At 44.0% G+C, this 72089-nt stretch overlaps 2 protein-coding genes across 2 annotated transcripts; one reads left to right on the forward strand and one right to left on the reverse strand.

Annotated features, from left to right (window-relative positions):
- Window positions 1–8240: 8240 nt before the first annotated feature.
- On the forward strand, window positions 8241–17239 carry LOC135244434 (filensin). The gene is made up of 8 exons (XM_064316697.1): window positions 8241–8807; window positions 10038–10098; window positions 10334–10429; window positions 11647–11739; window positions 12508–12621; window positions 13557–13777; window positions 14999–15090; window positions 15776–17239. Exons 1-8 carry the CDS (start codon window positions 8428–8430, stop codon window positions 16816–16818), a joined length of 2100 nt encoding a protein of 699 aa, XP_064172767.1. The 5' UTR covers window positions 8241–8427; the 3' UTR covers window positions 16819–17239.
- A 574-nt stretch (window positions 17240–17813) lies between these two features.
- Window positions 17814–51473, reverse strand: pcsk2 (proprotein convertase subtilisin/kexin type 2). The gene is made up of 12 exons (XM_064316711.1): window positions 50928–51473; window positions 48630–48734; window positions 38748–38861; window positions 38158–38266; window positions 37765–37802; window positions 32548–32624; window positions 30677–30765; window positions 29061–29236; window positions 26473–26688; window positions 23988–24088; window positions 22042–22269; window positions 17814–19221 (listed from the first exon to the last, which is right to left on the reverse strand). The coding sequence occupies exons 1-12, from the start codon at window positions 51108–51110 to the stop codon at window positions 18735–18737; spliced, it is 1923 nt and encodes a 640-aa protein (XP_064172781.1). The 5' UTR covers window positions 51111–51473; the 3' UTR covers window positions 17814–18734.
- Between the last annotated feature and the right edge of the window lie 20616 nt (window positions 51474–72089).

Raw genomic sequence — 72089 nt, forward strand, 5'->3', positions numbered from 1 at the left:
ATTGAGGATTCATTCACACTGAAGAGGTCAGCGGCAACTTTCTGGTCTTCGCTTTTCATCACTTTTACATTTCAATCAATAGAAACCACCCGATTCATCTCTCTGTTTTTATCACTTTCTTTTGGTGGCTAAACTCTCTGTTTCTTTATCTTTCTCTTCCAAATCTGTGTGTGTGTGTGTGTGTGTGTGTGCGCGCGCGCGTGTGTGTATGTGTATTTGTGTGTGTGCCTTCTGCTTGAGTGTATGTGTGTGTGTGTGCAGGTGTATGCATGTGTGTGTGTGCGTGCATGTGTGCGCATGTGTGTGTGCGTGCGTGTGCATGTTTTTGTGCATGTGTGTGCGTGTGTGTGTGTGTGTGTGCGTGTGTGTGCTCTTTTGGTGACCTGAGGAAACGGAACATTGTTGTTCTGTAATTTGACATTTTTTTAAAGATTTTCTTCTTCAGAGTCTCGTAGCTTAAACAGGCACCTGGAGGCAATTGTTTTCCACGGAGATTTGTTTCTGTTAGAGCAATAAAACTTGTGAACTGATTATGAAGAAATCAAGATCCTTTCCCTCAGAATTTCAGCAGCGCATGAATTAAGTTAAAAGTTTCTTTGTCCATCAGGACAAACGGAAAAATGTCTGGTTTCCCTCATGTGAGCGTACGAAACGTGCCCCATGAGCTCAAACTCAGCGTGACAAACAGCTAACTGCAAAAATAAGTAGCAGCAGAGATTAAAGGGCATGATAGCACATAATCAATTCTGCCTTCTACTAGCGGTCATGTCAAATAGGCAGAAACCGAAACGGTGGCGCAGTGGGCAGCACTGCTGCCTCGCAGCAAGAAGGTCCTGGGTTCGAATTCTGGCTGAGGGCCTTTCTGTGCAGAGTTCGCCCTGTGTCTGCTTGGGTCTCCAGTCCTCAGGGTACTCCGGGTTCCTCCCACGGTCCCAAAACATGCAGGGTAGGTTAATTGGAGAGGCTAAATTGCCCCTAGGTATGAATGTGTTCGGTCAATGGTGTGTGTGCCCCTGCGATGGACTGGCGAACTGTTCCCGCCTCTTGCCCAATGCATGCTGGGATAGGCTCCAGCACCTCCCGTGATCCTTACCAGGAATAAGCTGGAAAATTTGTTTAGTGATATAGTTCCTTTTTCCCCCATGAATCATATACAATTTGTTCTTGTATCTGTTGTAAATTTGGTATACTGAATTAATTTACACTGACAAGAAAGTTGTATATTGAAATCCATAGCTTACTCTAAACTTTTGGTCAATTGTACAATTAGATTACTTACCCATTTTTAATAACTTTCTTATGAAATGTGGTACCAAGAAAGACCAGGTTAATATTCCAAGTTAAATCCCTGAAGATATTTAGGATAGACAAGCTGGTTTTGGCATTGATTCAAAGCTAGAACACGTACATAATTTAATTCTGTTTAGACATATATTGATAGAAATCCTTGCTGAAAAGAAACTAAAAGACGATTTGTTTTAATTGAGCTGACATTGGCAGTAAGTCACTCTTCACTCCCTTTGCTTGAATTCTGGGTCAATGGGTGCACAAATGACCGAACACCGAAATAAAATAAATAAAATAAAAAACTGATAAATGAGTGTGAACATTTTGTCTGCACAAATGAACAGGTAATGAATGGTGGTGACCATCTGACAAACTTGACCATAAAGTACCACGGAGTAATGAAACAGAATAGGCCAGCTGTGGGCCACTCAATTTTTTTCTTTCAATAGCAGACCTAATTTATCATCACTTCGTCATTATGTGATTCTTTTTTTAAAATGTAATCAATAGCAGAGTAACACATTGAAAAGACAAGAATTGGCACCTCCAAAGTGCAAGTGTTAAAATCATCTTCATTGTGTTTTCGTGTTCACTGGATACACGCCTCAAGAATGCTTCCTGAAACAAATTGAAATGTAAAATCTTACTGTCCAGAAAGCCCAAATCTTCAACACACAGAACATATCGTATCTTTGCATGTAAAATGCGAATTTGTGTGCACTTTCGGTGTTAGGAGCCATTGTCCATCTTGGAAAATAAAATAAAAAATCCATTAAAATGTACAAAAAAACCAAATGAACACGGCAGTTCTCTAAAAACCAACTAATTATACTGAACCTTCAATCAGCGAAACACAAGCACTTGCATACATTTAATTAAGACTGTGTTTCCTTCATCGGTAATGTACATTAATTACCATTAATTCACCATGGGCAAAAATATCATAATATTCTCTATGTTATGTAATGGAATAAAAATTGCCGCAGGAAGTGGGCCGGCAGCTTCACGAGGAGTGCCTTTAGCATGCGGCATTCATGCTTTGTGAAATGATTCAGCGGAGAAATTATAATAAAAGACACAAGCACACATGCACATGCAGTCCTCTGTTTTCCTTTCGCTCCTTTTGTGGTGGAAGATGGATTCTCACATACAAAATTAGCTCAAAGCAGGAATACAGAGTTCCCTGGGTTCCTGCTCGCTCGCTCGGGTCGCTCGCTCTGAATTGGACCTGTGGATTAATAGCTGTTGGTCGATGTGAGCTCTTTGCTCTCTCACTCAAGGAGAGTAATGTTAGTGGACAATCTCAAAAGTGCAGTGGCTCTGCTTGGCTATCGGCACAAAAACCCCAGAGGCGCAATTGTTCAACGGAACAGCGGAGATGGAAGCTATTCTGGGACTGAACTCAACAAAGGAACAAACAAACAAAAAAAAAGAAAACGAGAATCTCCATCAATATATTTTTTGTTGGTTTCCAGGCAGTGCAAATTGGCTGGTGAGAAAGCAATCTCAATGAGGGTACTGGCAAGAAGAAATAGTTTAGGTCGTCATTTCATAAATGTCAGCTGTAGAAATGGTTAGAAAAACAACAAAAGCAACAACAAAAACAGCAGCAACCCGAGACCTAATATATGTTTCTCTTTTTCTTATATTCACTGGTCAACATTAACTAGTACTTCAAATAATTAGGCTCTCAGGTGTCTATGGGTAATTTCTTATCATCTTTATAAAGGCACAACAGAATTCAATTTTTTAAGTGTTTGTTTCACACTCTGATGAATATTAGTTTTGTGAAAATATTACTCTGTCCTTCTTGTGAGCGCTGTACATAATGCCAAGTGGCTCTAATCATAATCAATTCTTGAATTTGGAGCTCATCAATGAGAGTATTGGGTGATGATGGCAGTGTCTCTCATTGGATGGTCTTTATGCTTCTTCAAAGCCACAGTCACTTTCTGTTTGATAGCCTGGGCGGTAGCCCTGTGTAAAAACACAACGCATTTATTTATTATATTTACTTTCCTGAGATGGACTGGCGACCTGTCCAGGGTGCATTCCTGCCTCTGGCCCAATGCATGCTGGGATGGGCTCCAGCACCCCCTGACCAGGAATAAGCAGGTGTAGATAATGGATGGATGGATGGCTATTTGCTTCTGGGCTCAGTTGAGCATGCTAATATCCTGACGCGCACATGGACAAGGTCACAGACAGAGGAACCGAGAGTGACTGTTTTTGGATTTAATGTTCCAAAAGCTTTTATTTCTTCAATGTTCCAGTGCTTCTGCCCACAATGATTAATGGGCAGCTGGCGGGTTTGTGGTTTTGCTTCAGTTTAATTAAAATAATTAAAGCAGAATGTTTCCTGAAACCCTATGGGGGGCATGACTGAATTTTATTTTTTCAATGGTCCTGCTCTGGGATACAGACTACCCTGCTAAAGCTCTTGCTGTTGAGCAGATCACAGTATGTCATACTCTCCGGGGGTAGGTTCAGTCTAACACCAATGTGCCTTTTAAAAGCAGCAAGGCGCTTCACAACCATGGGCTATTACTTTTGTGTTCTTTGGGTGAGTCACATTTTCAGCCTGTATGATGACGCCATTCACCCCAGAGTTTTCAAGAAATTAATTGTGTTGCGCCAACATGAATTGCCGCGTCATGAAGTCTTTGTTGTGTAAAGTACCAAAAACTTTACTTTGAACGTGTTTGTAAGCTGAAAAAAAAAAAAATTGATATTTTTTAAACTAATAAATTGCCAAATGTATGCAGCTTGACTAAAAATCCTTTGGCCACTGGTTTTTACAATTCATTTAAATAATTTTTTGGATGAATATCAGGCCATCCAGTTTCTCAGAGGGGAGAGGTGACTGAATGGAAATCAATCAGGAATTCCGTGATTGGAGTTCTAATTCAATTCTGAATTCTAAGACACCTCGGGTCCCATACAGTGTTTTACAGGGTCTTGGCTAATTGCTATATTGATCATATTAGCAGGTAATGCAGAAGGTGAGATGAGATGGGTTATTAGTTGGCAGCAATATTAATTCATGCACTCACCCTTCAAAATCTTCACCAGAAAAGTAGAAAACAAAGAACTTTTGAACACTTCTACGAATCTTACACTGCGTAGTAGAAAACGTGGTTGAATTTCACAAACTACAATGGGAGGAGGAATGGTGGGTATTGAGAGATTGTTTAAATTGAAACTATGAGGGTAAGAATTTCTGTGTATGTGAATATTTTTGCAGCGTTTTTCCGGCATATCAGACATATGATTTTTTTTCATATCTTAAGATAAGCTTCCTGGATACATTGTGAGGATGAAGAACTGCACGATGCCCGTATTTCATTTTGAATGCTCAATCCACTTTTATTTGCTCAGTCTGTTTATTGCAGTTTTACAAATGACTTTCTGTTACAGCCACAAACAGAGTGGCTAATAAACATAAACCAGAGCAAATGACCCTTGAATCTATTGCAATGCATCATTCACTTGTTGTCTACATTATTGCACTTCCGTCTGTTTTCATCCGTTTTACATAAATATTATGCATACGCATGAGGAGACACAGATTTGAAAACAACAGATGAATTTGTCAGGAGAAATTGGTTTTTCACCTTAGTGTATTGAAAAAAAAGTAAAAAATAAAAAAGTTAATATAAATATAAATATATAAGTAATGTGAATCAGAATTCCAGACGCCTCCAGCGATCTGTTGAATTTGCAGACGCTAGAATTTGAAGCAGGGTGATGAACCGTCTATTTTGTTTGCTTTTTTTTGTCCCACACAACTTTTTCACTCGGAGAGTTGCACTTGTATCTTCTTCTAGCACTTTTTTGTTGCACTTGTACTATAATTTTAATGTCGTAGCTCTTTGTCATATCCCTTGTAATCATACCTTGCTTCAAGTTTGACTTGCCGTAACTTTACTGACTTAGCCTATGTTTACTGCGTGGACTAAACCTGATGTTGAAGGCTATGGATAACTGATGCTGATGCATGAGAATTGTATTGTATCAGACCCGTGTTTTGTCATTGTTCCAATGACCTTTTGGTCTGCACTTATTGTACATCACTTTGGATAAAAGCGTCTGCCAAATAAAATATAATGTGATGCAATGGTGACGACCCTTCAGTCAGATTCAAACACAGCTGGACATCTCCGTGTGCATGAACCCAACACCGATCAAAAGCTGCATGTCTGAACCTTAAAAATTGTATTAATTAATCTCTGACAGATATTGCATTCCACGGCAGATAAAAAGTAGTCCGTCAGTGTGAAATGTACTCGACCAGAGTGGATTTATTATTATTATTTTTTTTCCAGCGGGACTTCTGCTGTGTGAATAACGTACAGTGTTTAGATGTTGAGTGAGTGCGGTAAGGATGGTGCGTGACAGTTGTAGTAAATTGACGGTGAGGCTGTGCAGTGGCAGTTGGGGGGAATTTTTTCAAAATACCCTTTAAAAAAAGAAGCAGCGCTATAGGGAGCATTCTGTCATTGGCTAGGATGTGTGGGTGCCACACAGCCTGGCAAAATTCTCAGTTCTATTTCATGGGGAAGAACAACATAAATAACAAAAATTAAATAAAATTAAAAAAATAATTAATTCATAAATACATATCTTGACTCTGACATTTTTTTTTTTTTTTTTACACGAAATGATACTGTCAAAGGGTTTAATTTTAGGAGGGGCAGCAGGCAGCTGGCAGAGCCAGCAGTGCTGGCTGTTTGATTTGAAGCAGTGCCCAACAGTCATTAAGATTTACCGCCTCAAAAAGCAAATACATTCAAACGAAAAAGAAAATCCTCCTGTGACTCCAGACTGCGAGGAGGCAGCAGCCCTCTGTTGACAGGAGGCCATGTTTGCTCTGCTCTGTTTGTTCCACTCGTTGCCCGTGAAGGGAACACTTCACGAATGCGTGCGCTTGGAAGCAGGAGACCAGGGGTAGCCTTAAGGTATTTACACATTTACATTCCTTTCCCAAGTTAATTATTTAGAATTTGTCATCTTTTCCACCCCAAATAATTTTTTTTTTTTGCAAACAATGTTAACAGATTTAAAGAAAGAAAGTACAATTTCTACGTCTTCTTGTTGAGAAAGTGACTATTTAAAGGAGAAATTGACTTCAATTTTGGTACCTTTTAAATTATATTTACAGTGATATTTGACGTACTCACATATGGCTTGACTCATTTTCATAAGTAGGGAAAAAAAATCAAAACATGAATCAAGCTTTTAAAATGACCAATTCTCTTCAATTTCCCATCAGGTAGTTCACCAACATCACCTAGATACCGTATCATAGACAACTGAACTATGGAATCTTGAAAGCAAGGTAACACAGAATGCACATTATCTTGTCAACATAAAATTTTGAATGTAGGAACAAATTTCATTTCAGGCACAGAGCACATGCTCTTATCCAGAGCAACGTACTGTGCATATACAATCACACAAGAAAGAAAATTATGCAGTTATAACAGAGTTATAAAACTGTTTTACTCTCTCTCTCTCTCTCTCTGGTGAGGGCGAGACAGGTTAAGAGAGTAATGGAATGAAATTGGGGAGATATTTTTTTCAGGATTGCTTTCACTGCAAGCCACGGCTGTGCCTCAGGTGTTCTGCCTGCTTCTTGCCTTGAGTTCGAGGCCAGGTCACTCAAGCATACCTCAGGGGACCCGACGTTCTTGTCGAACGCCCCAGGGCCAAAATAATTGTCCGAGGCCCTTTCGCAGTTAAACTGTCGGCAGCTGCAGCGCGCTGGCTTGATAGCTTCCCTCTGACAGATAAAGAGCAGTCACTGACCTCTGCTTTTCATCACGCTAAGGTTGGAACGAAAAAAAAAAAAGAAAGTCGTTTCACAACGGACGTCAATTTTACAATGCTGCCAACAGCGCAAATCACACTTCAAGTGGCGCGTGCAGACAGTAAAACGTTAAGTTATCAACTCTAACAGAGTACGTATAGTCCCTACTGAACTCATATATGCTCTGACAAAGTCATCACCGTCCACCAACGCTTGGCAAATCCCATTGCTAAAACATACATCCATATTCATCAAACTCATAAGTTAAAATCTCTCATGTTTGAAGGTATTCCTTCCTTTAACAAAACGAAGTAAAATAAGGAGTGTCAGAGGAGATGTAATTATCTATTTAAAAAGTGATGAATGTATTCTTGGGAACAGTGTACTTTTCAGTCATGATTCATGAGTCATGAATCAATTTGTTCACTCTACTACTAAATGAATCCATGAGTCCTCAGTGTTTAGTAATCACATATACCAACTGACACAATGAGATAAAGTGGGAGACATGCATTTTTCAATCTGAGCAGAAATTACCACGAGTCAATTTGCCACTGACCTACTAAACACATCTATGAGACCTTTGGTAGGGGTTAGTAATCACCGTACTATCGTAATGTTCTACACAAACTATCTGAATCAAACATGCTGTGCTGTGGACGTATGCACTTGCTTGTTTACTGTATGAAGCACTAATCAGGAACCATCCGGAAAACAAACCCCAGCTGTTCCAGCCAGCCAACCAATGTGGTTTTTGTTTGACCCTTCTGAAAAGAGCGTGGCTGGCTTTTTCCTTTTCTTTTTTTGTTTTTTATTTGAATATTTTTTTTTTTACACAAAACAATCTAGACCAGCTGGGGCACACAAACAAGCACAGCCCTGCCCCCCCCCCCCCACTCCCCCCCATCCCCAAATAAAAATAACAACAGAGAAATAGCTGAGTGGAAACATAACAGTGCCATAATAAACCTTTTGACACAGCATAATTCAGCCCATTCTAACCCGGCTGTTTTTGTCCAGTCAACAGTCGGCCACAATGGGAGGGACCCTTCTGTGGAACGGGCGGCCGTGGTGGGGGTGGAGGGGTGGGGGGTGGGGGGGCGGGGGGGGGTTGGCATGACGATTATCCTCTGTCGTTTTGCAGAAAGGCTCGGCGGCGGCGCGTTCAGTCTGGAATGTGGCAGCGGAGGGTCACCATCACCACCCCCACCGGTTTTCCAACGCTAAAGGCGCCCCGTAGGAGACCAGCGCAGCGGGGAGAATCCCACCCAGCCTAGCCCAGCCCAGCCCAGCCCAGCCTAGCCTAGCCTAGCCTAGCCCAGCCGCTCAGCATGCTGAAGACCAGCTACCGGCACGAGGTGCGCAAGGAGCGCTACGAGCGCTCGCACGACTTCCAGGAGCCCCGCGGCCCCGACGACGACGACCACTACACGCCCGGCTCGGCGCCGCCGGGATGGGAGAGCCTGCAGGAGCTCAACGAGCGCTTCGCCCGCTACATCAACCGGGCGCGGGTGCTGGAGCAGCGCAACGGCGTGTTCCGGAAGCAGCTGGAGACGCTGCGGCGCATGGAGGAGGCGTCCGGCCTGGAGGAGGCCTTCGCCGAGCAGATCGGGCTCAACCGGCGGCGCGTCCGCGAGCTCCTGGCCGACCGCGCCAAGCTGGAGCGCGAGCTGAGGGACGCCGAGCGCATGCTGGACGAGTACGTCGACAGGTGAGCGACAAAAACGCGTTTCGTTACCACGCGAAGAAAAACCTGTTTCTGTTTACCGATCAAAATGGTGGAGGCACTGGATGCTGTGCTGTATAAACTGTCCAAAGACAGTGGCGAGCAACTCTTATTCCATGTAAAATGGGTTTGTGAAAATATGTATTTCAAACTTATGCGTGGAAGATACTGCCCTTGACTGTTCAAAAAAAAAACGTTTCTGTAGACCAATCAAAATGGTGGTGGCACTGGATGCTTTGCAGCTGCGCTGTATAAACTGTCCAAAAACAGAGGTGAGCAACTCTTATTGCATGTAAAATGGGTTTGTGAAAATATGTATTTCAAACTTATGCGTGGAAGATACTGCCCTTGACTGTCCAAAAAAAAAAAAACGTTTCTGTAGACCGATCAAAATGGTGGTGGCACTGAATGCTTTGCAGCTGCGCTGTATAAATTGTCCAAAAACAGTGGCGGCCAACTCTTATTACATGTAAAATGGGTTTGTGAAAATATGTATTCCAAACGCACGTATGGAAGATACTGCTCTTCACTGACCTTGGGAACCGTTCCCCACCTGGAAATCTCAAAGTGCGTGTACTGTGAGACTATAAATCACAAAATAAATAGTTTGTCTCATCATTAGATTTTCATTACATGTTTCTGTCATTAGAAATGTCATGGATGAAAAACAGAACGTGCTGAGTAGGACAAGTCACTGAAAGAGGGAACCAGGTCACTCAGAGAGAGTTGGTGGAAAAGAAGAGTGTGACTATTTATTGTGCCTGGATTGGGCAAAACCTACTGCATCGTCGACAGTACATAACCTGTCAGCACAACAAAAGCAGCCCTAAATTTCGAAGTTAATTTCACGCGACACGATCGGAAAACCAACACAGGTGATTGAATCACCGAACCGCTAGACACGGCCTCTTGTAAATAACTTATTCCAATTCGGAGTCGGCCACATTGGTTACTGCGCTCTATAAATATAAATCTTTTTGATAGATAACCCCGAGCCACCCGGGGGTTGTATGCTGTGTTTGAGCAAGGCAACAGTGAAGATTCTACAGCCTCGGGGTTAAATTATTATTTTTTCCCCCCCCACCAAACGCCTCCGGGCCGCCGCTGTAGCTGCCCTTACCCTTCCCGGAGCTCTTTAACGCTACGGCCCGCGTGTTTGATGGGTCTGCCGCGGTCGTAAAGCCTGTGTTCATGGCGCTCCTCTCCCGTCCCCAGGTACAGGAATGAGTGTGACTCCCAACAACAGATGAGAGGCACGCTCGAGCAGCTGAACAAGGTAGGGCTGCAGTCTACACGCGCTCACGGAAATGCAATAAACCGGATTATGCAGATGTAAAATATAAGTATGCTAAAGAAAACGAGTGAAAACTCTGCCCACACAGGCCTTACTATGGTCCCCGATAAACAGCGGGGAGAACAGCGGATGTGAGTTCTCTGTCGGGGGTGTGAACAGCGGGATGTGGCGGTCGAGAGCTCGCCGTCAGCGTTTCGAATATTTTCGTGTATTTCAGGAGGCGGACGGCACCCTGCTGAGAAATCTGGAGTTCCAGATCCTGTCCCAGTTTTTGCAGGATGACATCAACTCCACCAAGGACAGGCACAAGAAGGTTGGATTTGATTGAGAGTTTGAAATGCCAGGTTACTCACACATACAGAACAAAGCAGTGTCTATAAAAAAAGTAATTAAAACTTTCTAAATCTAGGCATGCCATCAAAAGTACTGATATCAAAATTAGGCCAAGTTACAAGTAACAATATTGGCTATCTTTGCTCACACAAATTAAACAAGCAGTATTCCAAAAGCAATGCTGCGACCCAACGCTTCCTAAATTATTTCAAGTAACCTGACCCTGTGTTTTTTAATCTTATCATCAGAAGAGAATATGGTCATGGTCATTCACAGTGTATCTGTCACATCCTAGAAAGTGGATACCTTTCCCACTAGAAAGAATTATTGACTTGTGGATTGAGTTCAGTGACAAAGCAGATGGCAACAGACTAAATCTGCATTGTGCTAAAAAAAAAAGATTATGGGAAAAAGAGTTATGGTAAAAACTAAGCACATGTGGTCGGTAATCTTAATTGATCAAGAGATTGGCCTTAACAAAACAAAGCTGGCCCCCAGGACTGAGGCTGACTGATCTAAGTAAATAAACACAGCCCCCGGGGACAGATGAACCGAAGTAAAAGTTCAAGCTTGTGTTTTGGACTCGTCGGCAGAAAATCATTTTCAATAAAAGGGAAAGTTCTGGAAACATCTTGCATAATGCCGAGTGGACTGGTGCTGCGTTAGAAATGCAGAGAGAATGGAACAGACTCGAGCTGCTGAGCTCAGCACTGTAACTTTCTAGCATTGATGAATAAATCTCGCCACATCACAGGGAAGAACACATCGCCCCCGTAGCCTTGCCGCGCACAGCGCTCGTTCAAAGTCTATTCGTCGGTTGAAATGGTTCGCCGGGCGCTGGAATTTATGTAGCGCGACTTATATTTATTTTGTAAGTCGGCAGCGAGCAAGCTGATTCGGCTGAACTGATGGAAAGCGCCGCGCGTACGATTTATTTATTAGTGACAGGGAACGGACGCGTAAGTACAGTTATTAAGATGAAAAGCCCACACAAGCGCCGGTATTTCCCCCAACATCCGACAGCTGCAGATTGCCGACAACCAAGTTAGCGGCATATTTTCTATGCGTCCCGCACGTCCTTTTTGTTGTAATACAGGCCGTCCATAGAAATGATGTGTTTTGGGCATGACAGGGGGTCCAACTCCGATTCCTCATCGTCGGCTGCGCTGTTTTGTTTTGTGTGTGCGCGTTTTGCAGAACTTGGCCGAGATTCAGACCTACGTGAACGTTCTGCACAAGATCAACCAGAGCATTCCTCTCTTGCCAAGCCTGTCCGTGGGGATGTCGGAGGTAAGAACATGATGACCGATGACCTACTTCCTGTAACAACCAGGAAGTAGGTCAGAGCCGGCCCTGTGAGTCTGCCGGGCCCTGGGAAAGATCTCGAATATGGGCCCTAAAATAATAAATAATAAAAATGATACATAAAAACACCATATCAAGGTCCCATTAACCACACCAGGGCCCTAGACAGCCGCCTAAGTGGCCTGATGTCAGTGACCCTGGTGACATCACAATTATAAATGCATTCTTTTATGAGTTTGGGGAATCACTGAAGTAACAGAGATGCTGTTGAGCAATATTTTTTTAGATTATTGGCAATCACATTTCATCGCAATAAATGTATAAGTTGAGTGTCGACAAAATCACAGTTACTCTCTCCATAATTGAATGATATTTCACAGCTTATGTGATATTGCACCACCCACAGGACAGAAACTATGGATTATTCTTTCTGGGACTGCACAATATATGAATGAATAGGGAGTCCACAGGATGCATATAACAGTTACTCACAAATTCCAAAACTGCTTCTTATTAGGCCTATGTCATGAACATTTGCTATTGGTTTTCTGTTACTTGCTTCACCTCACATTATCGGAAGCTCCATATTGGTTCCTTCTCGGCCCCGGGGAATTTATAAGTTACCGTTTGCAGAGCGTTAATGTAACAACGCTCAGTCACCCGCTTGACAGAGAGACAGGCTATTTGGGGTCAGTGCTGGTCTTTGGTTTAGATGTATACCTCCACCCCCCCCCCCCCCCCCCGCCCCCCCAGGAACAGGAGAAACTTTTGGCCCAGCGGCGAGTTCCCGCCCTGCAGAGCCAGCTGGAGGAGAACAAGAGCGCCCTCTGTCAGCTCCAGTCGCAGAAGGCCAGGCTGCGAACCGAGGTACGTTACCATGGCAACGCACACCCAGAGGCACGGCTCGCTTTTTCGACGATGAGCTCTAGATGGCAGCACACACGCAAAAAATAAAAATAAAATACATTTACGGAGACCTTAAACAGCAAACGCAAAATTCAGAGCACCAGAGTTTTGCTTTTTAAAAATTTTGTACGGTGTGTGTATATGCTGCCGCATTTCCGTCCTTGGGCTTTCCTGATTGGCTACGTATTTCTCAGCATCCGAGAGGAAAATAAAAAACATTCAACACTTAAATAGCTTGAGATAGAAACACAATATACCGCAAATGTATTTTAAATATGTAAAAAAACTTTTGGAAAAATCACTTATATTTGATAAATGGATTTGACAGCAATGTATTTAAGCGGTATGACGTAATATGATTTCTTTGTGTTTCACATCACAATAATATATTTGTGCGCCATTACCCTCCAATATAAAAATGAATGTAGCAAGGATGCTTCGTATAGTTTCTCGGCTCTGGAATGGCTTAAGCGTTCATATAGCGCCCGCTAGTGCCGGGACCACCGCCGGCCCACCGTCGGCCCAGCCAGCGTTTGGCAAATGAGCACGGCGGCAGTCCAGCGGCAGGAAGTTGAAGGCGAGGGAGTTTGAGCCGAGTCGGCTGTCTAGGGAATGCTAAGCAGTCGGTGTGAATTGTCCTGCCGGTAACGGACCGCTTCGGAGAGGCCGCGGATCTGCCCGTGGCCGTCGCCAACAGTGGTCTGCTGAAGAGCGTTGGCCCACTTCATTACCTTTCCTCCCGTTACAGAAACACTCAGGCCATCTTGAAGGAAATGAAGAATGGAATTTTTTTTTTAATCAGAGAAATCAATACACCTGTGTTGAAAAAGATGGTATATGATGAATGCAATTCATTCTAGCCCCCATATATCTCTCTCTATCTCTCTCTCTCTCAGACCTCGGCCCTGGAACAGGCCATCAAGGGCACCCAGGACAGCTACGATGACGAGATCCAGCTGTACAACGAGCAGATCGAGGCCCTGAGGAGGGAGATGGAGGAGGCCGAGCGCTCCCTGGAGAGGTACACCAACGAGTGCAGGCAGCTGGCCATGTACCAGAGCTCCCTGGAGAACGAGCTGGAGAGGCACAAGAGGATCATCGAGAGCGAGGACAACAGGTGCGGTTCCGGGCCGGCCCACGCTGTCTCCCCGCCCTGTCTGGAGGGTGCACTCTCTCGCTCTCTCTCTCGCTCTGTCTCTCGCTGTCTTTCTCTGTCTCTCTCTCCCCTTCTCTCTCTTTCCCTCTCTCTCTCTCATTGTCCCTCTCTCCCTGTCTCTCGCCGTCTCTCTCCCCTCTCTCTCTTGCCGTCTCTCTCTCTCTCCCTCTTTCTCTCTCTCTCTCTCTCTCTCTCTCTCTCCCCCTCTCTCTCTCCCCCTCTCTCTCTCATTGTCCCTCTCTCCATGTCTCTCGCTCTCTCTCTCCTTCTGCTCCCCTCTCTCTCGCTCTGTCTCTCTCTCCCTCTCTCTCTCTCCCCCCTCTCTCTCTCATTGGCCCATGCTGATGGAACTGGCCTACTTTACCGTACGCCTGCCTCCCACACGCTGTCTGTCTGCAGGGTCTGTACTCCAGTCAAGCGCACGCTTCGGCTCGTAATTGTTTTTGATTGGGCCAGCTTAGCCTCCCTCTTCACATTTACGAGAGCGTTTCACGAGAGGGTCTGCGGCTCTGTGCTGCAGCCTCGCGGGGCGAGGCCTGAATCTGCAGGAGGATTTCGGCTGTTTTCACGTGAAAATGAAGAGAAAAAAAAAGCTGCTGGCCTTCAGCTTCTTGATCTTCTCAGTCAAAATTTGCTCTGTTTTAAAGATGAACTTCAGAAATTGACCCTTTGCTGAGTAATATTGCTGCTCCGGGCACATCTGGTCATCAGAGGACAATATTCAAATACAAAAAATAAACAAATAAATAAAATAAGAAAAGAGGTTTAGGGTTACCACAAGGTGGCAGTGTTTCCTTCCTTACTGAAAAGAAAGGAAAAAAAGCTTACCGATCTCCAGCCTGTAAGGGTAACCGTGGGCTCTCAGAACTGTTTTAACAACGCTAACGATGCTAATGAACATATCAAACTTTTAACATCACAGGGGGGCATGCTGGTGCTAGCTTTCCTCGTCGGAGAATAACGTGCAGAAACCCAGCTGCCTCTGAGGAACATTGCTTTACCCTCTGTCAGGTCGTATTAGCCACACAGAGCCGTATCGCAGAGAGGAGTAATCCCACAAGGGCTCAATACGGCACGTGTCCAATCAAACGGCACGCCTGAAGAAGCTGAATCAAAACACATTTTCTCTCTCTCTCTCTCTCTCTCTCTCTCTCTCTCTCTCTCTCCCTCTCTCGTTGACAGGTTGAATTCTGCCATAATTGGAACCCCCATCACTTTGTTCACCAGCAGTTACAGCTACACCCATACCCCGTCGATGAACAACAGGCCGAAAGGTGAGACCGTGGGCAGGGGGGGGGTGACGGGGTCTGCTCTCCGCCTACCTCGGGGGCGGGGGGACAGGGCCTGGGGGGGGGGGGGTGAGTCAGCAGTCATGGCGTACGCCACCAGACCACAAGAATCCTCAGTACGTGGTCTCTTCGATCAGAGAGGTCCAGCACCCTGTCCATAATCACCATTGCTCCAATCACAGAGGTCCAGCACCGTCTGTAATCGTCAGTGCTCCAATCACAGAGGTCCAGCACCCTGTCCGTAATCGTCGGTGCTCCAATCAGAGAGGCCCTGTACCCAGTTTGTGATCCCTGCACAGATGCTTGCACAAAGGGGGGGTGATGACCTTTTTGGCTCCCGTTCTGTAACAAGCTGAGCCTCTGCAGGCTGCCTTGGTACTGTTTATCAATCCACTGTCTTTTATCAAAAGGGAATATACTGGAATATATGTATATACACTCTTTCTCACACACACACACACACACACACTTTCTCTTTCTTTATCTCTCTTACACCCACTCATATGCACAAACACACACAGAACATAGATAGATAGATAGACAGACAGACAGACAGACGGATAGATACAATTCTATAATCTGGAGCTCAGCATGTGAAAAACCTGACTGTGAAAATGTGTGAATGGTGTAAATGATGTGGCGTGGATGCTGTTGCCGTGCAACTCCCCAGACATCACTCAGGCCATACAGGACATCACCAGCATTAAGCCCCGGCAGAAGATCCTGGCCAAGAAGGGCCTGAAGAAGAAGGAGCTCAGCCCCAAGGACATGGTGGACAGCGGACTGGAGGAGAAGACCGGGCCGGAGCGCCAGCAGCAGCAGGAGGAGGAGGCGGAGGAGGAGGCGCGGGGAGCGGGGCGGGAGCAGGACGTGGAGGGGGAGGTGAGGAGGGAGGAGCAAGCCCTGCACTTCCAGGAGGCGGCCCCGGACGACGTGCCGGACGGGAGCCAGATCAGCAAGGCCTTCGACACGCTGTGCAACATGGTGAGGGACCGCATGCGGCGCTACCGCAAGCCGGAGCCCCCGGCCGACTTCTACACCCAGGGCCGCTACGTGCTGGTGAGCGGGGAGGGGAGCTACCTGGACCCCTGCTTCTACACCTCCAGCCCCTCGGCCGGGCGCGTCTGCGTCACCATCTGCACCGGGGCGTTCCCCCCTGACGACGACACCTACGGCGGGGACAAGCCCGGCCCTCCCGTCCCGGCCCCGGCCCCGGCCCCGGGCCCGCCCCCCGTGCCCCTGACGCCGCCCCCGAAAGACGGCGAGGGGGAGGACGACCCGGGAAAGGGGGAGGGGAAACAGGGAAAAGACAAGGGAAAAGGCGGCAAGGGGGGCCAGAAAGGGGGAGGGGGCGGGGACCCGCAGCCGAGGATCCAGGACCCAGACCCCGCCCCAGGCCCAGCCCCGGGCCCCACACCCACACCTGGCCCCGCCTCTGGCCACACCCCCGGCCCCAGCCAGCCCTCCAGTGGGCGGAGCAAAAGGGACAAGACCCCGGAAAGCGGCAGCAGGCGCCACGGTCTGCCCCCCATGCCCGCCCCCCGCACAAGCCCTCCCGCGGGCAGCATGACCTACGAGAAGGTGGAGATGGTGGAGTCCATCGAGAAGATCTCCGACGACAACAAGGTGCGCGGCTATGAGGAGACGGCCATGATCGTGGAGACCATGATCGAGAAGACCAGCAAGAAGAAGCAAGGGGACCGCTCCTCCTGAAGCACCTCCCATAATCCTCTCTGCCGCTCTTCACGCAAGCCCCGCCCCCCTCGCACCCAGGCTAGCTTTCTCTCCAGCTTCTGTTGGCTTTGTTTAACAGCTCTCTCATACTTTTTACATCAGCACATTTAGCCTTTAATGTCTGAAAACCTGGGAGTGTGAACTAAGACATACCAAAAAAATAATAACTAAAAAAAAATTATTAAGATGATGCAATTGAAGCATAATTTTCCAAAAAAAAACTAAACAAATGCTGCCACACATGAATACGTTACCCAGCTTAGCCCCCTACCAACCCCCGTTTTTAGGTTATTGCACATATAGTCAGCTATCATTTGTTCAATTGGATGCCAGCGATTTACCTGTACACAGATTTGCTGTGTAATAATTGCTTTAATAAAAAATAATCTTTCAAAAAATGCTTTACGTCCGGCGCATTTGTTTTCATTGTGCTAGGATATATTACAGTTTCAGTGCCACCTATCCACGATAGCTCTTCAAATAAAATTCAAAGCATAGGAGGATTTTAATTATGCAACCGTAACTGTCAGTAGCAATAACCTTACCTTGGATTTGGAGGGAGATTCTTACACCCCTGCTCTGAAACACAGACTGAGTGCAGAGGTTGGTAGGCAGTGGATGTGTGCGTGTGTGTGTCTGTGTGTCCATGTGTGTGTGTGAGAGAGAGAGAGAGAGACAGAGAGTGAGTGTGTATATGCGTGTGTGTCTGTGTGGATTATTTAACCAGTCAATAAATTAATCACTGGTGCTGAAATACACCATAAAACCAGCAGGTGCTGTGGGGCTCCACTCTCCACTACTGGATTCTGACACCTGTGTATATGTCCAACGATGTCACTACTGAGTGGACAATATAAATAGTCCTCTTACAAGCCAATAACACTTTTGTGCGAGTCAGTTGTTTTCGCTAAATAAACAGGCTACACAAAGGGCAACAGAGACTGTCAGTTAAAATCATCCCAATACAAAGAAAGTGATGTTTCAAAGATATTTATGGATTCTTGGTATATATCCGATGGAATTACATACATCATAAATGTATTTACATTATTGGTCTTTTTCATATGTATTTTGAGCCTTTCTAATTCGCTTATTCACTTCCCTCGGCAATATGGTCATCCGTGATCCATATTACATGCATTTTGCTTTACCCGCTTTCTGGATTTAATTAAAAATATACGTTTTCTAAAATCAACTCTATTATTTAAAAAAAACCCTGAGGGCGTAGGAACCGTTTTGGCATGTGTGTTTTAACAGGTCAATACTATTTTTCATGAATGGTTTCATGTGTTCATTAGCTGTGTGTTGTGTCCCATTGAAGAGAATAGCATACGGTTTTAGACCACACCCTACAAAATTGATCACACGTTCCTCTCCGTTTTTATGTAAACAAAATTTATCACAAAAAAATATAGCAAAAAAAAAAAAGAAACAAACAAAAAAAATCACTCCTCTGTTTGCAAGATATTAAACTTTAAGTGGAATGACACAGAACATAATTTACAGTCACAAACTGTAGGTTCCTTTTTCATTCAGGGGGTCTGGGTCAGCAAAAACATAACATACAGGAAAAGATATGTCCTTTATATTTATATTTATATATATATATATATTTATGATATGAGTAAAAATAAAACAGAAAAGAAAAAAGAAAACCGATTTTCCTTTTATCCGAAAAGAAGAGTTTCTTGTTTCTTTCTTTTTTTTTCCTTTTTTTTAAAGAAATGACACCGTTATAATCTGGCTACAACACACGATCGTCAGAGGGAGCCTAACACATACAAACAGGAGGAACTTGTAATCGAGAGGTGGGTGGGGCGGGAGGCCGGTTGGGGTGGGGGTGAGGGACTGGGGGTGGGGGGGGGGGGGGGGGGGTTGTCCAATCATGCGGACGTCTAGCTTTTACTCAGAAGGCTCTTCAGGCTCCTCTCCACGGCCTCGTCCAGTTCCTCCTCCAGCTCCTGCTTTTTGGACATGGCCAGTTTGGACTGGTAGTCGCGCACGATTTGGTCAATGTAGGGGGCGCTCTGGGTCCCGTGGAGCATCAGGGTCCACTCCTTCATGACCCCGCGCTGGGGGGCGTCGCCGCGGAAGCCCACCTCCAGGATCCAGGCGCCCCGCGGGTCCTCGCCCCAGGTGTGGGTGGTCATGAAGGGCCACTTGTCGAAGCCCACCTTGGAGTCCTCGTCCCGGGGCCTCCGGCTCAGCAGGATGGACTTGGTGCCCGCCGGCGAGGTCAGGTTGATGTTGAGGTCACCGCGGCGACTGGCGTTGACGGTGACGACGGCCTGGACGTGCTCCAGGTAGCGCACGAAGTTGTCCTTCCCCTGACAGGCGTCGGTGTCGATGGTCAGAACCAGCTTTCCGTCTGACGCGACCTTACTGTGGTGAGGAGGGGAAGAGCAAGAGATGAACAAAACACACTGCTTCAAGTCCTGTGTGCGTGGTATTATTAATAGGATAGTATCAGTCTGGACTGATTATATTTTATCCCTTTGAAAATGAGGATTTTTAAAATGTTTTTTTTTTCTTCAACATTCTAAGTCAGTGTTCTAGAACATTGCTTTCAGTTATCAGTGGTGATTGTGACATTAGAATTTTCAGCTAAGAACATTCTCATCACATATTTGTGATCTCATATCTTAAAAGGTTAAGAATACCACTTTTCAGCCAGCTATAGGTTATAATATGACTGAATAAAGGTTTTCCAATAACTTATATGCTCTTACGTTGCATAAGCTATTTGACAACAGAAGACATACATCACTTTTTTCCTCTCTGACCTTGAATGAATCTAAAATGACAGACTGATAAATTTACTGATGTTTTTTTCCCTGCCAAAAGCTTTTATTTATTTTGTTACATATTCCAGTGATTATTTGTTAATTACAATATGCTACAGTATATTACTTTTAAAGGGGTGGATGCTAATTTTATTTAAAAAGTAAATGTATTTCAATGTATATGTATTTCATTTTTAGCTATAATTCATTGACCGCCAGTCTTAAGGATTCTTTGACAGCAGTGCATGATGGGGCTGCCTGGAATGAAAAGGCCACAATGCTCCACTCTTCAGTAAAACATTTAACAGACAGCTAAGTGCTACAGAGGAAAGGCCCCTGTTTGTTCCCTCTCTTTGTCGTCTCCAAGGTTCAGGAACACACCCACGATTTACTCTATGGAAAGCGCCAGGGTCAGATATAATAAGATATAATAATATGATTACAGCGGGAATACAGTCACGATAAAACATTTTTTTGAGGACGGCGGTTCACGCAGAATGTCTAAACAAGGGAAAACGAGGACAGCGAGAATAGAACAGGACATTTATTGTGTGACGTACTTCGTTTTTATTTTGGTTCCTTTTTGAAACCCTCGGCTGTCAGAATGAGCCACCTGGATGTTGTATTCAATGTTTCTGAAAGTCTTTTCTTGCTAAGGCACAGTGAGTGATTACCAAAAGATTAGCCCAGTGAAAGACATCCTAATCTGAGTACATAGATAGTACGTATCAATGTATGCTACTGTTCAGTCACAATACAACTGTATACTAGCTGAGTAGACCAGGACTTTGACCTACTTAAATTGTTTTTTAACAGCATGTTATGAAACTTAGCAATTTCAAAATACTGTAAAGAAACCGTTTTCTTCAAGGCTTCTTGAAGAGCTTTGCAGACATTTCAGATTTTCTTGGTTTAACAGGACAGCTTAACATGTTTTGTGGTTGCTGTTGCAGCTGCAGAGAAAATTGGTTTTCTCAGCTGGTTGTTAAATTGCAATCTTTCCAAAGATGACCCCCCCCCCTCCCCCCAATCCCCCTTCCCCCTTTTTACAAAGTCGGGCACAACTTGGCACAGAAATTCACATGTTTGTGTATGTCATTTCTCATATTTAGCAAAAGTCTAGGGGGGGAATATGACCTGAATCCCAGTCCTTTGTCATGGCGATTATTGACCTCATTCCAAAAAACCCAAGGTGTCCTGAAAAACAGAGGATTCTGGGACACCTGGGTCCTGAGCAATTTCTTCCCTTATTCACGGGCTTACAGGAATAATGGCTGTATGTTTTTGTCATGGGAATTTAAATAAAACATGTGCGCACGCACACACACGCACACATGCAGACACACACACAAAGGCACACACACACACAAACAAACATGCAGACACAGACACACACGCACGCACGCACACAGAAGCACACACGCAGACACAGACACACACGCACACACACACGCACACACATAGGGCTACAGTCCAAGCCCATTTGCTTGGGGGTCTTTCAGACGGAGGCTGTAAGGAATAATTAGGGAAAGTAATAAAGGCTTATCTCCCCGCACATGCTCAGAACAGCCCGTCTTATTTAAATTCGCTTGTGCGCCTGCATCCCTGGCTAATTGTCGTTTAGCCCGCTGCCTGCGCACTGCGACTCCAGTGGAACCCCAGTCAGGCACCGAAACCCCCAGGAATCCTCCACGTTCCTTTTCTCCGCACACTGTAACCACCCACCGCATCTTACTTCAGCCGGATGGACAGTGTTGCTATGGTATTACACACGCGTGATTTACTAAGGCCTTTAGCACTTGCAAAAGCTATTAGCACACGCTTCAACCAATACGATGACCAACGATTGGCCGTGGTATTTATTTTGCACCAATCACTGGTTGTGTTATTAGTCTTGTGTATGATAAAACGTTTTGCCTGTGCTAAAGGCCTTCATATATCAGGTCCCTAGTACATAAGAACCCCATTGCTCTCTCTCTCTCTCTCTCTCTGAAATGACTATAAGCTCTTATGCAGGCTGAGAAACAGCTTACAGTCAACAGTTACATTCTCAGAAAATTAGTTAAGAAGAAATACAGATAAAGGTACAGACACCTGTCACTGGGATGGCACCCTACAGGCATATGAACCTGTACCCCTAGCCAGCAATACCTAATTAATTTGTACCATTTTTTGCTTGTAAAAGGTACTTAGTCCCCAAATAGAACATTATTGTACTTTTCAGCGTACAATTGAGAAATGTGTTCCCTCAAGAACAAAAATGCACCTCCGCCGAGCCTTTATTTCTGAGAGTCTAGAGCAGGTGGTGAACAACGGTGTCCGTGAGCTTCAGTAAGCAGGAGCTGAAGGCGACAGACCCTGAGACGGATTTTAGGCCGCTAAACTCCCCCACCCCCCCACACCCCCCCGGACCACTCACCGGGGCTCCTGGACGGACCCGGCCACGCAGTGGAAACGTTCGGGAACCGCCTTCCACTCCTTGGCCATCTTGGCCATGCCGCCGGCGTCCAGCACGCCGTAGCCGAACAGGTGGTTGAACTCCAGGCCCACGCCGTTGCGCCGCCACTGGTGCACCTCGTCGTGCAGCTGGTTCCGCTTGGAGGTGAGCACCGCCAGGTGCTGCATGTCCCGCCACGTCAGGTCCGGGCTGCGGGGGCGAGGGGGGGGGGGGGGGGTGGGGGGGGGGGACAGGAGACGGAAGTCAGGACGGAAATTTACCGAAAAAATCCTCATCGCGATCGTGTGGTGAAAATATGATGGGGCTACTGGTCATAAAAGCAAGGTGAGATAGAAACCCCCCCCACCCCAGCTAAACTAAAACATTGAAATAAAAAAATAAATACATTCCAACTGCATATTGCGAGCTGATGCTGGAGATATTACATCTTCTGTCTATAATATTGTGTCAATGAATTATTGATACTGAACTTGGAAACCTGCCATAGAAAAATAACAATATTAAGTTCATATCGAGAACTCAAAAACATTTATTGTATAAAATCTGCTGAAAAGTGAATTGCACTAAGGAGTTTGTCTGCCATTGTTTTAATATGATAATCCGCTCAAAGGATCCGCTCTGTCAACTGTATTTCTCTTTATTAAAGGGCCTAATGGCCCAAGGGTCTGCTTAAGCGTCCAGAATGCTCTAGTAGGCCGGTTGGTGAGTCAGGGGCGAGCTTGCATCTCCGCAAAGGCAGAGGAGTACGTGGCTATAAAAAAAAAAAGAAAGAAGAGATTTCACGCGACAATTCGTGTTCATCTTCGGCAAAACCCCGCGCTCCTCCTCTGCACGCTCTCAAGCGACGTTACTCTTATTGTTCCAAACTGCAGCGCACAGGACGGGCCCCGCTGATAACTAATGGCGTAATAAGGTCCCGGCTCTCGAAGCCGCGGCGGCTACATCAAAGCAGGAAGCGGATGGCGGAAAATGAGAAACGTCCGCCAAAACGAGCGGCGCGCTCCGCGAGATTTGTTGCGCAGCTCACGCAGCCGAGAGCATAGCAACACGTTCGTTTCTGCGACATTCGTTTAGCATTTTTTAATATGTATATATTTTTTTTATTACTACGCTGAAAAATGAACAGACAGACATCCGTCTTCACCGGCCCACAACAACACAAATATACATCGCTTCGTGTTTCTTTCGTGTGATTTCGATTATTTGCCGTGGATTCTTTATTTCAGAAGTCCATTTATGCGCACTTACGCTGCACCTTATCTTGCCTTCGGTCGTGTTCCGAGCGTGACTCACTTATTAAATATAGCTTGAAAGCGAGCTGTCGAGCTGGTGGCTGTGGGCTAGCAGCTGTGTTGTCACACTGCAGGGTAAGGTTAGCGCGCGGACCGCGCGCGTACTTCGTGATCAACTGTGATGCTCGGAATGTTCCGTGTGGGTTGTTAAGGGAACGGCTGGACCAACACAAAGCACGATTCGTTCCCCGGTAACCGACGAGGCTCAGTAATTGTCGGCCTTTTAGGCTAATTTTTTGCAAAGCAATTGGGAAACTTCCAAAGTAACTTTCCCCAACGTCAGCTCACATTATGTGCGCCAAGATAATGAGAATGCGAGATACAAAGGCTCATATTAAAAGGCCCGCTCGTATAACTGTTCGCACAATCGTAACAATGTGCATTGGGTGAATGCTTTAAATGAGATGGGAGCCCTTAAGTAAGACCTGGCCATTGGCGAAATGAATTCACGGACGTGAGCGCATTTTTTCTTTTATTGTGGCAAACAATTCCCCGTTTTTTTTTTTTGTACCCTGCGAAAGTACTGCCTTTCAGGCGCGATTGCTTCATGCATTTTTAATCCCCCCCCCAGTCTGTTTTTTTTTCCGTGGAAAATATTGCGAGCGGCGTACGTACTTTGCCTCGAGCGCCAGGGCGAAAACGCCAGCCGCCTCGGGCGCCGCCGCCGACGTTCCGGAGTGACGCAGCGTGCAGTTTCCGTACAGGTCCGTGGTCGCCTGGAATTATGGGAAAAAAAAAAAAAATACAATAAACGAACAACTTTCACAACATTCGCTAACAATACGGAAAAACCTTTCCCTTAGTGAGTGCTATGTTCCTTTCCATCAGGATTCAGTCCCACTGTTTCGCTAAAATTGTCCTTATCAATTAATCATTTGAGCAGCGATTATGCACAGTCAGCAAAAATCAGCCTTTTTTTTTGGATATCCAATATAAATAATGTTGGTTTTTTGGAGGCTGTTGATGATAACTAAAAGTAGCCCCGTGGAGAGCTGGGCTCTTGTTTTGTAGTGCTTCAAGTTTTTTTTGCTTAATCAGGTCATCTGGCTTAAACAGAAAGGCAAGGGGTTCTGAATTTTTTTGAGGTATCCATTATGGGATTAGTACCTACGAAAAAAAAGGTCAAAGCAAATCTTTCGTTCTCCTTTCTGGGTTAAAAGTCAGAATGGCACTGGATTAATGAGAGTTTTGCACAGCGAGCGCAGGTGAGGTTTGACCGGGAAAGCAGGGGGGCAGGATTAAGGACATGTTCTGTGCATCTTCTCCCAATTGTGCTCTTTCGCACGGCACACAACTTCTGCTCTGGAAAATCGGGGACAAAACACCTCTAAGCCGGGGGCTTGGACATAACCCCTCAGTGTAACGGTACACACCGCAAAACAGATGGCAACAAAAGAAAAGTGTGCAGTCTTGTCATTCATGGGGAGCGGCAGGTGAACATCTGGTAGAATAATAGAGGGGGAAAAAAAGAAGCCTTTTCTGGGGATTCGAGAAAACAGTCGTGGACACGGCGTGTCCAAGGAAAATGTCAGCCAACACGATGAAACGCAAGCAAGCACTTAGAAATGAAAGCTCGGACACGGCTATTTATTTAATGATTCGAAACTCAAATAGAGGCGCCCAGCACTTTTGCCTGTTAGGATCGGCTTCCTGTTAAATATTTGACACACTCCTTTATACCAAGATTTAATTCAAACAGATACGCCTGATGACTGTGGCGTTATCTTTCCAAAGACACACTTCCCCTTTTCACCATGGTTGAACGAAACATAAAAGCATTAAGTTGTTATGTTCAATATCAGTGAGAGCGAGAGAGAGAGAGATGTAGGTTACAAAACTCACTAAGCACCATAAGATATTCATGAGATTTCCTGACACAATAGTCTCCAGTCTGACAAACTGTCATATGAAATTCCACATACTCTGAGGAGGTTGACACTCATCACCTAACTTTTAAATACTGAGTGACAGTAGTCTTAAAATCATTCCAATAAGTCATATTTTATATTTAAGTTGCTCAAGCTCTTCCTTTTCTGAGCCACAATAGCATTGAGATTAACTTTCATCCAGCTAGGAGAATTCTGTAAAGACTTCAATGCCTCAACTTTAGATTCACAAATGCTCTTATTTCTTATGTCTTGGAACTATCTCAGAAGAATGTTGTTCTATTAATTTTTGATGAATATATTCAACTAATGTTGGCTGCAGTGTGAGATGAACTCTTTTTTCCTCAGCAAAAACATCCTTCTGGACATCCCTAGTGTCTCAAACATGTTCACTGGACAGGACTAATGGGGAAATAACTGGATGCATCAGATCCCACCTCTCAGAATACTGGGTAATAAACCTCCTTTTAATGAGAGAGGGAGGAATTGGAATCACAAGCTAAACAATGCACAGTGTGAGTTATAAAAGGCAATGAGCTTAAAAAGAAATATTATCGCATGTATGCTGGAATGTACTTGCTTTCATTTGTAAGTAGGCCAACAAATAGATTAGTCCTTTGAGTGAACTGGATGAGTCTTAATGGATATTTTTAAAAATATTTGTGTTACATACTTCTGCTCTCAGTGGGGGGTGCAGGTTTTCATATTTTTTATTTCAGATTTCCATAGTCCTGGCAGAGGCCCAGGTAAAGACTTCCCCAGGAGAAGCTACCTAAATAAGGAGGTAGACTGGATAAGTTCTGGGGGGTCCCTCTCTCTCTCTCTCTTTTTGTTTTGCGCTCACCCATTGGGCTGCTGGTTGTTTGTATGCTCCCTAGGAGCTTTTGGTGTATAAAACCTTTTTCTATTGGTTCAAACCTGGCATCGGCTGTGTTTACAGTGGCTCAGGTGCAGCGTAACATATGCAATGTACGATTCTTGTTTTGGTGGGAGAGCAAGAATCCCGGACGAGAAAGGTTTTCTTTTGGTTCAAACTCGAGTGCTATGGTCATAAAAAGCAATAAAATGCACGACTGAGATGTCTGGAGACCAGACAAAAAAGCAAAAACACACACACACACACACAAAATGCAGTGCCATTAGACCAGCTTGAGACAACCCAGGGGATTATGGGACACGTATAAGAGGCGGGATAGCGGGATAACTGCACGCACCACGCCCGCCTCGGGGTTCCTCTTCCTGCCGTTGCTGAAGGTGGAGGCCAGCGTGGACGAGCAGCTCTCGTCGTAGAGGGCGGTGCGTCCGTCGTTGATGGCGGAGTTGATGGAGATGGTCCACATGCTGGAGGCGTAGCCGTCGCAGTTGCAGTCGTCGAAGCTGCCGCCGTCGCCCGAGGCCCAGACGTAGATGCTGCCCTTCCCGCCACGGCCCTGGGAGAGACACAGCCGCCATTTTGTGTTCACAAATTTGGAACACACCCGGTTTTATCTATCTGTCGCCGTGACTACCGCTGGGAGAGTGCCAGAGGAGCACACACACTCTCCTCGAAAGCTTCTCGATGTCAACAACCGCTGCTTATCGTGCTGAAGTTCACAATCTGACCCTCTCGTTCCGGGGCAAGGCCAGAGCCTGTTGTCCTTCACCCTAATGTGGCTGACGGCCACAGTTGGTACCGGTGCGGCCATTTTGATACCAGACCGTGGGTCCCATTCATGCACTAGAACAGGGCCTTAACAGATTCTAGACCATGGGGCCCATCCATGCACTAGATCAGGGCCTTAACAGATATCAGACTGTGGGGCCCATCCGCGTCACTAAATTAATGCCTTAACGGGATGAGCCGCCCAGCAACCCCATACAATTTTAAATGTGTAAAAATGGAAAGGGCAGGCCATCATCCACTAGAGCCGCATCTCCTGTCACACTCCCGAAATAATTATTTTATTTTCCTCTCAGGGTGTACACGTCTGAGTTTCCATAGCACTTATTTTATTTGCTTTCATTGATTTTCACTCCGGCTAAAGCACACAAAGTGGTTTTACGAGACACTGTGCGTGGAGGTGTCTGCGCACGGCACATTGGCTGGCTCCTGATTTAGCCTTCGCGCGAAGGTCACATCACAGCGGCAGTTTCTCTTAAGATAAAAGTACTCCGTGCGACAGCTCACTAGAGAAGTACACCGACTCTAAACCGATAGTCATCTTTATTTTCCTGTGTTGTCTGACGAGCAACGTGCCTCCATTATATTTATTTATTTATTTTATTTCAATTTATTTCATTGGTACCGGACAGTAATTTATTTTTGGTGGTAGCATAATTATGAAAAATAATTTAATAGTTTCATAATATTAACATGCAAGTCAGCCATACTGTTTTTTTTTTTAAAGAGAATTACCTGTGCTAGTTTCTCATTTTACAGCCTTTCTGTAATTATTTCGACTTCAATTCCACATGCTAAATTTTGCATGAAAAATAGATTTCAGTGGGGCTACCTGGTGAAAAAAAGGTCAGTGGATAACAAATCATATAAATAATTGATAAAGGGTGCGGCAAGGTCGACATTTGAAGCACATTTTTCAAAGAGAACACCCCAGATTTCCTCTTCAGCTCACAGATTCAGAGTGTTTCCACCAAGGATGATTTCATCTAACGGTCTATTTTCGTCCCCGGGAATTTAAATTGCAAAAGTGACGTTTGAACTGTGCAGAAGTGTCGCTTCTGCTCTTAGAAATTGAAATGGGGAAATTGTTCCTCCAGAAGAAAATGCTCAATGTTAAGCCCACTCTTGCAGAGTACACGCGGTCCCCTGTTAGACTCATGCGCAATCTGCTAAGAGCTGAATTAACACACTGAACGATTTGCCGTGTAAACTCAGCACTGCCGGTGAACCAAATTTCAGGCGGGGGATTTCACCGGTGACGCCGATTCACCCAATAAAACCGTGTTAGAGACGTAAGCCGAGTGGCTTAATTGGAGTGAAGTGACTTGGTGATCAGTGCTGGGACTGTTCCTGTACTGCCATTGGATAGCAGGGAAAGCTCCAAAAAAAAAAAGCCTGTTTATAATTGGGGGTGTCTTCTCTTTGAAGTGAGATTTTTAGGGTGCAGGCGGCTTACATAAGTGACTACCGTTGCAAGTGGGCCGAACGGCGCTACGCTTGATCAGTATTTATTTTTATTTTTTTCATTTGCGTGTCGCTACGTGCCCACACTTGCTCAGTGATGCGCTGTGGCGGGCTCCCTTAGCTCCTGCCTCCCTGAAGCTAGCTCGATGATTAATCGATGGGGTAATTAAAACTGTCACCGGGAACATGCTCGCGCGCGCACGCGTACGTGCTAATCGCTAAACCGCGACGACGCTCGTTTGTTTCTCAGGCATTCCGGAAGCTTCTTTCCCCGCCAAATGGGCGATTGCCCCGGATCAAGACATTTAATATTCATAAGCGGGTCAATTTCTGACGCATGTTGGAAAAAAAAAAAAAAAAAATCATAACAGAGAAGATGTAGTTAAGCCGGGCGGTGTTCAAATAAATTAATCCTGCTGAACGTTTGCCATCAAAGCCTTTCTCAGCCACAGCTGGATGCACCAGATGTTTGCATTTATAGGTTGTACACGGAATAATAACGGAATCATTTTTCAACCGGCAAACAGAACCAGACAAAGGGGAATCCTGACCCGACAGCTGTGGCGGTCTTAGCGCTCTTGTTTCAAACGTAACAAGTCTTGACAGGAGGCCGCGTGACTCAGCCAGGCGGTCGATTTGGGGCGCGCGTCGATTCGGGGGCGCTTGCCGGAGCGGTACCTTGTTGACGCCGTCGGCCATGGCCTGCAGGGTGAGCTCGCGGGGGCCGTCCACGGTCTTGCCGTCGTCGGTGGGTCCCCAGCTGGCGCTGTAGATGTCGACGACCTGCGGCATGTGGCTGATGGACGAGGCCTCGATGACGTCCGTCATGAAGGGCTGGTCCAGCATCCGAATGCCTGCAGGTCGGAGAAGAGACCAAGAAATAAAAAAACCAAAACGAAGGGTTGATGACGTAAAATGGCTGTGCTCATATACAGTCAGTGGGAGGATTCTCGCCTCTTGTTCACAGCAGCTTTCCTCTAAGGGCGAAGCCACACATTCTCCGACGAGATCAGTTGGCGTCGCTCTCGCCTACCACAGTCGGTCGCTTGTGGGCATGATTAAAATTCTTAAATGGGGGGGAAATTTAGGATCGTCAGATCTTTAACCTGATTGGTTACTACACCACGTTCTCCGTCCTTCTGGTCACTTCTCCAGCTGGTCTCGAGTCGGCAGCTATCCCAGCATGCCTTGCGAATGCGAAGACTTGGCTCCCATTGAAAATTAACGGAGGCGATTACAAATTCGCTTCTCGTCGGAGGAGGAGAGCTCAAACTCAAATCCCGGGAGGGGGCTACTGTGTCTGCTGGTTTTTGATTGGTCCCTGCCCTTAATTGCTTATTTTTTAGCCACTGACCGGCTAAAGAGTCGGCACACCTTGTTCCCAAGGCCCTAAATTGGCTGCTGATTGAAAGGAAATCACAAAAAAAAAAAAACCTTCAGCCCCTTCAGCCTCCTCCAGGACCGGAGTCTGAGACTCGTGCTGTGAGATAACTTTTCGCCCGGCCGGAAGTCACGCCGTGCCTGTTATATCTTATCTGAGGAAAGCTCCAGAGGGTCGGAGTAATTGCTGGAAGGCCTCTGCGGCACACTCGTATTGTGTAAGGCGGCGATTGAAGATTCTGTGTCTTTATCCTCCTGCCTTCTGAAAATGCCCTCTGCACTCTCGGTCCATAAGGGAGCCTCTTGTTTAATGATGGCTTGTTAAACTAGAACCAAAAAGGAAGGCACTCTTTTCATTGGAGTGCCTCCATTTTAGTTTTTTGGGGCATACTTGGATCTCAGAATTCTAAAATTGTCCAGCTGGAGGGGTAAAAATATGAGATCTGACAGATTCTGCAAACCAGCAATCCCCTTCCTATAGTTCTCAGATCCTATTTATTCTCCCACCAAATTCATATGATATCAGGGTTTTACGGATGCCAGCTTCTTTGTACTTGCTGTTCCTGTTTGCTCTTAGTGGTGCCAAATCATCAGGGAATCGTGGGAAATGAAGTCCAAAGATGAACTGAGTTGTCACTGCTTGTTCTTCCAGGGCATGATTTACAAAGCCAGCATCCAAAGGTCAGGAGGTGTGGGATGGAGATATTGTCCATTACCAAACAGTGCGCGAGGCTGTTAAATTTTGCTGGAACCTGCCTCTGCAATTTATCATCTGTCACCGTGGAAACAGCAGATGCAGCTGTAACTGTGTGAATCGATCCCGAGTCTGTGTGTGTAAGCGTGTGTGTGTGTGTGTGTGAATGTGTGTGTGTGTGTGTGTGAGTGTGAGTGTTTGTGGATGTGTTCTGACATACCTGCCACCTTTGAATTGAAAGCGACGCCCACACCACAGATGTTGTTATTGGCTGCAGCTGATACCTCACCAGCACACCTGGTTCCATGGCTGAAAAAAAAGGTAAATGAATGGATAAAATTATGAGGTAAACTTTATCTATAAGTTTTTATTGGTTATTGATATCTGGCAACTGAAACAACTATTGTATTGCATGTTTAATATGGTACAACATAGTTTGTGAGATTTCATGCTCTGTGCATTCAAATTCCATTTCCTTTACAGTGAATTAAACGTTAAGTCCCTTAAAAAAAATCTTTCACCATTCGCGGACCGACACGCGCACACCACCAACACAACGGACTCCAGAACACGTCTATCTGTAAAGGGAAACCTGTCTCAATTTGCATAAATCCCACAATCCCCAGCCCGGAATATGTGCTTTGAAGGCCTGGCACTAATGCACTGGCATTTTTAGGGATTAATTAAAAACAGGGGGATTGATGGATTAGGTTTTACTGTTATTATTATTTTTTTAAATACACTGGCAAGGCCGGCGATTCCTTGGCAAGAGACCCCACAGATTCCCGGCAGAGGAAATCGGCGAACCGTTTCGCGGGATTCGGAATGAGCATCGCGGGTGGGGAGGAGGCGGGGGGGCGGGAATGGGGGGGGGGCAAACGGAGAGAGGAATGCGCCGAGCTACTGCAGCAGCCTCCTCCCGCATCCTGCCAGCCGCGGCCACAGAAGGGATGCTATTTATAAATAATCAGACTATTAGCTTTGCACACGGCACGCGGCTAGGGGGCCGACCGCAAGATATTATTAATCAGCTCCAGATCACTGCTGTCGCCACGGCGAGGGAGAGAGAGAGATGGAGAGAGAGAGACGAGGGAGGGAGAGACAGAGGGTGATGAGGGAGAGAGAGAAAGAGAGAGAGAGAGAGGGGGAGTAAGACGAGGGAGAGAGATGAGAGACACACAGAGAGACAGATGGTGATGAGAGAGACGGTGAGAGAGAAACGACGGGGAGAGAGTGAGACGGAGAGAGCGAGAGAGAGACAAGGGAGAGTGAGACACGATGAGAGAGGAGAGGAAAAGAGAGAGAGATATGAGGGAGAGAGAGAGAGAGACGGGGGAGGAGAAATCTGGAAGCAGAGGAAATGAATCTTTAGCTGCCCTTGAAGGAGAATCATGTCATTCTGTAGGTGGAAGATGATGGGAGGGTGGGGGGGTTGGGGGGGATAATATGATCCCAGTAAAGAGGCCTGCCGGGAGTTTTGCACACCGAGCAACGGCCAGTTATGACACCGGATCGACCTCCCTAAATGCTAATAATGGAGTACAGCATCCATTAAGGATCAGCCAGCATGGATTTAACACTCATCTGCCCCGAATTAACAGAGCGGGATGTGCACCTGACCAATCAGCTTTCGCCACAGAATCTGCTCAGACCTCAGGCACACTTCCCCGAAATCGATGTGCCCTGAACGCAGCCGAGCCCGGGTAGTGAAGTACACCGTGCCCCTTGCCCGGTAACTGAATTTAAAGAGCTCTAAGGTGGCATCGGGCTTATTCAGCAGACGGAACGCTCTGTTACGATTCGAACGATCCTTCCGTTGAGCAGGAAGTTCACACCGGATGAACGGTTCGCTGTGTTTTCGCAGCACTCCTACGGAGGTGTTTTGTGGGCATACCCTCGTGGTGGGAATGTTGGCCCAGCAGGGTCGCTGCTCTAGAAACACGCCCATCGCGAACTTGGGTTGCCCCCCCCACCCAACCACATGCCGTCTCAGCGAACTCCTCCCCCCGCTGCTAAGCCTACCCATGCAGCGATCGCGCCCGTGCCTTAGTAGCCCGTTAGCGACGTGCTAACGAGGGGGACGAACGTTACCTGTTGAACCAGTCGTCCGTGTAGCGGGGGTAAGGGTAGGGGTCGTTGCTGCTGAAGTCGAAGCTGGCGTCGGCGTTCTGCAAAGAGAGAGACAGTCGCTTTGGGAAAATGGGGGACACCGAGGTGAGCAAGAAGTGAAATTACAGACGCAAGCGACACGTTGGACGCTCGACAGAGAACATGCGTCAATGAGAACACGCGCCACGAGGAGAACCTCCGCTTATCACGCCAAACAGCCGATTCTCCGACACGTTCGACAGTCTCAGATTCGCGTCTCGTAAATCATCCCGGTAATCGCTTGTGAAAAATGATGATCGTAAAAAAATCTGAGTTTTTCCTCGGGAGGTAATGCACTGACACAGCGTGACTTCGCAGGGGGAACTAATACCTCGATTAGGCCCAGTTAAGGTGTTTAATTTCACGCAGCATAAAAAATATAATAACGGCGCTGCTCTGAGAAAAAAAAAAAAAGCAAAAGGGAAGCGGACGCTGTGAGCGTTCCTCGGCGTGCCGCGGAGTCGTCGAGGTGCGATCGCGGCGCCGCCTGGGCTGCTGGAGCGATGCCAGCGACAGCTACGAGAAAAAAGGCTCGCCGGCGATCTCCTCGGCACATCTCTGTCGTCGCTCAGCCACTCCAAGCCTGCGCGTTTCCGACGCGTTATCTTATGTCTCCCCGCCCACTTCGTCTCCGCTGAAAAAGACGTGTCTTTGAAGAAAAATAAGAACAAAAAAAACGCGCTCCTTAGATGAGGAGCTGAGTTTGTGGTTGACGTGTGGACAGTGGTAACGAGCTGACCGCAACTACGGACTGGCATTTCTGAAACGTTAGCACCAGAAATATACGTAGCCCGTTAGCACTTCCCGTTCCTATCTCCTAACTTGTGTTGCTTGCGCGCCATGGATATATTGTGGCAGGACGGTTAGCACTGGTGCCTCTCAAGAAGGATTTCCTGGGTTCGAGTCCTAGCTCGCCGGTTCCCCTCTGTGTGAAGTTTGCATGTCCTCCCCGTGTTCGTGTGGGTTTCCTCCTGGTAACCTCCTGTGGTACCAGGTTAGGTGCACTCCTGCCGTTGCCCTTGACCAAGGCACTGGCCTCAGAACTGGAGCTGGTCCCCCCAGGCGCTGCACTGTGGCTGCCCACTGCTCCTAAGTAACTGGGACGGGCTGAAAGCAGGGGACAAATTATGCCAAGGGGGTTCAATAAAGCGTACCTTAATCTATCTTAATGGTGGCACCCGAGTAACGTTTAGCCCCCCCCCGTTACGGCTGAGGGGCCCGTGGCTCGAGCCGTGGCGCTCGTACGATACCCCCCCATGTTTGCTTTTGTTTCCGCAGGCACCAGAGTCCGGCTCAGCAGTGTTGGGGGGGGGGGCGCCATTTTGCTCGACGGGCAGCCTTTATCTTTGCCACCGCGTCGCCATTTGCACTGTAGCCCCCCCCCCCCCCCCCCCCCCCCCGCCCCCCGCCCCCAAGGCTGGCTTCACCGCTGTCTAGGAGTATTGCTTTGTAGCAGCAGATTAATACTTAAAAAGGAATAATGCATGTGATTTTTTTCTCCCCACATCTTCATGTGAAAAAGAAAATTCAGTGGTGCTATTTTCATATGTATGTAAATGTGAGCCAAGTAAATGAATGAATGAATGAATGAATGAATGAATGAATGAATGAATGAATGAATGAATTAATGATTCTAAACATTGGCAAAAATAAATAAATAAAAGGAATTCATTTAAAATTGTTATAATAAACAGACCATTTGTGGACAGACAAATGATCTGACAATGTCCAAAAGCATTCCTGAGTGAACCTGGAGTGCTTGATTCTTCTCATCAGTCATTAGAAAGCAGTATCTGAATGTTCTAAGAATTCGTCCTATAAATAATAATAAATGAGAATAAATAAATAAATAAATAAAGGAAACATCTATTTTTTCTACTTTCTTACTTTTATTCTTTCATGTTATTTATTTATTCATTTGCTTGTTGGCTTGTTTGTTTGAATTCACAAAGGACCCATCTTCATGCAGTCGTGTTTTTTGTACCTCGAACAGAATTCTTCTGTGGTTTGGCGAACTACGGATTCAAGGCAAGGTCCCTCCTGGGATGCAAGCACACACAGTATGGTATTTTAACATTATGGTGTAAGATGGCAAATACGTGATTAGAATGCGAACTGAACATTCTAATGTTGATGTAACAATGGAAAGCAATAGAAATTTAAACAAAGGAGTTCAGGAACACTGACTTAGTTCAAAAAATACATATATTGAAAAATCCAAAGGGTTTTAACTGGCTGAAGTAGGGGTGGGTGTGTCTTTTAAAGGCCAGCAGATATCCTCACTGCTTTGTCACCTGCTGTCTTCCAGTGTAAAAAAAAAACCTAAAAACACAACCTCAGGCAACATCGCATGTTGCATTTGAAAGAAACAGACAGTTCATCGACACACAGTTTGATCTGAAGAAAAAAAAAAAACAACAACACTACCACTCTGTGGTAGTGTAATCAATGCTAAGAAAACTGCATAGCAACACTCTGGGAAATGCATCCCGTGTTATTGGCAATGCGTCACAGGAGCTGAACACAGCCATTTTGGCTCCCAGACCCATTTCAGCTCCCATTTGGTTCCATTCTCTGCTAGACTACATGCCGGAAAGCACAATCACCAGCTTTATTCAAGGTATAACTACTATGCTGGCTAATGGATCGCTCTCTCTCTCTCTCTCTCTCACACACACACACACACACAAACACTCAGGACGAGTGTAGTTGACCACTTAGATGGAAAAGGATAAGCCTACTGCATTTGGATACTTGGCCTTACACCTGAAGAACAGCTTTTTCAAACCAGGTTGACTTTCAGATGCACAAAGCAATATTTGGTGCTTTAAACGTGATTGAAAGCCTACGTGTACTTTTTTTTTAATGAATCTAATTTACACTAATTTTACTCATAGTATAAATGATAGTATATATTCAAGCTTGGTTAGAGGTTGAAGAGTTATTTCACAAAGCTCTACCACACAGCAGATCCCATATGAGCCGTGCAATAGCCTATTCCCCGCAATTTACCTTGCGGTAAATCTGAACTGCTACCCACGGGATTCAGTTCAGAATCGTTTTTTTTTTTTTTTTTTTTTTTTTTTCCGGAGGAGCGCGCAGGACGTGATTCCTGTGGCGAATTGACATCACTTGTTGCCATAGCAACTCTATTATGATAGAAGATGAAACTCATATTTTAGCAACTGCAGAAAGGCCCCAATGACTCGACGACAACCAGCCACGATTCTCGACTGAAAGCGCTCGGCGAAATTCCACCTGGGATCCTCATGGGGTGGGATGCACTGTGCCGAATCCCTTCCCCCACAATAAATAAATAAATAAATAAGCTGATTACATAGATTTTATCTTAACACGAGCCTTATTAGACTATTATAACAATTTAGCTTTCAATTTAGCTTTCAAAAGTAAAAAAAAAAAAACTCTGCCTTTAACTACAAAGATAACTTTTAAAAAGAAATGACTGTGCTACAATTAGGCACAATTCACATCTTTTTTTCCCTACACTACCATGCCTTTAATAATATTGCTTGTCACTGCTATAATGCTATAATAACGTGGACGACAACACATCACGGCTGTTTTGAGCTTCACGTCCATTCGACGCGCCGCAAAAAAAAAAAAAAGCTTGGTGGAAAATAAAAAAAAAATAATAATAAAATCTGTATGCTAACGTGCAAGGGGGAACCGCCGTGCGCTAACGTGCTCGAGCGCGGCGCCGTGAATTATTCATCGCCCTTCCAGCAACCCGCCCATTAAGTAGGTTCCGAGCAAGAGCTCGATACGCGCTCATTATCGGGGAGAATTCCCCTCGTTAGGAGCGGAGGGCGCTCCGTGACTCACCGCGGCCGTGCTCGAAATGCGAAATGTCCGCACGACCGGGCGCGCGGTCTCTCACGCGCGTGTCGTTCGCCGATAGAAGGAAAAAAATGAAATAAAAAAAAATGTGGAAAATCTAATAGTCGGTGCTCGCTCCCATAGGTACCCGGCGGGGTCTTGTGGGGCTCAGGAGAGGTAGCACGGGTTTTATAAACGGGTCTTTCAGCGTTGTGCTGCTGGAAAAAACATTTCAACCCTCTCGACGTGCAGGCATGTGTTCAGCAGAAGCACGGACATGGTAGGGAGGAGGTTATTTTTAGATTCTGACTTGTCATTTGCGTACTGGAGCATGACAAGGGCTTAGCCCCCCCTCCCCCCGCCGATAATGATACAGATAATTAAAGAAAAATAGGCTACACCTGATGGGGGGGGTGGGGGGATTATAGGGGGGGAACAATCTCTGCTTCAGTTCCCTGGCTGGGTCTTTAGCCTAGAATGTTCCACCATGAATGTCATTGTTTTTATTTCCAACGTCCTCAAAAGGTTCGACGAGAGCAACACCCCCCCCCCACACCAATATTTGCTGGAGGCTCGTTTCATAAAGGGCCAGTGTGTGATTGACTTAGTGTGTGGAGGATGAGGAACAATCGTTCGCCCATAATTTATGCTGTCCTCCCTCGCCAGCGCAAAAAAAACCGATAAAAAAAGAAACTCCTCTGGGACTCCTCATTAATATGCAGCGTTCGCACCGTCACGTGACCCGGAGCGGTGTTGCGTAACGCCCGGGCGGCGGCTCTACTTCGAACGACCGAGCCGCTACGCGTTCTTCGCCACCGCGCCGTCTGCGCCCCGCCTGCCTTCCGTTCCGCGCAAACAGACGCGACGCTCTCGAGATATCGACCCGAAGGTCCCCCGTCTGCGTGACGGTCCTTGGACCACAAAACCGAGAGAGAGAGAGAGAGAGAGAGAAAGAGAGAGAGAAAAAGAAAAAAAAACACACCACTGCAGCATTCAAAAAGATTCAGCCCGGATCAATCTCTTATTGTCGTGTCAAGGAAAGCTTTCATTTATTTTGAAACCAGGAGACGCCGGCGATAGGGAGTATATCGAGCAAGCCGAGCAAACTGGACTGGCTTGGCTTGGTGCCTCCAGCTGGCTCCGTAGAGAAAACACGGAGGCCTGCCAACTGACACAGGAGCTTGGAATCCAACCGGTGGTCGGCACCTGGCCTGTGTTCCTACGGAGTGCGCTACCTCGTTCTGCACAAGCACTGCAACGGCAGCGAGACAATCGGGAAACACTCTGAGAAATGGCACCGAAGAGAGAATACTGTGTACTCACGTAATTTGAGGCGAGATCCGGGTGTAAATAGTCGATTCCTGTTGTTGGGGGGGGGGAGAAAAAAAAAACACAAAAAAAACACAAAACACAAGAAATTTTTAGGCACAGAACCAATGAAAAAATGGCAGAGCCAGAAACAGGTTTTTAAGCAAACATGGGTAAAAGGTGCCATTTAGTTAAATAAGAAATAATGCCATACAGTATTCTACTGGTGAACATTGGTGACATCACCAGGCTCAGGGCTGGCTTATATCAATGAAGTCTACTCTCAATGTATCTTTTTTTGGATGGACACAAAATTGCAACAAACAGATACGCAAGCCCGCGCCCTTTAATTGCATGTGTATCGCTCCACATAATTACAGCGTCGCACGAGGGGCGTACAGCACGTACCGTCGTCCATGATCGCTATGGTTACCCCTTTCCCGGTGTAGCCCAGCTCCCAAGCCTCGGCGACGTTGAGGTCCAGGCCGGGGGTGCCGTCCGCCTGGCCGGTGTTAATCTGATCGGGCAGACCAATACGGAGAGGCCACATGAGACCAGAGGTGTCCCCACATACGCGCAAATTGCAAATTAACGAACGCACCGGGGGGGGGAGCCGGTGGGGGAAGATAAATGTCACAGCCTCTCTCTCTCCGCGCGCTCGGCTACAGTCCGTCTGGTCACGTAGCGTAGCGCTTACGCTAACGGGCTAAATAAATAAGCGCTTCGCCTAGGCCACACCTCGGTGGGCACTGCCGAGGAGAGTGGAACCAAACAACCAAAACCTGGAGGAAGTAAGCAAGCCTGCTAATGATGTTTAAAATAAATACAATATAAATAGCTTGTGTTAAATAAGTGCTTCTTAAAAAATGACTAAACGCAGGAAATAGTCACGTGTCCTGACACAATAAAGTGAAACGTATGGTCAAGCGGGCAACGATGGCCGCTGCGTGTAAATATTAATTTGAGGTACCAGATCTGTGATGTTGGCGGTCGCTTACCAGGTACCACTGTTTGGAAAACAGCGGGTCGTTCATGTTGGTGTCGATGGCATTGAGGTCTCTGTATCCTCTCTTTGTCCGAGAAAATCCCTCCTGCTGAATCACATTTTTCACCTGTGGAAATATAAAAAAATGCATTATTGTTATTGTTATTGTTATTATTATTATTATTATTAGTAGTAGTAGTAGTAGTAGGACAGTATAACCCGATACAGGCATTCAGATGAAGTACACACTTAAAGGTTTGTAGACACATCACTTCAATGTAAATTAAGCTCATGCTACTTATTCAGGTATTGAAAATACACGCAGAGTACCCACAACCCCTTACTTCTCTGTAAAGGCACTGGGGGGTGGGGGGGGGGGGGGAGGGGGGTTAGGAATAAATAGCAGGTTCATTGAGCTGGCAGCATGACTCTAATTCACTGTTACTGATTTCTGTTGAAATAAGAAAGAGGGATGGTTTATAGTAGAAATGGCCAGACCAAAGGCTCGATTTAAGGTCTTAGAATGTTCAAAAGGTGCTCATACCAACAAAACCAAACCTTCAACGGATTGCACAGGATCTTTCTCTCTCTCTCTCTTTTTCTACTTTATTTATGCTAGTTTCCTATAGATTTTCCCCAGCATTAATCCAATAATACTTGAACATGAACATGGTATGTCCTTGTACAGATGATGTATGTGACACAAATGCTGGCCTTGCATCACAATACCTGTCTAGTTTTATTATTTACTTATGTATTATGTTTTTGGTCCACATTTGTAATTCAAGAGGTGCTCGGTAAGAACAAGGACAAACAAAGGATTTTCATTTCCCTTCATCTTCTGCGTAGATACGTTGGGCCTCATTCACGAAACATGCGTACGATCACATTGGATCGTAAACGGTGTGTAAGAACGTTTACAGGAATATTTTGGCATTTATCACTTTTTTCTTTTCTTTATTTGCTCATGGCCATTTCCTTATGCGAATCACATACACAGGATTGGACATAAAATTTACAAATAGGCAGCATTCATCATCTCGTACATGTGAGATATGCACAAAAACAAAGGTCTGCTCATGTGTGATGGATCTCATATCGGTTTTTTGGTAGGATTTAACATTTTTAAGAGCAAGTAACAATAATTTAAGAAAAGTTTTGTGAACGAGACCCATTATTTTTTCCCTCCAAATCCTTCCACGGCCATCGTACGCTTTGTCCCTACAGGAAAGAGGGCATCGATACTCCTTTGTTTTAGTTTGTTGGGCCAAATCCCATCGCAGAATGTCAACCGCCCTTTTTGTGTTTGTTCTTTTATGAAATCCGTGGCTTGGCGACGGTTCTGTGCTGGATGAAGAACGCGGCCAATCAGCTGTGGCCCGTCGGTGAAGACCTGGGGTAGATCAAAGGAAGACACGTACGGCAAATGCACCGTAAAAAGGGTCTTCGAGAGCAGTTTGCGCTACAATGTTATGGAGTCATACCGAAGCAGGACACTCTGGATTATTGTATTGTCATTATACTGCTATTTATTTGGAGGGGAAGGAGCATAGTATTATATGTACTGCGGAATAAATTGGGTTATACTTAATATTGCATTATGACTCAGGCGGAGTGGCCATGACAGTAAAATAATAAGGATATCTTTCCGTTCGTTGATCGCGTCTGCGAAAGCATTCATCTACCTGCAGAGTTTCCTGTGCCACTGCCAGCCGTCGATAAGAAGAGTCTGTCCAGCGTCAACACATGGGCATGCATTTGTGTTAATGTGTGCTCACCTTATATTCAATAAAACATGACTCAGTGGAAAAGGTTCTGCTATGTGGTGCTATAATCATAGTCTGTCATTTTATAAACCCTACTATACAGTAATATCATGTAATGACATAATATCAAATTATACATTACTATTTTAGGCAACAGTGAAAGTATCTAAGTATGAACGTGATAAACCACAATTTACTGTGCTGTTGAATGAGAATAAACCATGGGTGGGCTGATGTAATGTTGTCTCTCACGGCATGACCAAGTCACGACATAAACACAGAAAATATGAAAAGAAATCAAAATTGGGCGCATTAGCCCAAGTAGCGGCCTGCTTATTTGACTGGCACTTTGAGCAGGCATTTAGCCTTTTTTTTAAAATGGCGGGTTTGACAGCATCTGCATCTTTAGTAAACGCCCACGCGTACTTTAGCTGAGGAAGGGGGGGACCGCGCGTTCCCGCTGGCGGGAAAACGGAGTGAATTACGGAGCCGATCTGGAAGGGGCCGCCGCGGAGCGAAATAGCTGCTTGTCACCTCGCCACGCCGGTCAGATCAGGATACTGTGTGCCCACAATGCACTGCACAGTGAGATATTCAGCCATTACAGGATGACGCTGTCACAGAATCATCCCCCCCCCCCCCCCCACACACACACACACACACATAGATCAAGCGTATATGTGTTTTTTTTTCTTTTTTTTACTGTACAGTTACGAGTGACTAAGCACAAGGACAGGCCATTTAACCTTGACGCGCGCGTTAGGGTTAACCTAACCCTAACCCCCCCCCGCAGTCGCGATCTCACCGAACGTCTTTCAGACGCCGAGCGCAGGCTAGCCACCGCCGCCGCCGCCGCCGTGCGTTTGCATGTCTGCAGACAGGCTAACGCGCGTTAGCGTCTCGCTGCGCGTCGCGGTTTCACACGTGGACCTGCAACGCGGCGGGATAATTTTTTTACGGAGGAAATTCAGGTTCGGTCCCGTGCTTTCAGGGCACATGTTGTGGAACTTGAACCAGAAATGCTCTGTGTTGCAAAGGCCTGGTGTGCATACATGTTTTTTTTTTTTTTTTTTGTACTTTTTCTCTTGGAGGAGGCTTCTTGAATTCTGCTGATGGATGATTAATAAATGGACGGACAGCTCAGCTTTTCGCAGTTCGTTGTAAATTGAGCTTAACGGTCAGGTTTGCAGATCCCTATGGTACTTGGCTGGACTGCCAGTTTCACAGGAAATAGAGGCTTTGGCAGGTAAAGCCGGTAAAAAAACATCAGCATAAGCAAGTTTCAGAATTCACAAGCTGCTCTGGAGAAATGCATCAGCTGAATTAACAGGACTGCGAGTGGCAATAATGCACGCATGCACGCACACACACACACAAAGATTTATCCTCTCTCTCAGACACATATACACACACACACCGGCACATGCACACACACAAAGGTTCATTCTCTCTCTCTCTCAGACACACATGCACACACACACATATAGAGAAGATACATAGTATCTCTCACACATACAAAGGTACATTATGTCTCTCTGTCTCTCTCTCATGCACACACGCACATGCACACACAAAGATACATTCTTTCTCTGAGACACACACACACACACACACACACACAATGCAATGTCACAACGAACAGCTGTAGGTACAAAATGACTTGCTATTAAGTGCTGCACTGCAAATTCAATTATTCAAGCACATTCTTGCCTTGATTATTACATTTGCCTGCCCTCCTCCCTCTTGCCTGTACAGTAAAACAATGAACAGCAAACAAAAAATGCAGAAGTGATGCTAACAATATGACCTCCTCCCTCGATTCTGATTTAATTTTGCCCTATGGGACATCTGTCTCCCTAAAATTTTGAAGCTACACAACTGTCCTCATCAGTTCTAATAAGCCGTTATTAAATCTAAGTTATTTCTGGAAGCACAGCGACTATAATGATGTTACATTATGATAAACTGAGCAGAGTAAACTATAATTAGATTTTGCGGACAACTACTGTTTTAGTTTTAGTATGCTTTGAGAACAAAGGGGTGAGAGGCCTATCAGTATATATAGCAATCGTATCAAAAACATGCATTTCTTACAGCTACCAACAGCTCCCTGTTGAATGTTAAAGTTGACTTATCATAATAGTAAGGACACACTTTTTTATGCTACTGTCGAGGCCCCTACACCATTATACAGGGGCCTCCAAAAACCTAACATCAATAAGAATTTTATGATGGAATAAATTTGGCTGGACTGTCCCAGGGACAGTTGGATTTTCCTGAAACTTCAGTTGCACATCATTTTTTTTTTTTTTTTTTGTTTTCCAAGGTGAAAGCCACATGGCTAGCTGTAATGACCAAGACCAGATTGAAACTGGATGCGAAAACTGCCCCCAATGAGGGCCACTCCAGTGGAGCACATTCTGAATAATAACACTGATTCTACAAATACAACATCCCATAATTTAAGAAGATAATGCGTCCATGCACAGGGTTGCGTCATTTGCAGTCCATTTATGAAATTACAAACGTAAGAAAATAGCATCGCTCAGCAAGACATTGAATTCACAAGACCATAGTCATTTACTCATAAAGGTTAAAGAGCTCGCTGTTTTCAATCAAATCCAAGATGTAATGGTTAGCACCGCCAGGGAAGCGAGAGTTGAGACAAGGACAGGTAAGAGAACCAGCTCCTCAGGCTTAAATTGGTCCCACAATTCCTCGCTGGCGAGTTCTACAGTGCCTACAAGCACGGTGATCGTGAGCCTGTGGAAATCAGTGGACAGTAATGACCGTGGCTCTTACACAGGTGAATTTATGCTGCAGATATAAAAATTCTATATCATTCTGGCGTACAACAGGATAACACACATCTTTTTTGAAGACCTTTTGTGATGACAGCAATAATCTTTTAGACCCCAGGCTTTCCTTTTTATTACCGGCAGTACTAGAACCATCTAGATTTAAAAAAAAAGAATGGTCACGATTTTAATGACTTAATCTAGAAATTATTATTGGTCCAAATTATGTAATTTCATATTTTGTTGTAAATTGGATTGCCTGCCTTTTAATTGCAGCTACATGCAGGTATATTGATTGAACGGTACCTGAAGTCATACAGAATGTGCTTTATTAATTATTTGTATTTTTTTTTTCTCAGCCAAAAAAACAAAACACAAAAAAAAAAAAAACACGATGTCTGACGATAGCTCCGTGTCAAGGATCTCCACTCTTCTTAACCGTCCGATGCACTGTTCTCCGTTTTATCTCCGAAATCAGAGCGGGATCTCCCCCCTGCCTCTCCCGTTGGGGGGCGTAAAGCCTTTGAGACACACAGAGCGGAGGAGGTTGCCAGATAAAGCTTTGAGACACACAGAGCGGAGGAGGTTGCCAGATAAAGCTTTGAGACACACAGAGCGGGGGGGATTGCCAGATAAAGCTTTAGCCTCGCCTTTGTTCCGCCGCAGATGGAGGCTGGTAATTAAGCACGCTCCTTTTTGGGGGAAGAGCCATCGCTCGCATCACAAATAGGCACAGCAGGCCACCCAATGAGCTCGGCCGATTCTGAACCAGAATTAGACGCGGCGGTCGGAGCACAGAGAGCCAGGCCCCTGGTGTTAAGAGGGAAACAAGGTCATATGCAGACATTTTGTTTTGGTTTTTCTTTCTTTTGTTCCCGAGTCTCGGGTTCATTCTTGTGTAAGAGGCAATTTAAACTGAGAGGTGCCTGTAGCCAAATTAAAGTCTAAATATGTAACGGGCTAAATTGAATAGAACAAAAACAGGCAATCCAGCAGTGGTTTTTGATGAGAGGAACTAGCACTGAGTGGTGTCATAAACTACGAGTGTTAGCTATAGCTATAATTGAATTCTCATGTCTGTAGGTGGTCTCTATCACTCACACTGAATCAAAAATTCAATATTCCACTCGGTCTCTCATGCTTATAGTTGTTAACAGTATGAGAGAACTGTTACTGGTGCATTCATTTCAATTAATAACAGCTAATACATGGAGGTTTTCAATTAATTTTAGCGACGCCACAGATTTCATTCAGATACAAACCACTGAGGTCACAAAACCTGGGAACAGAGTGTGTACATCACACATGGGGACTGTGGGAAGGCTCACAGATTACATCACATCCTTCCTCCCCTTACCTAACAGACGCTCCGACATCACTGCCCATAAATGGGAACTTATCCGTGAGACTAGTCGCGATAAGGCCATCAATGGCACCCCTCTCCCCTTGCTCTGCCTATGCCACTCCAGCCACATCTATAGGTTTGGGGGGGGAGACCAGGAGACATCAGCCCCCGATATTTTCATATGAAATGGTACCTTGACCAGCTGGTATGCTCGTCAGACTTGACATTTGACTATGTGAGACCAGGTGGTCCAGAGTTGAAATTAAACCTATGCCTGTGATTCTTGGTATTATTCCTTATACCCTATTTTATTCTGGCTTTGGAACGGCTTATCGTGTCCACCTGTTGCCACGGCTTCCATTTTCAAGTAGGGGGGGGGCAGGCAAGCGCTCGACCCCCTTCAGAAAAATATGTGACATCAAGCCGCTTCTTTGTTTCACAGTGTAGACCGCAAGCCAAGGTAGCACAGACGTGAGTCAGAGGAAGATGCTTCATGCGCAGCTTGTGAAAGCACACTGTGGGCGACCGGTTGACCAGCAGGGGTCACTGGTGAGCGGTGAGACACAGCCACACCTGTCTCTCTCTTAATTGGACTGATGCGTTCAGGGCCGCAGCCATGAATTCCCAGGCCCAGGATAAAATATACCCCCCCCACCCCCCCCGCCCAATATACTTTGTAATAAATTAAAAACAGTTACTGCTCACGTATCCTGGGGCCCCCTTGGACCTGGGCAGAGGACAAAGTGTCCCAGCCCCCCCCCCCATCTGCAGCCCTGGGTCTTTATACGAAAAAGAAAAGGGAATGAAAGGCCCGTTGCATCATTGTTAAATACAAACTTTCGCTTTTATAATGTCCCTTTTTATACATTGGCTCCCTCTTATTATCCTCACTCCTCACACAGTTTTGTAAATGTGTGGCATTTGTAAGTCCTCTTGTCTCCCTGTTCACTTTTTGTTGATTATCTATCATCGCCTCTAGCATCTATCCTAACAATAACATTGTTTTGTAGGGCTCCCTGAAAAACCATATTTCTATCTCAGTGCTACTCATCTAGATAAGGAAGGATAGGTAAAACTGTAAAATGTCACAGCAAAATGACACGTTTTTATCAAACCTATCGCTTGCTTGACGCCGCCTCTCTCCTATTGTCTTAATTGTATCCTACTTAATTTTCTGTATTTTTATACTTGATAATAAACAAACACTCCCCAGTGACTTAAGAGAATTAATCAAGCTTCTGGGGAAGTAATATAGGTAAGAATTACCCAGAACTGAGAGGAAGCAGGGAGTTCAATCAATACTCTACTCCCTGCTGGCACTGAAAAGACTCACCCCCCCCCACCTCTCTCTCTCTCTTATCTCTCTCTCCTCTCTCCCTCTCTCTCATCTCTCTCTCTCCCTGGGAGAAAGCATCCTCAGCTTTCAATAACAAATTTAAACCCCCCCTGAGGTAAAATATATCTGTTTATTTGTTTATTAAGTGAGATTTATTTGGGCGTTTTTATATTTATAATTAAAGCAAGGCTCTTCCAGTCTTGCTTTCAGAAACTTAAAGGCAAAAAATACCTTTAAAAACAGGGTGATTCATTTGTTTTTCCCACTTGAGTGGGCCAGATTTAAAGTGATTGATGTCAGTGAGACTATCCACTGACGGCATATAATGTGTACTACTTCGACCATCGTAGAATTCACTCAAACTGCTCTTTTTCAGGCTTATACTTTAGATGCCATAACTATGATGTCACTACCTGGCCGGGAGATGGAAGCAAAGTGGCCATAGACGTTTTTCATTTGGGCAAACAGGAAGCACAGACGTCCTTACTGAAAAGCACATAACGAAGCATTTTTCTTTTTTTTAAAGGCTTTTTGAAAATCAAAAAAACCCATTTTCCATGTAACCCCGTACACAGAAAAAAGAGAACCTTTGGAAGACTCATGAGCTACACCAGATTTTAAATAAGCCACTAAGATTTTAATTAGCTCACCGCAGAGAGAGGTCTTCCTGAGTCTAACACTTCCAGTCACTTTTTTTGCGACGAAGAAAAGTGAATAATGGAGAGACAGCCGCGTGAATTTCAGGCTAGTTGTTAAATTGTATACGAAAAGGTGGGGGCCCCATTCGAAGGACTTTTGATTATTCCGGTTTGACTGCGCTGCGCTGCATGTATTAGCGAAACAAACCGAATGACATTTATCCTGATTTACCAGACGAACCTTCGAATAAAAGGGCAGCTCATTTCTTGCTCAAACAACCCCACTACAGACGACCTGGATGATGAGCTAGGTGGCGATGCTCAGGGATGTATTAGAGTGTAATAAATAGCCTTCCGTTGGGTTTTTATTTATTTTTATTTTTTTTTATACAGGCTTTTTATGGCACCGATGTGTGCGAAATAAATGAAGCGGCTCCTGTTTGCCCGTCTTTCTTCACGTGTTTACCGTGCCTAATGATAAGAGCGCGCGCGGATATGTCAGCGGAGACAAGCCGGGCGTGACCGTCGCAATCTCGTACGCAGGTATCCGCGACGATTGCGGCGGCGGCGGCGACCGCGCGAATGGAACGCGAGTGGCCTTTCCTCTCTTCCCGACTCTCCTGTCGTGTCAGTTTCTTTCTCCATTCTCCTCGGCTCAAGGCCTCGTCGCAAGACTCCATAACACCCCCCCCCCCCCACACCGCCCACCCCCACCCCCACCCCTTTTTTTTCTTTGGATGAAAGAAATCTAGCATGCTCTTTTCCTTCTTTCTTTCCATCTCCCCCCCCCCCCCCTTCCCATTCTTTGTTTAATAAACGCAATACAAAAAAAGAAGAAGAAATAAAAGATGAACTAGCTGTACGAGCTCTCTATATACTGCACTGGCTCCTGAGCATTTTATTAACTCCACCTGGTATTGCTCTATTGAAGGTTCACTTTTTCTAACCTGAGCCTCGTTGGTTGAAAAGGGGCTCGGTAAAGGAACTACACAATTCTTACGTGGTCCTGTGGAATGACCTCATACTGGAATGACATACACGTTGTCGAAATCAGGAAGAACAGCAGTTGCTGCCATTGAGCAGCAAATAGAGAATGCAGGGTATTTACCTGCAAGATAATAATGGTCCTCAGGCTCCTCAGTGATTAACTTTAAAAAAAATGTACTTATTTCTTAGATGTCGCCTGCTCATCCAGAACGACCTGTGTGGCAGCATCACTTTGTGCATTCACATTAAATAATGTTCTCTGTAACAAAGAAATTCATTTTCGTCTTTGTTACAGACAGAGAAATGTTAACTTAAAAAATCTTTTTTTCTTTCCCATTACTGCTAAATTAATTTCACTTGATGCGCAAAAACGCCGGAGCCTCCACACAGGATGAAGTCAAGTTTAAAAAAAAAAGGTTCCAGTGCTAATGGGGGCATCTTTATCAGTCAATTATGCAAAGCAATAAATCACAGGTTTTTAACCACATTCTACAATATGGCAACTTTCAACCAATAGTCTTTGATGCTTTATATGTTTATCTCAGGGCATCATTCTCTGAATTAATGCTACGTTGTTATTTTAAATGACCCTTGGAGTGATACCGATGTTCAGTTGAAGTGATAGTTTTTGTCGCATGAGCAAATGTGTTAAAATCAGTTGCTGGAGGTAACAGAAGACATTTTAATTTGGGATATGCATGTAAGGCACTTTAATTATTACTATCATTATTATTATTTATTTTTTTGCAAGGCTTAGTGTTTGGGGAATTTTGCATGAAAAGTATTAGACCAAATATATAATGTAATAGACCAGAAAAAAAAATGTATTCCCTGTTTTATGGTTACATTTATTTTTGAGCCTAAATGTTTCATCTTTCTTTAAAGTATTCATGAAAAAAACAACAACAACTTAGTTCTCCCGTTATTACTAAAACCGGGCACCATCACATGGCAGCAGTCTTCCGATCCATTGTCTTTGTGTTCCGGGCCGTTTCTATGGGAACGGGATGCGAGGGGAGGCTCACCCTGTGGTCCTTCTCCAGGCGCTGCCTGAGCTGAAGACTGCGCCTCCTCCTGGTTTGGGTTAAATCCTTGGGGTAGAAGTGGAACAGGTCCTTGGCGAAGGGGAGCTGTGTTGGGGCGAAGGTGAAGACAGAGTCAGTCTCCGTGCCGGAGGAAAGGGCGAAAATCACAGACACAGTCTCTCAGCAAAAAAAAGAAAAAAACTAAATGAATCACCTCAGGAAACAAAGAATCTTTTCTTTTTTTCTACTGTTTTTTCCCCGCTTCGTGCAGTTCACCAAAATGAAAATTCTCCTCGTGCTGTAGTGATAGTTGCCAGGTGTCGGGTGCAAGGTAACGGGGCTTGAACGTAATTCGCAGATCAGAACAGATCTGTCCGTTTGATATTAATGAAAAGCTATGGTAGTACTGGTGGGCAGGGAGATGGAAGGGGGCCATCCTTTAAAACAGTCTGGTTGAGCCTTTGCTGCGTTGTACTTCACCTTACTGTCTGGTGAGCGAGGCAGTGCGCTGCATACAAAGCACACGCGCTGGCATTTGACAGAGCAAGTCCGTCAGAATTGAAATTTCCCATTCGTTGACAAATTGACAGGTTACAGTTTTTGACATGAGGATGCAGACTGTGAATCTTTGATGCATTATTAAAAGGACGGATGAGTGAACCATGAAATACTCCAATCTGGCCCTTGAATCCAAATCCAGTCCTGGTTTTTTTTTTTTTTTCCTCCCAGAAAATTAACTGAACAATTAGCACTGCTGATTGGCTAGACTGCCTTCACACCTGACTCCCAGGTAACAGGATGGTGAAAAACCAGCAGTTTTTGGCCCTTGAAAACCATGATTTCAGTAACAATGACTTACACATTCTATTGGGACGAATTTAGAATAGTTTTTAATTTTTTAACTCATATTTTAGGTTATATCTCAAAGGTCTGAAGGTACGAAATTAATTGGAAGACTAGCTTTAGGAAGACTAGCTCTGCCTCTCTGCACTGTTCTGTTCTCCGGATTTGATGCAATTCCAAACCATTACTAAAAAACACTGCCAGTGCAACACATTAAAACGAGATGCTGTAAATGCAGCGTGGAGCAGGGCCAAGCAGCATGCTTTTAACACAACAACAACGGAACAGAGACTGTCCTATAGTGGCGGAACAGCCAACAGCCTCTGTGAAGAGATGCATTATGATATTATATGTATATATAATATATATATATATATATATATATATATATAATAGGGGATTAGATAGGCAATTTGGACAACAACAATATGGAATTATTGGTTGTGTACTTTAAGAAAAAGCTTCAAAGACAGGCCATTTTTAAGTGGTTAGAAAATGAACTAATTTTCAAAAAGTGTAACACTCTCCTGTAAGTCATAAGGAGGAAAAGGAAAAAAAAAAAACATTCATTTTAACTGTGTTTGTTTAAATATTGTTTTATTATCATGACCAGAAACCATTCTGTCGTGTGTTACCTGAAAGCGCTTTCGCACTGGCCATTTATTATTTGGGGAAGGTATTTTTAGTACGTGAAGCCGAAAACAATATCCACGGTAAACAGTTGCCGCGTTCGCTTTCATCCGATCGCGCGCATTAGAGGTCTTTAGGTGGGGGGTACTGTGAGTTTTCAATTATCCGGCTGGACTGGATACATCCCAGGGGAATCTTTAAAAACCTGTTGACTCAGAAGGTTCTAATTCCCTACAGAATTGAAACGGGATTATTGCAGCTTTTTGTGTTTCTATGACTTCTTTGTAGATCTACAAATATCTCCTGGTTCATGTTTGAGTGTATTTAATTCATGTAGTAGGCTTGTGTATTTGCATGTATTTACTTACACCGTTTTTTTAAAGATGGGAATCAGGTATTTTATTTTAGAAAAGCAATCAAATTATCATCATTTGCAATTTTAGCTAAATATGAAACAAAGGCACTATATATATATATATATATATATATATATATATATATATATATATTATAATGACAGCTATTCAATAGAAAACAGGTCGTGTTCCCAATATAAAATCTGATGAAGGACCATTGTTGCATAAGGAATGACATAGCTCCAACAATTTATCATTTCTAGTGCCAAACGTCATATGCTATTTTCAATGCTTCCAGAAACTATGCATCGCGCAAAAATAAATATCTGTAGTATTCAACCCATAATTTAAGACATGAATCTGAACACCCATTTATCCCTTCGATTTTATAATAGAAATGCGCGGTATTGCAACTTTCAACATATTTTAATTGTTTAGCGGAATTATTTTTGGACGCGCGTCTCCTTACCTTTCGGGCACTGTCAAACCCGTTTTCCGTTGCAAGTTGGTGGGCTTCATCCTCAGTCTGTTCATGCAACTCAACCAGAAAATGATTTGTAAAAATACCTTCTTCTGTAGATGCAGTAGCAGAAACCGTGACGATCAGCAGTATCAAGGTGACTATTGCCCCCTTTCTGCTAAATTCGAGCATCGTGTCTCGATGGGGTAAGGATTCTACTTCTACAAATGGGATGCTTCAAGAAAAGAATTCCTGCTTCAAGTCCTGAATTAACGGCTCGCGGGATACATCGCGTCCTCTCTGGTGGACGCGGATCAGCTGAAGTTGGAGGGTCCGAACGGTGCAATGTTGTTGTCGGAAGAGGCTGTGAGCTTGCGTCGCGTTGCCAAATATGCACAAACCCTTTCATCTATAATTCATCGGCGCGGTCTAGAAGGTCTTCTCCGCGTGACGTTCCACTGAGCACTGTCCAATGAGCTGCGGCGGGTGTGTCCGCCATACCCCTCTTGTTTGGATGGAACCGTCACTTGCAGATGCCGAGGACTGAGGGTAGTTTCAGCACCCTGGAGAATTCCTTTATTTTATGCAAGCTATTGGTCTGCCTATCAGGCGGGAGAGAGAGAGAGAGAGAAAAAAACGGAGATCCCAAATATAGACTGGCACAATGATTGCATCATCTCCTAGGGCTGGAAGACTCTGACAGCTATGGTGCAATTGAATTTTTTACTGTAAAAAAAGAAGGCCATCAATTTGAGCTTATAAACCAGATACACATGAGACACATTCAATTAAATCTGTTATTGTAGCATGTATAACCGTATGTAGATATACAAATCTATATGATCATATCTGCAATAAAGCCAAAAGAAGGACAGTACCACTGAAGGAGAGTGTAGGTTGGGATGGCAGAAAACCAGTAAATGATGCTGTGTGTGGGTGTGAGATGGTAGGAGGTGCCCTGGTGCAAGGGTCTGTCCAGATCAGAGTCTTCTGAGAAGCTGAGGCTGGTATTTGCATAAAGCGCTAGCAGTGTTGTTCTCTCATTTCCCCTCTCTGTGCAGTAGCAGCACGCTTTCCCTAAACTGTTCACTGGCAAAAGAGAAACCAACCGGGAAGGTCAGTCCAGTCTGTTGTAACATTATTTAATCAGGCCGTCAGGTCCCTGTTTGTGTGTGTGTGTGTGTGTGTGTGTGTTCTAGGGTCTCTAGCTTGACGTCATCATGGTCGTGACCCATTCTGTCCTCCAGGCAGAGAGAGCGAGAGAGTGAGAGAGGGAGTGAGAGACAGAGAGTGAAAGAAAGAGAGGGAGAGAGAGAGGGAGCGACAGAGAGAGAGTGGGAGAGAGGGAGAGGGAGAGTGAGAGAGAGAGAGGGAGGGGGACAGGGAAAGAGAGACACACTGAACATGGTTCAGATAGCCAGGTGTAAGTGCATTGTAGAAAAGAACACATCTAAACCCCCTCTGGCACCACACTGCTGTACACGAATGGCAACAAGCCATCGTTACAAGCAATAATTCAGCAGCCAAAGCTGCACACATCTATTCAGTTCCTGTGTAGTGTACCAGTGCCAAACCCGCTCTATTTCTGTGCCTCACTGGCCTGTAGAAACCAGGTTAAATTATACAGAGTGCCAAAAGTCTTTTTAGTGAATAGAGGCAGACACAGCACCTGGACATTTTGTGCACATAAAACCACTTTTGATGAAAAAAAAAAAAAAACTGAACTGTGAACTGTCCCAGACCCCACCGGTCACATGCGGTTTTGCTAGTTACTGTCTCAAAAAGACTGGAGAGGACATACTTGTCCCTGTGGAGGTCGTGGCGCTTGTATTACTTTTTCCTTCATCTTTTGTAGGGTGTTTGGTAGCCACAGATGCACGGCGTTTGCCCGTGGAGCCGCTGGCTGGGCTGGGAATGGCAGCTGTTTTCCACGGTTGGATGTTGCCTCTCCCTTCGCCAAATTGCACTCTATTATGTCAATTAAGTGTCTGTTTCCCTGTCAATCATTGTCTACGTGGGCGAAGTGCGCGCCGGGGGCAGATGGAGGCAGATGTTGCGCGAGATCGTCGCTGCTCGCTGCTCGCCGAGGCTCAGGGATTCTGCGCTCCTGCATGAATAGAGCTGATGGAGCAAGAAAGAAAGAAAAAAAAAAAAAACACAAAAAACAAGGGATTTGATCTTTCCCACGTCGCCTCCACACAAGTGCACTGCAGAGGAGGGAGAGAGGGGCGAAGGCGTTTTTTTGGGTGATTGCTTCTCTTGTGTGGCGGAGTCGCAAGATGAACGATGGCTTCTCACAATGATAGCATCTTCATATTATTCGCACTTGTTTTTTTTTTTTTTTTTTTTTTTTTTTTACCACCCCCTCCCCCCACTCCTCTTTGATAAGAGATGAAGTGCTTGTGATGAAAATGGTGTTTTAGTATGAGAGGACTTGTAGACTTGAATGTTTTTGATGGTGTCTCTTATTTTATCTGTGCAATGTATTCATTTATTCATTTGCTTTTTATTGCAGGAAAGCCGCCAGGCTTCACAGTGGCGTAACAGTAAAACCACTGGACACGTTTTAGTACCAAAAGGGAAGGGCTCAAATAACTACACTTTAGACTACACATTATTCTGAAGTGACCTTATCAACCATACCGTGCATATTGAGCACCGATTACTCAAACTATTTCAAAGCCTGACTGCATGAAATAAAACTGTATTCATTCCCTTTATCTGTATCAGTTGAAGTCACACATTCTTCATTACCTCTGTATCCAATCAGCTCAAATAGAAAAACTATACAGTGGCGATTGCCCTGATAAAAATCCTACCAGACACCAAGGACCGAGGGAAAAAAAAACAGTGTAAAAGGTAAGCGGCAAAATTAACCACACTGAGCCAATGAGCAGTCATTGTGAACAGGCACTTACACTCCTGCATAACATGTGTTCAGACAAGAGGCTTCATTACAAACACTCTTGGGCAGCCAAACCAGCATTTTCTGCCTTGTAGCATACAATGATTTATTACAGAGAATTTAGCAAGTTCTCCTCTACAGCCTCTACTGCTTGGGCGCATCCTTTTCGAGTGACATCATGGGACAAATTTCACGTTACAAAAAAAAGGCCATTAAAAACTCCTTCGGAGCCAGATTTACAAAGGAAATGGTCCCGTGCGCTGGCGACGAAATGGAAAGAATTTTATGGAAATGGGAAGTCAATAGCCGGGCTGAACAAAGCAATGATTTTTTTATTGTTTGTGTTCTTTTCAGAACCCGATTCCCAAATGCGGTAATTAAGGCGCTCATTGCACACCGCTTGCATAGCGGCTTAATGGGCGGTGTTGGCCAAACCGCCAAATCGCCGGAACGCCATTTTTGGAACGCGGAGCTCCCTGGAACGGCCGAAAATTGCGCTCCAAAAACTCGCTCAAAACGGCCCCTGCGGAAATAGGCGCTTCCTGTCAGACCTTCCCGTGAGCGAGCTCCACCGATGTCATAATTACACGGTTCTGTTACCTCTATTACCTACACTCTCGGAAATACAGGCGCAGCGGAGGTAAAAATTTCTGTTCTTTTACGGATTTCCCAAATGTACCCCCGAAATTACAATAGTGTCATATTTGGGTGCTAATAAGTGCCCTTTACAAGAAATAGAGGTACGGATGAATTATGTATCACAGGCTAGGGGAACAATTTTATGTAGCCTGTCTATCGGGTGCCACTCCACTGACAAGCATGTGTGGCTTTATGGGCCCCTTTTCATAGCCTTTATTTCTGACAGCGTACAGCCTCTTAGATTTTAATGGGAAAACAGAAGGCCTGAAGAGGGCCCTGTGACTCTGTAGGGCCGAGGTTGGAGACTCAGGGCTCAGGGTTACTGCAAGGTTTGCAAAGCCTGGATCTATTTAGACACTGCCTGGATGTCTCGCTGTGCCTGGGGAGCTGCCTGGGACGGGCAACTGGGTGTGAAGTTGATCAGTGATTAACTTTTGACTGAAAAATGAGTTTTAGCACTGTTCAGACAACAATGCAACCTAAAGGGGTAGGTGGGTGGGTGGGTGGGGGGCTGCTGGGGGGGGCTCATCTCGTTAATTAAGGCAGAGTTATAGTGCATGGATGGGCAGCAATCTGGAATCAAATTTTGTTTGTCCCAGAACTTCCGGACGACATTCAAATTAGCCATCGGCTAGAGCAGAGCTGCCCAGAGCTGTTCCTGGAGACCTACGGTCCTGTAGATCTTTTCACTGCAGCCATAACAGAGCACACCTCACTCAACAGCTAGAGATATGCTGATTAGCAGAATCAGGTGTGCCACATTAGGGTAGAAATGAAAACCAGGATGGTAGATCTCCTGGAACAGGGTTGGGCTGCCCTGAACTGATGGGGTTCAACTGGCCAAGGTGACCACGTCTCACTGCGCAACAGTGGCCCCTGCTGGCAGGTTGGGAATCCACAGGGAGCTTGCTCAAGCTGCACATGAAATGTAGTTTCTCTGACTGAACTCTCTTCAAACTCAGCTTGTGGATCACAGTGTAAAAAAAAATCATGTCTTCACGTCTAGCTAAAGACAACACATTTTGAGAGTGCAGAGGACATAGTAGATATGAGCACTGCTGGTGAATACGATTGGGAATATCTGTATTGGGAGAATAAGGGAAATTTCATTATACTGTCATTTATTCATGACAGTAAATTAAACGCAGCCGAATATGTGATTTTACAGTATGATGAAGTTCAACTTCCCTAAAGACTGTAAACAGATATATAACCAAACTAAGGCTTGTTTCCAGCTTTGAGAACAAAAATAGCAGGTCTTACCTTTTGCCTTTTGGATTATTCTAACATTTAAAAAAAATAATAATTCTTACACTGTTGATTCCTTATTGCTTAATTTCTCGTTCAGTAAGAAATTGTTGCAAATATCGCATTGCCTATCATGTTGACTCAGCCGTAGGGAAAGTTTGCACCCTTGCTATGAGAGATGTTGGCTCATTGTGTCTTGCAGAGAAATGACATCACGCTCATCGGTTTCACTCATTTAACCTCCTGTTGAAATGAGCACCTCATCACCGTCGTGTCATACTGGTTGCTGTTTACTTTAATTAAAGGGGGTAAATCACTGATCCAATCATCTGTAATTCAGAACTAAATCATGCATTTTTATTGGTCAAATGCATGATTCACCTCTACAAGCTAGCTAATGGGTTAGGTGGAATGCACTGCGAGAGTCTATCCTTTTATGATAATGGGTATCTCTGGAACTGAAACAAGGAGAATATATTAGTGAAACAGAGCTTATACAAGATAAACAATGGGAAAGTATGAAAGGTTACAATATGCTGGTAAAGTTCTGCTCATAAAAAATGTATTATTTTTGAAGCAGTTGATTAAATTTTTTAAGGGCTCCCATTGTCAATGACTGAAATTGTAATCAAGGAACCAAAGAAAATGAAACAACCTTTTGCAACCTTTCATTTATTCCAAGTCATCAGACGTCCAGGGAGATTGAAATGTTTTTCCGCATCTGTAGATTCCTCATCTGTCCGATTACATGTGAGGTATTGTCACTGAAGAAAAAAAAATAAAATAAAAAACTGCACTCCAGAAACTGAAAATAAAAGAATTAAAAGCATTTATCCTCGAAAATATCTCCTGGCGATACTATATATTGCTTCAAAAACAACAAGGCATCATACAAACCATCCATGTTTAGGCAAATGCACAGAGTGCAAGGCAAACAGGAAATAACATTTCTCTCTTTTATTGTGTGATGTATTCTGTAATTGATACCCTTTCAAAATAATTTGCATTCTAAGTGCCTCGTGTTGTTTCCCATTCTTATCTATACCCGTACAATATTGTGTGTCACGAAAACAATGAACTATGTCGTACGATAATGCATGCTGTGAAAACAACGTCTGGAATAGTGATATGGACATATCATTTTCGTTTTTTGTACATAGGTGAAGGTGTCCATTTTTACAGTATTTGGCACAGGTGGGAATAGGGGCCATTTGAAATGGTTGCAGTTCACACTGCAGCCATTTTGTCCGTGTATTTTGGATAAGTGGGTAATGACTCCAGTAATCCCAACCACAGATTTCATTGTGGGTTCACTGGGTGCACAGACTAATTTTCAGATATACCCCAGAAGCAATCAGGCTGGAGATATTCCATATGAATCCCCAGTTGTTGGCTATTTATTCATTTTGCTTAGAATGTGATTTCTAAAGTTGAATGAGAAAAAGTGGCAATCATTCAAATTTAATATCTCTACTCATTCTGCTGTTTTTGAATAAAATATATTTTCTTTTATCTCTCTTGAGATTTACAAAATCTGTTGACCTCATTTTCACATTATAAAACTGCAATGCTTCATCGCAGACAAACTATGGTGTATAATTATTATGAATATACTCATGTACGACATAAAATGGAAATGTATACACCGATACATCTGCTCTGCACAACATCAATTCTGTGTCATCTTATTGAGAAACCCAATTATCTTAGAAAAGACTCCCATATATTTAGAAACGTAATTGATTCTGTAATCTTTTTTTTAAATCGATTTTGCAGTTGTCGTCATTTGTTTGTTTGTTTGTGGTCTTTGGAACTTTCTGTAAAAATCCTCACAAAAACATTATAAGTAAGCTGTGTAAGTAATCCATAAAGCACGTAATTCTATGTGTCTCCATATTGAAGCTCAAACTCAGCTTTGACATGATGAGGTATATATATGAATGAAAGAGTAAATAAATAAATAATGTGTGAAACAGTGTTGAATAAATACAGTGCTGAAATGGAGAGACGGGTTGTGCATAGCAGTAAAACGCAAGCTTGGTATTATGTTTTGCTAAGCGTGTAGAAGGCAATGGGGAGGGCTACAGAGTGTGAATGCTAAAAAATAACAAAACAAGGAACCATGAATGACAAAGGCTCATCTCCATCATCATCTCCATTCCTTAGCCTTTAACCAATACACATAGAAGTCAGTTATCCCTCAATCTTCAAAATCCTTTTAAAATAAAAACAACAAAACAAAAATGTAAAAAAAGCCATTGTAGCTGAAATGTTCCCCTTGATGTCTTGAAAACCAAAAGAAAAAAAAAATTGTGCAAGGTCTCCTACACCTATCTGTCTGTAAATTGAGGAGTAGATCCTATCGAAGATCACTCACTGGGCAAATCAATGGGCAGGATTACAGGTCTTCTGCATGCTCAGAGCCTGTCAGCTAAAATGGAGGGTACATTTGTCAGACCTCTGCTGGCCTGTAAGATTGCATTGGATTTCCCTGCCATAGACCCTGTGAGATAACCTATCTGCCACAGTGGACTAACCAGGCCTTGCTAATTTCACGAATGGCTCTCTTTTTGAAAGAGCCCATTTCTTATTACGTTTTTTTTTTTTCTTCAGTTGGGCCTGTGATATAGCTTGCGCATACAACAAAGCTCTCTGCTGTAATACAATTTAATATTTCAGTGAGAATATACAGTATATATACAGATTTGCCGAGAGCTTGTGCTGTATACATACATGTAATGTGAGTAAGATTGAAACATCTTTGTTGAAATGTTACATACAACTAAAGGATTGCTATAAAAAGAACCTGAGATGCATCTCATGCATTAACGTTATTTTAGCTACGTAATAAAAAATGAGTAACATTTTCAAGAACAGGGGGGATATAGTTAACCAAAATAGACTCTGAGCTGATTGTTCAATGAAGTGTTCTTGTAGATCTATAAAGTAAGTTATAGAAAGGTCTTTCTCTAAGCCTTTTCTCATATCAGATCCTTTCTAATATTCTTTTCAGTTGCAGCCTGAAGAGGTCTGGAAATGGGACTACTGTTTCCTAGGAAACTGGTGTCCCCTTAAGACCTGACGAACGGTTCAAAGAAACTCCCGTCTTTCCCCTTTCAGCCGGTGAAATTGATTCCTTTCCTCCGTCTGCACCTCCCCTGCGCTGCTTCTGCGCCTTATTTCAGTGGGTCTCGCCCGAGGTCGAGACAGGATCAGCGAGTTTGGGTCGAATGCAGCAGTGATTACAGTCCTACTGGAGCCTCTCCGTTGTCTGTAATGGCCTGTAGCCAGCGTAACGTGCACCATGGGTGCACAGCTCCAGTCCCGGAGGACCGGTCTGTGCTCTGGTTTTAGTTCCGACCAATTAACTTAGTTTTAGTTTTACGACAGCCCTATAAACTATGCTGGTTCACCCCTGTACTTGAGCACAGTAATATCATACGGACACGCTTGCAGTCTTCTGCGGCTGTAGCTGGTGCTTTATACAAACGTCAGATCAGAACATGATTAAACAATTCAATAATTAAAGGCAGAAGGTTGGCTCAAAATCCTGAAATGGATTGCCCCTTGTTGGGCTTCAAAAGGCTCCTCTGCGTCTCCATTGAGGAACCCTATCTAGTTCAAAGGTTCCTTGTCAGATAAAATGGTTCGATCTGGGAACTGTCACACATCTCACGCCTAACCTTAGAGGGCTGCATAAATAACTAAAAAGGGTTCCCCTATGGCAGGGGTGTCAAACTGAATCCCAAGGGGGGCTGCAGTGTCTGCGGGGTTTTTGTGGTTTCTTTTCAATCAGCTGCCAGTTAAGGCCTTGAGAACAAGCTGTGTGGATTCTTTAGCCAATCGGTGACTTAAATGAAACACGTGTGTCGAGAACACTAAACACTGAGGCCCTCCAGGACTGGAGTTTGACACCTGTGCCGTATGGAGACAAATAGCATAGGCCACAGTACAGCCTACCATTCCGATATGCAATGACTGTGCTGGAAACACAAAGGCAGTGGGTCCCCTGGCCCGAGGGGGCGGACCCAGAGAAGCATGGTGGACACCTGACTTGAGCTGCCATTTCACGCCTTCATGGTTCATGACTTGACCTCTCAGCACATCCAGTCCCTTTGTTCTGCCTTTGGTGAGGTCATAATGCACGGGCCAATGACCACCAAGTATCATCGGTCCATTTGGTGGCTTGGTGACAACGGTAACCGCGATTCAGTTCCAGAAAAGGGGTATTACACTTCTTGTAAATCCTATTTGCTGTGTTTTGTTCAAACAGTTGCATCATTTATCTATTTGTCTTTGCTCTGAAGTGTTTAAAATTGCTTACTCATTGAGACCGAGGATGATTTCATGTTAATAAGAGTTAAATATTTTATTCGTAAGTTTTTTTTTTAGCACAGATTGTTACTAGAGAGCGTTTAAATTGTAATGAATGTTTTGTGGGTTGCCGAGTGCTCTCTCAGAAGTGACTCACTCTCCATAAGTTAGAATTCATTAAAAATCAAGGTAAATATCACACATACAATGATACAAATGCAAAATGATATGTTTCAGGTCTTTTAAAAAGATTTTTTCCTTGAAAATTTTTTTTATATATTGCTAATTTTTTAATGGCCATAGGTACCCATGCTACAGTAGAAAATATTTGACTCATTCAAAATCATTAACAAACCTGTCTCCTAACCGTTATTCAAGCTGGTGAACACAGCCGTGAAATTGCCTTTACCCTCAGACTTACCGTTTTCCTAACCCTAACCCTAATTTGGGCCCTTAACCCTAATTGAAGCCATTGGTATCTTGTAAAACTTCAGATAAGCCATTTAAAATTGATTAATAAACAAGATAAATATCACACATACAATAATACAAATGCAAAACAATATGTTTCAGGTCTTTTAAAAAGATTTTTTCCTTGAAATAATTTTTTATATATTGCTAATTTTTTAATGGCCATAGGTACCCATGCTACAGTAGAAAATATTTGACTCATTCAAAATCATTAACAAACCTGTCTCCTAACCATTATTCAAGCTGCTGAACACAGCCGTGAACTTGCCTTTAGCCTCAGACTTACCGTTTTCCTAACCCTAACCCTAATTTGGGCCCTTAACCCTAATTGAAGCCATTGGTAGCTTGGAAAACTTCAGATAAACCATTTAAAATTCATTAAAAATCAAGGTAAATATCACACATACAATAATACAAATGCAAAATGATATGTTTCAGGTCTTTTAAAAAGATTTTTTCCTTGAAAATTTTTTTATATATTGCTAATTTTTAATGGCCATAGGTACCCATGCTACAGTAGAAAATATTTGACTCATTCAAAATCATTAACAAACCTGTCTCCTAACCATTATTCAAGCTGCTGAACACAGCCGTGAACTTGCCTTTAGCCTCAGACTTATCGTTTTCCTAACCCTAACCCTAGTTTGGGCCCTTAACCCTAATTGAAGCCATTGGTAGCTTGGAAAACTTCAGATAAACCATTTAAAATTTATTAAAAATCAAGGTAAATATCACACATACAATAATACAAATGCAAAATGATATGTTTCAGGTCTTTTAAAAAGATTTTTTCCTTGAAAAATTTTTTATATATTGCTAATTTTTAATGGCCATAGGTACCCATGCTACAGTAGAAAATATTTGACTCATTCAAAATCATTAACAAACCTGTCTCCTAACCATTATTCAAGCTGCTGAACACAGCCGCGAACTTGCATTTTCCCTCAGACTTACAGTTTTCCTAACCCTAACCCTAATTTGGGCCCTTAACCCTAATTGAAGCCATTGGTAGCTTGGAAAACTTCAGATAAACCATTTAAAATTTATTAAAAATCAAGGTAAATATCACACATACAATAATACAAATGCAAAATGATATGTTTCAGGTGTTTTAAAAAGATTTTTTCTTGAAAATTTTTTTTATATATTGCTAATTGTTTAATGGCCATAGGTACCCATGCTACAGTAGAAAATATTTGACTCATTCAAAATCATTAACAAACCTGTCTCCTAACCATTATTCAAGCTGCTGAACACAGCCGTGAACTTGCCTTTACCCTCAGACTTACCGTTTTCCTAACCCTAACCCTAATTTGGGCCCTTAACCCTAATTGAAGCCATTGGTAGCTTGGAAAACTTCAGATAAACCATTTAAAATTCATTAAAAATCAAGGTAAATATCACACATACAATAATACAAATGCGAAAGGATATGTTTCAGGTCTTTTAAAAAGATTTTTTCCTTGAAAATTTTTTTTATATATTGCTAATTTTTAATGGCCATAGGTACCCATGCTACAGTAGAAAATATTTGACTCATTCAAAATCATTAACAAACCTGTCTCCTAACCATTATTCAAGCTGCTGAACACAGCCGTGAACTTGCCTTTAGCCTCAGACTTACCGTTTTCCTAACCCTAACCCTAATTTGGGCCCTTAACCCTAATTGAAGCCATTGGTAGATTGGAAAACTTCAGATAAACCATTTAAAGCCGGTATAATGAACTGTATGCAAGCAAAGCTACAGTATACACAATGCTCAGCCATTTGGCTTGTGCGTGTTCTACAGAGACACTCCAATGTATCAAAATGGAAAATACTGTTGGTTGGGCTTTTCCGTTTAGCAGCCTGGAAGAGAAAAGCAACGTGCCACAATTGTGAACACTTTCTTGTGGATGCCTTGGGATGGCAGGCTATCCCACAATTCTCAGTTTCCCCTGTGATCGGTGTTTAATGTGACAGCTGCAAGGGATTTAGGTCGCCCTCTCTGCTGCAAAGGCCTGAGGATGAGATATTAGGCTTACCAGTGGAGTGCCAGGCCAATGTAAACTCAAAGAAGAAAAAAAATCTCCTCCTGGACACCAGAATTGTCTACCTGTCAGACATTAATCCTTCTTCCGCGCTTGAAGCCGCTCTGAAATTGGTCTGAAGGATATTAGCAGTGTTTTTCAGCCATTCAACTGAACCACTGTCATTTTCAGGGGCTACTATACGATGTAAAAGAAGAGAACAGGGACAGATCCACAAAGGGCAATCTAATACATTGACATTTAAGTACCTACCGGTGGCCTTGTCTTATGCTCTAACAACTTTCAGTTTAGTCAGTAAAAAACCCTTTAAAAGTAACAGAGTGGAACCAACTTTTTTTTTTTTTTTTTTTATATATAAAAGAGAGGAACAGAAAATGCGTGATCATCTCCTTGAATTTTTTGAACAGTTAAATTGTACCCAAATTGTACCGGTACAGTGCTTCAGTGAGGTGAGTTTGACCTGGACAAAAACCAGGGAAGAACACAAAGGGGTGGATAGAAAATCACCACCTCTACAGAAACAAAATGGAGGCTTTCCAGGATCACAATCGGTTGTGATCAAGGGCACACAGGAGGGAAACAGGTCCAAGGTTGAGACAAGGCATGGCTAAGGCATCTGTTAGGGTAGGGAGGCAGGGCCAAGGCACCTGTTTGGGAACAGAGGTGGGCCCAGGGCGTGGCCAACGCGTCCGTTAGGAGAGAGAGGCGGGGCCAAGCAGCAAACAAGCTACTCTGCGCTGTGAGTGACACCAGACATTGTGTCCCCATCCAACCTTTTGCTTACTTCTGCCAGCACAGTGCTAGTCACCGGATTTGGAAAGGGCAGGCTGGGGGGGTGGGGTGCGGTGGGGTGGGGGGCAGGGGGGATGACACTACATGAATCACAATCTGTAGATGTAATAAAAATCTAACAATGCATAAGTTAATATGCAATACAGCACCTACTTAATTAACTGCCAGCCAATTCTGCTGTGCTTTGATATGGTACAAGCATAACGTTGCTGGATTGTGAACACCTCATTAAAGAAATTTATTGGTAGACACGTGCAAATCCACGTCTCAGCAAGAGGCATGTGAGCCAAAATGGCTGACCCTTATGTGCCACTGTTCATAACTGTTTATCTACTAGTGCCTCTGATTTGATAAGGAAGAGAGTTAGGCCTCATTTGATTTATTGAAGAAAATGAACCCCTTCACGCATTATAATGTTTATTTTAGCCTAGCTTTGCAGTGGTTGGCTTGCAAAAATATTCAGACCCTTGGACCTTTTTTCACAATTTGTTGCCCTACAATTTTAAACCATGACACACACACACACATACGCACGCACAAATACTGTATACCCTTTCCTATGGATGAAAAAAATACAGAAACAAAGTCACAAAATTTTTTGAGTGGCATAATGCCTATGTGAAATAATAGTGATTTACAGAGTCTTTTCTCAGAAAGATCTGTCTGGGCAAGGCCTTATTTTTTCAGACAAACTCTCCTTGAAACCCCTGCTTCTTTTCTGAGCTGGTTTCCGTTGAGTCAGAGGAGAATGCTTCATGTGCCATTTGTGCAAGCATAGCTTCATGTACATTTAGCGCAGGCATACTGCAGGAAGCTGATTGGTTGGAGAAGTGTCAATTGCATAATGCGGTGAGGTCATCCTGCCAACTGAACCCACCCCCTTGTTCTGAGTGATGACATCACCATTCTGGGCCTTCCAGCCAAAGCTTCATTTCAGGTCCACAGTCAACCAGACCGTAGGGGTCATCACTACACTGAAACCAATGTTTCAGCTACAGGAACCACCCAGAAACCCTTTTATTCCAAAATAATAAACCTTTTTGGCGGTTGGATTGAAGGAAATTGAGAAGTGGGTGACAAATAAAAAAATGATTTGTCTTTCCTACAGAAATAAATTGTGCCTACCCAAAATAACACAGCACTTTTGTTTAATGCCTATTGATGGACTGGTGCCATTACTGATATTGAACAGCTTGAAATGTTAGTAGCTTTTGATGGCCGAATATGATTTTATAAAGAAATGAGCTTTCTTTGATATTTTTCCCTTTTAACTGTTGTACAGTTTATCCAGTGCTGGGGCATCTGTTTTGAAATCTCTAGCATATCACTTTTATAATTTCATTATTATTATTATTTCTTTTACGTTTTTGTCAGTACATCAAGTAACGTACTGGATAGAAAGAACAACAACAAGAACAAAAAAAATGCATCCATCCTTCAGCCCCATGTGAGAGAGTACAGTGCCAGGCCACCTTTGATCTCTTCTAATATCTATAATATTGCACTTCTAGGAAGAGAAGCAGTGGAAGGGTTAGATGTGTTTCAGATAAAAATTCTCTGTGCTTTCAGGACTAAATAAAGGTTATGACCTGCTCTTCCCTGACATTAAAAAAGCATAATACCCTTTCTCAAAATTGTGGCCAACCTTGATAAATCTTCAGGTCTGTTTATCAGCATTTTCTCCTCTGATCTTTTTCTCCTTTGCCCACTGTTGTCAAAGTACAAACACATTAAATATTATCTGAAAAATCAGGCTTTTACCACATTTCATTCACAACAAAATTTGCTTAGGGATGGAAGCTCTATTTTTTTCGTTGAGTAAATAGGATCATGATCTGATGGAAATGTACCAGCGTACCATTTTAACAATCAAAATGACTACGGCAGTGAAATAAAGGTGCTTTTAATTGTGCAGTACTAAAGAGTTCTTTGGCGTTTTTATTTTATTTTTTAGCATCATGAATAATCAGAAGATTTAATACAGTTTGTGATGTTAATGGTGGTAGTAAATCACATCTAAATAAAACAATTGCCTAACTTAACCTCTGCTGTATTCATTTTTGTATTTTATTAAATTAACAAGCATTTCAACATAGCACAAAACATAATGGAGGATTTACAGACGTGCAGACAGGCTTTCAAAGACAAATGTGCAGGCGCTTCCAAGTTTGCCGTCTCTATATATATATATATATAATATATATATATATATATATATGTACTTGTATCATAAGTTCTGTGCTGTCAGTGTTTCACGGCTAATAAAGCAATAACTTGCCTAAGGTAGCGTCATGTAATAAAAAAATAATAATAATAATACATTTTTTTACTCATTTCCTCAAAGGTTGTCATTTTGAGAAACAATCTTCTTTTTTTTACCTTTAGGGCTGATTTGACGATGGCTCTGAAAAAAAAACAATAAATCACCTTCATTGTGGATTTTGAATATTTTTCTTTCCAGCCTGTTCGTTTTTATTTTTCGCTTTTTTATTTTTATCCTGCTTGAAGACACTGCAGAGGGGACTGTGTGCTCAGCGGACGCACGCGGTTCACCTGAGAACAAGCCGCAGCACGTGAGCCCGACTTGAAGCGTCGGAGAACCCAAAAATAGAAAACCAATTTAATCTGGATATGTTATATTGTCTTTCCACAAGTATCCTTGCAAGATAAAGCCTATTAACTGGCGAGCCATGCAGCTATCTAATGCAATCTGGGGAATTGGGAGTTCCTTCTGCTAACACATTGTTACACTACTTGCAGAGTAATTTCACAGAAGGCTTCAGCTGGATATGAGGATGGGGATGACATAAGATCACATGCAGGGATGCTAAGGACCTGGAGAATTCTCTTGCATTTAAAGTGCTCATTAAGGCACAAGATCCAGATGCTTAAGATATGCTCACCTTTTTAAAAAAAAAATTTGTGAACACGAAGGTAGGTGCACGTCATTTCCATACAACGTATGTTATTTCTAATCGCTAGACCTGGACAGCTCAACCAATGTGAACCTTCAGTGTGGATATTCACATCATGGTCACCTCTGATTGGCAGCCCACTAAATGGGTTAACTGCTGATTGGTTAAAATATAAATCACAATTTTACACAAGAAACATATAGTCTATAAAGATAAAGATAAAATTATCAGATATTGCGCAGTATAAGAGCATTGTTGCTTTCATGATAAAAACACCCTTCACAGTGTCAGCTGATAACAGTTCAAATACATACAAATCACGATTTTGATCGCTCAGTGTCTTCAAACCGTAAGTTTTCACTGAGTGGGTAGACATCTTGTCAGAAGAATTGAACTTTATGCTTATGCAGAACCAGCATAAGATTGTGTTGAGATGTACACCCTGAGCATACAGTACATGGGGCTCTGGGACTTACAGACAGGGGTAGCTAACCTCAGTCCTGGATGGCCAGTGTGTGTGCACGTTGGAACTAATTACCTGGCTCAATCAGCTTAATAAGCTTTCTCCCCAACACAGGTTTGCTTGCAGATTGGATTTATTAAAATGCATATAGGCATATAGTGTTTAGACATAATTACGATGCTTCGTATGGGTGCATGAGCTGCTGCTGCTGTTCAAATATGTAGCTAATTATCTAGTGTGTCTAGTTCTGAAAACGCTACGCTATGGCCAAAAGTATGTGGACGCCTGACATCCAACATTGCATCCAGAATTAATATTAATTATGCAGTTGATCCATTGTTTGCTGCTCTAACTACCTCCACTACGTTCTTCTGGGATAATAAATCACTCCCACAAGATGTGTTCTCATAACAATATGTTGACAAAATATATTTAGAAGAAGTGTCAAAAAATAACACGTATCATCAAAGGGAAATAGTGTTAGAAAGCGTGTATGTGTGTGTGTGTGTGTTTGAGAAAGAGAGAGCAAAAGATCTACAATAATTTGCATTTATATCATCTTTACTCATTATATCTGAAACACAGGTGTCTTTATTCATCTGATGAATAAAAAAATCTGTTATCTTCTTCAAGGTGGCCTGAGTGTTTTGTGTATAGGAAATGAGATGGAAGGCTGCTTTTTCTCTATTTCTAGGTGTGGGCAGGGGGGTTCTTTGTACTTATTAATCTTACTATATATTTCAATGCATTTGCAACACAAGTTCTCTTGTCATGAAAATAAAGCTCATTTGAATTCAAATTTGTGAGAAAGGCAGAGTGTGTGAGCGAGCTAGCGAGTGAGTGAGAAAGCGAGAGCGAGTGAGAGAGAAAAAGAGAGAGTACCCGCAGTACTTTTCAAAATAAAATAGACTAAAATTAAACATGAAAGACAGCAGGTACACACCACACACACACACACACACACACACACACTCCACAAAGGGAGCACCACGCTGTTTGCCTAAATCGGGCACTGTACAGGACGCCCCTCTGGACAGCGAGGACCCATTTTGGAACGCCGCGGTTCCCGCCGTCTCAGCGTGCCGCAGCCCGGCTCTGTTTTCTCCTCCGCCCTGTGATCTCGTCCATGCATGCATAATTTTCATTATGGGCCCCACTCAATTATTCATCCTCCGATCTGCCGAAGCGACGGACACAAAAGCACGTTCTCTCCGATGCCACTCCGTTCCTCCCGTAGTTATGAGGCAGATACGGACGAAAGATATGAACTGGATTTATTTATTTATAAAAAAAATAAATATATATATTTTTTTTTTCATCATTGTGTTTACAGATGTTTCAAAAATAATGTCGTTGCGTACCAAGGAGCACAACTGGTGAATACGTGTTATGACAGGCTTAATGGAGAACGAACAAACGCTGCAATTAGGGACACAAAAGGGGCCAACCTTCTGACCTTGGGGGGGGGGTAGGGGGGGAACACTACTTTGGCACAATGCAAAAGGTCAGTATTTACATAAAGCCACGCTCGGCGGAGAAGTGGTCCCGACGCTCTTTCCATTTCAAAATGTCATCAGCGCTAATGCTAATGGCGTCTTCGGGGGGTTTTTTTTTTTTTTTTTTTCGGGCGTGGGCCGTACGCCGCCGCCGCCGCCGCGCGCTAGGCCTGCGCGAAGCGACGTCGCAGGCGCGGAGAACACGGCCCATTAGAACGGCAAACAAGAGATGCTAAATGCTACGGGGTAAACATTGCTTCTGTCTCTCAGGCCTTGCGCCGCGCAGTGCTTAATCGTAGGCGCTGCCCCCCCCCCCCCCAGAGAGGCATAATCACCAGGCCACCAACCCTGTGAGTTTGACAGTTTTCACGCAGCCGAAACAAGGTAAGGAGTTCAGCTGCCGGAAATGCTGTTCCTCATTATGCAAACGCTCAAATACATACGTAAGAAATTAAACCACAGCCATTACTGGAAAATAAAGTACAACGGGGGTGGTGATGCATTAGTACATTATTTTTCAATAAGGGAACTAATTCTGCTTATGCAATGGCTCCCAAGAATGACTATATATTAGTTACTCTTATTTATATTGATTTTTATCGACTTAATCAGCTGAATTTTAAATATTCTTCTGCGATCTGTTTGGCGTATTGCTTTTCTGTCGTCAAGCAAAAATCAACAGTTCAATTTGAACAGCTGTTATGCAAAACTCTGGTTGAGAGCGCGACTTGCACCGTTGTTAAGCAAAAACGTCTGGTCATTAATTCTATGAAAACAATGATTCTATCAGGAAAAAATAGACCCTATAAACCACCAGATCATCAGTGCTGTTCCACTGTAGTCAGGGGAACTGTTTTCTCTCTAGCTTCATTGCTACTCACACATATACGCAAAATCTATAAGTCATCAATTTAAACTTGCTAAATCTAGGCCTGCCATTAAAAGCACTGGCATCAGAATTTAGGCCAAGTTACAAAAAAAAAACAACACTTGCTTTTCTGAGCTTAGACAAATTTTAAAAAGCTGTGTTCTGCAGCAGTGCTACCCAATGTTTCCTGAATTATTTCAAGTGACTCGGCCCTGTGTTTTTTCGTCGTACCATCTGAAGAGAACGTGCTCTTTCAAACTTCACGTGTCACACCGAGCACCCTTTCCGCCTCCTTTGATGCCTCTTACACCAGGCGGAGGAAGCACTGCGTCACGACCGCTGGACGGTGTTTTGAGAGCCGCAAGTCCGGCCCGACGGACATGTTTCAAAGGCAGATAGAGTCAAAGGCTGGGGGGGGTGGGTGGCGGGGGGGAGGGGTTGGGGGTAGGGGGGCAGTGTGCAGATCATGCAGGAAGTACGAGTCATCGATTACGCACACGAGCGTTCTCTCGGCCGCACGGGTTTGGCAAATGTCACGGCTTGCTCTCGCTACGACAGCAACAAGGGCGGGGCCTGAAGATTCGTGCTCGTGAGGCGAATTAAACGCTTATCTCTCCATTAGATTTCCACTTATTTACGCTGACGGTGATGTCAGCGCGTTTCTACGGGGACCTCGTTCGCGGCGTTTTCCAGAGACACACAAAAGACGCCGGGCGTTAATCGGCTGCAAACGACGGTATTCGATTACATCATGGCGGTCAAAATAATTACGGGCTATTTCACACTGCTTGGGCAACCGAATATCATGAGCACGTACGCCACAGCGGTGCACCATAATGGCCTGGGGTCCGTGGTGGTAACTCCGTGATTGTAGGTTTGGCTCGCAGGTACGGCTCAGCCGTCGTAACCTTGAGTAAGGTACTCAAACTGAATTGCTTCGGTTAATGTCCAGCTGTAGAAACCGACTGCACGTTAAATTATACAAGCTGTGTGGGTGATGATGGATTAGAGAATCTGATTGTGTAATATGTACAGTGTAGTTAATGTTTCACTTCAGCCAGAAGACCAGGTTTCTGCACCATGTGCCCTAGCCTTTCCCTAAATGCATCTTTAGATTCTTTTTGTGAGGGTTATAGTTGCAGGGTTGTTGAAATGCGCAAAGCATAATCTAGATTTATAATGCCAGATAATGCTGGGCATGAATAACATGGCAGTTTGTTCCATTTTTAGAAATTTATACAAAAAAATAAGCATGAAATGTGTGGGCTGTCAAGGTAGCTTTGCATAAATACAAACTCAAACATGATTCAGTTACGTGCCATTATTTTAAATACATAACACTAATAAATATAAACTTCTGGCAGTGACTCTTGTGTGGGAGAAGTGGCCTGTTCATTACATCATTTTAAGGCCTTGTTTTTTTACGTCTTCCGCCGCGCCTAATCGTTCCTAACCCTGACTCGGTTTGTGGGCTTTTTTCCCTCCATTATGTGACATTTGTGGACACTTGTGGATTATCGACTGGCTGTGGACCGTCTCATCCGTGCGCATGACAATTGGACCCGGCGGTTAGTTTTCCGCGGCGTCCAATTGGAAACTGTGGCGATACTGAAGCCGGCTGACAGGCTCTTAGCGGGAAGATGTGAAGCCTGCGTTCTCCGTGCTCGGCCACGCTAAAGGTTTACTCACCGCACATCCTGACCGGTCTCGAATGACACAGGTGGGGAGGGGGGGGGGGAGGGGGGCCTTCTGATCTTCCACAAACACACGGTGAGCCGTGGAAAAAAAAAATTAAGCCTTGAATTAAGTCCTCAATGCATTGCGGTTTGTCTGCCATTTTGAATGCTGAATCAAAAGCGAACTGAATGAATGAATTCAAATTCAAATCTCACACCCAACAGTCAAAGGTTATAAAAGACAGGAGGCGCTCTCAGTATGGGACAGTGTGTAACAAATGTATACTCTGGGCCTGTGTAAAATTCATTACTGAGCACTAAAACAAAATAAACACTGTTTATTTCTGAGCAAGGATGACGAAAAGACCAACGAAACTCAGTCAATTTAGATGGAAAGCACAATATTTATGGATAGACATAGCATTAACCTGTATTATTTTTTTCATTTATTCAGACTTTCCAGCACTGAATATCTTATCAGGGTATTTATTATATTTTTACATACACCATTGGTATCAAGACATGGAAATCAAATTCACGCTAATCTTTTGGGTGTCAAGCCTCGTTCTCTAACCATTATACACTATCGATTCCCCTCAGTGTTTATTTTCAGTTGCTGAGCACTGCCAGCCGTATACATTAGCAACAGCTATAAAAAGTGAAAGACATCAGCGAGGCTGTTTTGCACTTTCACTGGGGAGAAATAAGTGCATCGCAATAAGCAAGCGCTAGTTTAGCCGCTATTTAATCCACGCACTGGAAGGAGCTCCTCAGTGTGAGAAACACAGCGTGCATCAGACAATTATGCGCGGCGATCTCTTTATTCAATCTGATAGCCTTTACTCCCTTTTGCACTCGGTATTTTTATACCGTCCAATCAATAATCAGACCATTAAGCTTAACAAACCTTGTTAATCTATACGCTGCTGAGCGACCCGACTCATAAATAATAGATGAGTCTAAGAACTGCATTGATTCGAAGATTCCAGCACAGAAACGGGCGTTCTGGAGGGAATGGATTTTTATCATTTTGAACAATGAAAAATGTGGCCCTAGAAGCGATGCATCGATATTCGGATGAGTCACAAACAAAATGAAGTTGCAAACAGGTCGGCTGTGATTGCACACCATTGTATGCGGTATACAAATAAGCGGCGTTCTCTTTTTTTGTTCAGCTGCATCTTCTCATAGTTTAAAAAATCACAAATCCCCAGACTAAAAAAAAAAAAACAACTTCTCAGAACACCACTCACATTTAATGTAATCTGCAGTGTAAAGACTAGCACTGCATGCTTGCTTGAATGAATTGTTAGATTTACTCATACTATAGCATACTATAACATACTGCACCTGG

The sequence above is a fragment of the Anguilla rostrata genome, chromosome 2 (assembly GCF_018555375.3).
Source record: "Anguilla rostrata isolate EN2019 chromosome 2, ASM1855537v3, whole genome shotgun sequence".
Taxonomy (NCBI): domain Eukaryota; kingdom Metazoa; phylum Chordata; class Actinopteri; order Anguilliformes; family Anguillidae; genus Anguilla; species Anguilla rostrata.

Coding starts and splice junctions, on each gene's coding strand:
- pcsk2 (XM_064316711.1), bottom strand. CDS start 51,110: ATGCTCGAATTTAGCAGAAAGGGGGCAATAGTCACCTTGATACTGCTG. Junction 32,625..37,764: donor CGGATCTCGCCTCAAATTAC/GTGAGTACACAG, acceptor CTCTCTTTGCAG/AACGCCGACGCCAGCTTCGA. Junction 30,766..32,547: donor ACGGACGACTGGTTCAACAG/GTAACGTTCGTC, acceptor CTTTTTTTTCAG/CCATGGAACCAGGTGTGCTG.
- LOC135244434 (XM_064316697.1), top strand. CDS start 8,428: ATGCTGAAGACCAGCTACCGGCACGAGGTGCGCAAGGAGCGCTACGAG. Junction 10,430..11,646: donor CCAAGGACAGGCACAAGAAG/GTTGGATTTGAT, acceptor CGCGTTTTGCAG/AACTTGGCCGAGATTCAGAC. Junction 13,778..14,998: donor ATCGAGAGCGAGGACAACAG/GTGCGGTTCCGG, acceptor TCTCGTTGACAG/GTTGAATTCTGCCATAATTG.